At 48.6% G+C, this 62,597-nt stretch overlaps 1 protein-coding gene across 1 annotated transcript; it reads right to left on the bottom strand.

Moving 5' to 3' along the window:
• Window positions 1-4,564: 4,564 nt before the first annotated feature.
• XYLT2 (xylosyltransferase 2) lies at window positions 4,565-17,389 on the bottom strand. Its single transcript, XM_079134333.1, has 11 exons — window positions 17,201-17,389; window positions 11,102-11,594; window positions 10,689-10,861; window positions 10,205-10,407; window positions 9,678-9,758; window positions 9,266-9,482; window positions 9,012-9,188; window positions 8,512-8,774; window positions 8,036-8,231; window positions 7,107-7,440; window positions 4,565-5,701 (listed from the first exon to the last, which is right to left on the bottom strand). The coding sequence occupies exons 1-11, from the start codon at window positions 17,333-17,335 to the stop codon at window positions 5,379-5,381; spliced, it is 2,595 nt and encodes an 864-aa protein (XP_078990459.1). The 5' UTR covers window positions 17,336-17,389; the 3' UTR covers window positions 4,565-5,378.
• Between the last annotated feature and the right edge of the window lie 45,208 nt (window positions 17,390-62,597).

Raw genomic sequence — 62,597 nt, 5'->3', positions numbered from 1 at the left:
CACCCTTTTTTTTAACTGCTGAGTCTGCATTGTCTCTCCCTCAGTGACTGGTCCTTCCAGGAAATAAGTTGGATCCTAGAGCTATTGGCTTCTTGAAAACGCCTTTGCAGGAATCTGGTAGACCTCCCTGGGCTGAGGTTTGTCATCCTTCCTGATACACAAAGGGAAGTGGAGCCTCCAACCAAATCTTAGGAGGACTGAATATCTACCTCTGCAGGCCCAGAGCCCAAAGCTGTACCATCAGCTGGTGAGTCTGCTGCTGCCAGTCCTGTCGAGCACCAACTGGGTAGGTGAACCAGCTACACAGGGGCCATGGTGGCCCCTGTGTACCCTCACACAGCATACCTTCTTGGGGATAGCCCTGTGACTGAGAAAAACCAGTGGAGTCAGGAAGGCATGCACCACCATTATCCAGCTTCTGCCTGGATCCCCCTGAACAGACTGAGCCCAAGACTAGGGGTCCCACACTCCCTCCCCAAGAAGTCTCTCTAGGCTTCACCTCATCCTTTCCTTCCCTTGCATTCTTCATAGTCTCCTTAACCACACCAGGCTCCTTGTTTGCTTTAGGAGCCCAGCACACACCTCTTCCATACTCCCAGATGGTAGTCCCAAGGATCTTTCTTCACCTGCATACCAGGACTCTTGGCTCCTTCATAGTGCCATTTCATGGTGCTGAGGTAGGGCTGGAGCCATCAAGCTTGAGTCGTGAAGGATAACTCAAGGTGATACTCAGGATTTAGGGTCATTGTGCAAGAGAGCAGAGTTCAAATGCACTGTCTTGTCCCCAGTACCCTCCACCCTCCTTTATTCCTTTCCCAGGCCACAACTCAGACCCTTAGCATTTCTGAAATGCATATGGGTTTAAAGAGATTCTACCCCTTTCAGGCCACTGGCTTTTTCTCACAACCTGGCAGCCACCTCTGATGAGCTTTCCAGGGAGTCAGAAAGAACTCATCCTCCTGTTCCCCCTTCATCCTGGGCCTGGTGCAGAGTTGGGACTGTAGCTCAAGATTGCCTTTGTGCCCTGTCCTTGTCCCTGACTGAAGTTGCCACTTGCCCCTTTTATAGAAGCTGGGCCTCTGGGCTTTCCCCTGGGAGTTGGGGAGCTGAGAAAATACCATTTCACTGAAACTCTGCACTGAGGGTTCCCTGCACAGTTTAACAGTGGCCAGGATCTTTTAACTCTTTCCATACTGTTGCCCTGACCTATGGGGAACCTAGGCTGGAGGAGGATGCATTCAGAGGAGAGATCCCCCAAAGCCCCTTTCTACTGAATAACTGCAGGGGCCCTTGTCAGAATTGGGGAGAAGGACTTGCAGCAAGGGTTTGCTGGGGAAGGGTGCTTACATATTGGCTGGGACCATGAAAGAAGATACAGGAGCAGAGGACCTGGCAGCACTGAGGTACAGTAGTACTGGAAGCACTGGCACGGTAGCAATTGGATGGCATGAGGAATACCAAGGACAAAACTACCCTCCAGAGGCTCAGTCAGGGACAGCCTGGGACTGCCTGCAGCCCATTTCCTCCCCATGTTAGAATTCCACTCCAGAAGCTGTTGTGGGAATGACCCCACTTAACACACAGGGCAGACTGGGGTGCAGCAGCTTCCTTTCTGCTGCTGCATCAACTCCCTGGCCAGGAGAGCAGAATGGCTTTGTCCCATGTTTCCCTTCAGCCCAGGGAAGCAGTGCTGTAAGGGAGGCTTTACAAAGGGATGCACTTAGGAAGAACAAGTAGCCCTAGAAACAGTGGGTATGAGAATGCAGGAGAGGACCCAAAAGCCTGAATTCAACCCTTGTTACTCAGCCCTCTCCTCTCAGACTGGCACTGATGGGAGAGGGTGGTATAGGCCCTCCATGCAGCATTCTTCTCAAGTGGCTTTGAGAAGGCTGTTATAAGTTACCTATTGATGTGGCTGGGCTTCTGGTCTATAGTTAGGGTCTCAGAGTGCACCTGCTCCAGTCCTATAACTTGGAATGACAGTAGGTACTCACCATGGTCATGACTATGGCTACGAGGCTGTTGTCCATGGTGGTTTCGGCACACACAGAAATAGTGGCATGGAGTGCCAGGAAAGGGCATCAATCCCGAGGGTAGCCACCAGGACCATGGGGCTGGTTTTCCCCCAGGGGACATACTTATTCCAAAACCCTAACCCAGAGGGTCAAGCCCTTCAGAGTCCTGGCTCCTGTGAGCGCCTCTCCAGGTTCTCTACCCCTTCTGCCCACTTGTCCTGGTCAGTACTAGGCCATTACCTGGTTCCCTGTAGGTGGCACTCCTCTCTGCATGCCTTGCAGCTATGAGGGCCCCTCTGTCTCCTTCATGAGAATGGGTTGGTAGGAAGGGGCTTGGCTTCTGCTGAACCTGACAGCCAGGCAGGGGATCTCCACTTTGCCCAGGTTTCTGCACTCCTCAGTCCCAGATCCCCTCTCAGCCTGACTCTGCCCACCTCCACTTCTTATTGGTTTAGGTAACTGGGTTCTGGGTGTCAATTGGCTGTCTTCTGGTCTTGGCTCCCACCTCTGATGGAACTGTGGATTCCATGGTCGCCCTGGAAACCAGGCTGTGGACCACAAAATACAAAAGGCCTCTCTGCCTGGGTTTTTCCTCCTTCCAGAGCAAATATTGTGCAGCTCTGGGGACTTGGCCTGCATGAGCCTCCAGGCTGAGCTAACCCTCCCTACTAAAAGATACGTGGGGAACATTACTAGAGAATCTGGCAGAGAAACTGCTCTAAAACTTGCCTCAGTGACCTGAACAGAGGAAGGGAGGCCAAGAGGGCCTCCACCCCAAGCCTGCTTTCTAAGCCTGTTGGTAAGAGTCCTGAGCCTGGTCCTGGGTCCTGCAGAGCTCTAGTTCAGTGAAGCCAAGGCAAGCCATCCAGAGCAGCAGGACTAGGACTAGACTTTCTTAGTTTTCTGCCTGCCTGCAAATGAGCATCACCTGGTGGGCAGTAAAAACGTAACCATTGTTGGATTGTTAGACAAGTTGAACCAGAATCATGATCTACCAGGCTAAATAGGAATACAAAAGCAGAATGTTTGCAGCAGGTGAGAACAATGTAGAACTAAGTCCTGGTGTGACATGATGGGGAATAGCAGGGGATGGCAGTGCATGAGCCATCCAAGCCAAAACAACAGTCTTTGAGAACGTTGTGCTAGGCAGCCCGGGTTAACTGTGGGCTGCTTTTCGAGCTCTGGGCCAGCAGTTCAACTGTTTTGGTATTTACTGCCTGTGTTTAATATGCCAAGCCCAGTTAGTAATTTTTCTTTTTATTGGCCTAAGAGTTGGGGTGGAAATGTAGCTCAGTGGTAGAGCATTTGCCTCAAGTGCACAGGGTCCTGGGTACCATCCCCAGTGCCATAAACAAACAAACCAAAACCCTTAAAAGTTGATGCTGAGAAACAAAACTCCCAATGATATGGTGAACTAAAGTACAGCTTCAGATATTCACTAAAATAGGAGTAAAACACAATCCTACTGCTGGACCCAAACATCATAAACTCTATGCTCTTGCTGTTAGCCCCTCCTGGTTACCTGCCTAGTCAAGCCCTGAGGAGGAGAGAACACAGTGACTGAGTGGCTCAGGCTTCTTAGCCCCTTCTGAAGTCTGCTACCACTACTTAATGACAAACTTTGGGCTTGTCATTTCACAGCTCTGAGCCTCATTTTCCTGATCAGCCCCAAGAAGATCATAAAAGTGCCTGACTCCAGGGGTTGGGAGGATTAAATGAGAACTGCATGCAGTCAGCAGGGTGGCTGAACAACCCACCCTGCTGCTGTTACTGGTGTTCAGGAGCACCCTCTCCTGGCAACTAGGAAAATGACAATTCCTGGCAGGAATTGAGCTCTTTAATATACTGAGCTGAGCTGAGCTGAGCTGAGACCAATGTGACCAGCACTGGTGATTTTAGGTCCAGAAACCTTCACTCTCGCTCCCCGCATTACATAAGGTGTGAAGAACAATGATACTGAGCCCTTGCTAACGACAGGAGGAGAGTCAGAGGTGTGGAGGGGGCTTAAGAAACGGAGGGGGATAGATAAACCTTTTTGATAAGGTCCTTTGAGATCCTAGGCCAGGGATCCAAGTCCTGCTTCCAGCTTTAAAGGGATAAACTCTAGCAGTAACCATCAAGACATGGCTGTTATTGCCTCTGTTCTTAGGGGTGCTTCATGAAACAGAACAATGAGGGCTTCCAGGATGGGTCCAGGTGACACTGAAGGCAGAAAAGCCAATATCAGCTGTAGCCTGGCCCATTGGCGAGGTGGGAGTGCTGGGTCAGGACTCAAGAACTAAGCTCCCCTCGTGCTGGCTGATTCGGTGTCAATGAGGAAGTCTCTGAGCTTCCCAGGGTCTATTGACTTCTCAGAAAAAGAGGGTTGCACTGGATGAGTTTTGCATGCCTTCTAGCTGGGATGGATTTGAAGCTGTTCCTGCTCTGGGGGACTAGGATTTCTGCCTTCTCAGGGCCATCAAAATAGCAGCTAAGACTCCTAAAAGGCGGTGGCCCTGGGAACAGTGATGGATCCTTGACAACATGCAGGAGGAAAAACACGAGGCTGCTTAGAGAGATAGAGATATATTTCTTCTGTTGCATATTTCAGACTTCACACACCGAGTTTCAGGCACAATGCGACTCTGGGTTCTTCTGAGCGCCTTGACAGTCTTCCCACACTGCTAATGAGGCTCACTGCCCCAGGGCACACCTGGAGTACCTGGGAAACTGTAATGGTCTCAGTAGGCCCTGATGCCCTGCCTTTCCCATCAAGGGGCAGGGTGTGCTAGAAAGTCCTAGAGCCAGACCCCCTCACTGCTCTAGGGTCCCCTGGCTATCAGAGGAGAGGCTCCCTCTAGAGACCAGCTCCACAGTGGCTCCTGAACATACCTGTTTCTCGGCCTCAGCCTGGCACGGCACCTGTACCCCTGCAGGGCCTCAGCCATGAGCACCACAGCCCAGGCTGGAGGACCAGGCCCTGGAGAGTGAGGCAGGCCCAGCCTCTCCAGAGCAGTAGTAGATGGGCTCAACAGGCCCTGCTCCCCCCCAGCCATGGCCCACTTCCTGGGGCTGCTCTGAGCCCTATTGCACATCTTATATTTCTTGTTCCTCCCCCACACACCATTTTAAATAAAAATAACAAACTAGAGAGGACAGGGAAGAGAGTTGGGTGTGGAATGTTGCTGGAGCCCTTCTCCTGTTCCTGCCAACCCTCTGGTCCCTGTTAGAGACATTAGCCCACCTTGGCTGCCGTCTGTGCCGGCTCTGGATGGCTGATGTGGTATACCACTGGGGCCTCTGGTTCCTGCCTGTGGGAGGGTACAGCCCTCCATTGTAAGGTGCAATTCCCCGGGTTCTCCGGGTGTGCTGGCTGGGGCCCTGCTACCTGAGTCGCCCATCTGATTTGACAGGCCCCAGCTCTGATTTGGGGTCCGGGGACAGAGAGCTCCAGCCGGTCAGTCTGCAGGGCTCCAGGGAGGGGCAGGCAGAGGGGCCCATGGCACACAGTCCTGCCACAGACCAGAAGTGGCTCAGTTCCCCATCTGTCCAGGCCTCCAGAGCAGGACCTGTAAGCTCTGTGCGCCGCCGGGCGGCTTCCTCCATGGGCTCTGGCTGAGGCAGGTTCAGGATGCCGCTCAGGCCCTGGAAACTCTGCTCCAAGTATTCATTGTGGGGTGGTCCTGCATGCAGCCAGAGGGCATCATCTGGGGGTGCAGAGCAGGCAATAAGTACGAGGTCAGACCCCAGTCAGGTCTGCGTAACCCAGTTCCCAGCCCTGCCATTGAATCCCATCTCATGGACCATCTTGGGCTAATCCAAGGAAACTTCTGTGTCTATAAAATTGTTAGTTGTATGAAACTAAGGCAGTACTCCCTGAATTCTCTTTTCATTAAGTTTGTTTCATTAAGTCAAACAGAAAATTCAAGTCACTTTAGAAAATAAGGTGACAACCTGGTCTGTGTCACTCACATCCCTTCTTGATCATTGTCAGTGGCTCCCAGAGCCCTTGGCAACCTATTAGAACATCCCTGTGGCCACTAGCCTGGTCAGCCTGCCTTCCCATCTCCCCCATGCACCTACTTCCCCTGCACCGTAGGTCTGCCTCCTCAGACACTTGCCAGCTCTGTTCCGTCAGCTTAGAACATGCTGTTTTTGTCCTGGAGACCCAGTTCCAGTCCCCACCAGCAGAGTTGCCTCCATTCCTTCCTCTGTCTCCTTCACCAGACTGAGTTCCAGGAGAGCTGGGGATGTGGCTCATCTGCCCTTGATCTGCCCCAACCTTCCAGTGTCCCCCCAATCCTGGGTTACCCCTCCTTGTGAGAAGATGTGGTGTTAGAAGGAAACATCTGCCTTGAGCACCCACTGCATACCTGCAGCTGTTACCCAGCACTCATCCCTATATCTCCAGCTCCTTGCAGGAAGCTGTGCAACCTCTGCTACTGTTCAGTGTGCTTCTGTAGCCTCAGCCAAGGCGGGGGAGAGCCATGTGACCCTGCTCATTCAGTCACACAGTAGACTGGGATGGCCAGTCACATTTGCGGTCCCAAGATCGTGGAACTTGGGGACCCAGAAGGCCTGATCAGGCTCTGCTGCTCTGCAAGGCTATGTCTGAAGAAGCCGATTTCAGAGAGGCTAGGGCAAGGGACAAGCTACCCCAGAAGGATACAGAAAGCACCTCTGGTTCCCAGTGAAATCTAAGATGTTTTCTGGGTTCTGTGAAAGAGAACCCTGCCTTCCAATGATTTCCCTTTTTAAACTTGAGCTCGTTTAAGTGATCGGTGTCCCACACACCCAGGAGGTCTGATAGTTTCACTGCCCTTCTTCACACGTGAACAAACTGAGGTTCAGGAAGGTCAAGTAATTTCTAAGGCCCAATGAAAGCAGCAGAGGCCTGTTCCAAATGTAAGTCTGCTTGGACCTTAAAGTTTTCCTTTCCCTCATATCACACCTAGGGCCCTGCATGCTAATGGACAGAAGATCAAGGCTGCAACCTCCTCCCTTCCCCTGTCTTAAGGATGGGGTCATTTCTGATGGACACCTTCTTCGGAATCAGCTCCCTGGCAGATCCTATTCTGTCTTTGGGTCATCATTTAGGTACTAGATCCTTACCTTTCCTGAGAGGTAGTTTGCGGTTGAAGGTCAAGGGCAGCACGAGGAAGTGGGTCTCACCCAGAGGTTCCCAGAACTGAAGTAGTCGAATGGTCCAGGCTCCTGGCCGTAGGGGCCGGCTCAGTGGAGGCTTGTACTGTGTGACCTCAGTCTCCGCATCTACCGTGATGTCATACGATGTTGCCACTACATAGGTTGGGTCAATCCAGACCACAGTGGCTGTGAGGTTGGGGCCCCGGGCCCAGCGCTGCATGGCCACAGGCTCATCCAATGGTCCCAGCAACCCCCCAAAATTCCGGAAAAGACGCTCTTTGGGATCCCACTCAGTGCCAACCTGTAGGGAGGAAGGAGCTAGTAGGAGCCTGGGGGAAATGTCCTACTATCTTCTGATACTGCTTCTCAGTGTGTAACCTCAGGCCAGTCACTGTTTCCCCATATGCAAAATAAAAGGGTCAGACTAGGAGAATCTTAATTTCTCTCAGCTCTGAGATTTGTTCTAGGCTTCTATTCTGAAGTGCTCTACAGTGGTGGGATCCATAGGCTGACCATCCCCACAGAAGCCATCTAGGAAAGGGAATGAGGAGACACCTTAAAGGTCAACCTCATGGCCCAACTGGAACATCCTCATTCCTCTAGAAGGATCCTTATAGTTTAGGACTGGGCTTATGTTATAATGGAATGACAGTTTCCTCACTGCCTGTCCTGTGTCTCTATCTGGGAGGGCTCCTCAGTGTGTCCATGCGGGTGACACAGGAATGTCTGTGTGGGGCATCATCAGGGCTGCCATTACTGGGAAAGGAGATTCCAGTGAACCCAGCTCACAGAGGTCTGATGGAGTCCTTACTCCTCCTTTAGAATCTGCCCCTCTCTTCCCACTCCCCATGTCTTGCTGGGGGTCAAGAGAAAGCAAGGGGGAGGACCTGTCCCACCTCCAAACTCTGGAGCCGGCTGGCCTGGTCACTGCGCCCCAACAGCTTCAGCGACCCCTGGGGCATCAGCCACATCTCAAGCGTCTCTGCCGGCCCCTGGGCTGAGGGCTGCACCGCCTGCGTCACCAGGTAGCCCTGGAAATGGTCGTCATAGAAATACAGGTGCACGCTGGACGGCAAACCCCTGGGCTCAAACCTAAGGTTCCAGCAGGGAGAAAGGGAGATGCCATCAGCACACCTGACTCAGCCTGGAGTCCCAAGGAAGGGGCACTGAGGAGTCCCATCCCTAGGTACTTCCTTTGCCCCACATCTCACAACCCATAGCACCCGTGTGCCTGGCTCTTGTCTTCTTTATCATTATTTTTTTCCTTGCCTTAGACTGGGGCCTCACTGAGGGCAGGGATTGTCTTTCTGATTTGCCTCCCCATGGGGCACCACACCCTGAGGACCTGCTGTATGTCAGAAAGGGGTCTCACTTGCAGAGTGAGGTGGCCGGTGGGGGTGCGGCAGTGGCAGCATGGCGCAGGCCAAGGCGGGTAAAGGCGGTGTAAGCGGTGAGCATGACATCACTGAGTCCGCCAGGGCCATCGGCCATGTCATAGGTGTTCTCCCAGTAGGCCTTGAGGGCTGGTGTGCCAGGGGGGTAGCTGCCATACAGGTGGAAGTCCAAGATTTCCAGGACCTCCTGGTTCACAGTTGACTCAAACTTCCGGGCGAAGAAAGTGGGTCTGGAGACTTGCTGGAGAGGGAGAGGCAAGGAGGGTAAAGGGCTCTGGGGCCCGAAAGCATGGCAGAAGCTGACCCTCTTAGCACTGCCTAGAAATCAGCCTCCCCAGGCTTTTCCTGCTGCTGTTGTAGGCCCAGACCCAAGGGCTGCTCCAGGTGGAGGCCCATCCTGCCTTTCTGACCCTGGAAGGTTCACGGGGAAAAGCTGGGGTGAAGGCCGAGCAAGGCCTCTCAGGCCATGGGCAAGCACCTGCAGCCGTAGGAAGTCCTGAGGCTTGAAGTCATTGGGAGAGCAGCCACACCAGTCCACGATGTGCTTGTACTGGCACTTGCAGCCCAGCTTGCGGTTCCAGTTGGTGACCCGCAGGTTGTTGTCCACGAGGCTCTCACAGGCTGGGCTGTTCTCCAGCACCGTGTGGAAGAAGGACTGCAGGTGGCAGGGGTGTGGAAGGTGAGCTGTGGGTAGCCCAACCCGCACCCTCTCTGGCCGGCCCAGGCACCCACCTCAGCTGGAAGCAGTGTGTACGTGTAGAACTGGCGTAGCTGGGCCACAAGTGGATCATCCGTGTACACCACATATTCCACAAAGCTGCGTGTCAGCACAAACCAGTCGGAGCCACCATCCACCACGATGCCTGATGGGATCTGCCGCTCACCTAGGCGCCACATGTGCGAGTCACACTCATGGAAGAGCCGGTCCAGGCCCTGTTTCTTGATGAACCTGTGGGTGGCAGAAGGACCATGGCTGAGGGACTCGCAGAGTGGGAGGCCAGGCTTTCTCATCCACCTGGCGATCAGCACTCCTCCATCTGTGATTAGTCTGGAGACTCAGGAACCCAGTGCTGGGGCCAGTGGGCCCCCCTGTATGGGAGGGGTGGTGACCAAACACTAGGGCCTCCTTCCACATCTCTCTAACCTGGAGTTGTCCCGGCCATGTGACTTGAGGAAATTCTTGTCCCGGTTCTTGGACAGGAATGCCACCAGCTCCTCATTGGTCCTAGTGAGGGAATGGGGTGTGAGGGGCGGTTGCTCAGTCACTGGCCCAAGCAGACTTCTTCCAGCACTTTCCCTTGAACCTTTCTCTTTGCCAAGAGCTCTCTGGTCATGTGCCCTACCCGTCCCTCGCTGATGCTCTGGTGGTGGGCACTTGAGGTCCTCAACAAAGATCACATCCATCCTCCAGCCCTTGCTGTCTGACTCAGCATCCAGGTACAGACCTTGGCTGCTGCTCCTCCCCTTCTCATCACTCCCAATCCTCAGATTGTCTTTTACCGACTCCTCCTCTAATACACGGCTGGGGCCATGGGGTGGAGTGGATGGTGTCTAGGCTGTGTGGATCCCAGAATGAGGCTCAGAGGAGGAGAAGCCCGTCAGGGCCCTCCAACCCTGACTGCCCGGATGGGTCCCCCTCCCACCCAGAGGTTCAGAGCCCCATCCCCACACCTGGTTGGGTAGTCAGTGGCGCTGAGGTTGATGAAGAAGTCCCAGGCCCAACCAGGTACCTCTAGCAGGTCCCGCATGCTCCGCAGGTACATCCTCAGAAGGCTGGCCCCACCCCAGATGGTGACCATGCGCCAGGGTGTCACCCGTACATTTTCATACCGCTGGGCCAGCTCCACCACCTCCCGGTGCAGGTAGTTGGAACGCTGGGGAAGAGGGGGTACTCAGCAGAAGTGGCTGGGCCCTAGGGTTATAATCCCCAACTCCACCCCGGGGTAGAGCGCAAGTAACATGGAGTAGAGAAAGCAAAGGGCAGGGCTCTAGTTCCTAAAGGTTATGTCACCTGCTGCCAGATACATCCCCATCCTGAGCCTCAGTGTCCCTATCTCTTGGCTATCTGAGCCAGGTCAGAGACCCTGTATATCTGTGATCCTATATTTTCTGCTGTGTTCACTCCAGACACCCTGTTCTCTCCTGCCCCCAGTACCTTGTCCACATGGATATAAAAGAAGTGCTGCTCATGGTAGACGGCCTTGAGGAGACGCTTCAGCTGGCGGATGGCGCGGCCATGAACCACCAACATGTAGGCGATGCGTACTGGGGGGCCATCCACGGGCAGGGCCCGAATCTCTTCCCACTGGATGCCAGGATTCATCTTCCCTTAAAGTAGAAAACAGGAACATCTTTTAGGTCCACCCAAGGTCAGGGTATGGGTGAGAGGCCTGTCAACGGAAGAAGCCCACATTTGGAGCCCTGGGTCCCTGCTCCCTTTCTGCCACTTAATACATTTAACATAAGCTTGGGCAAAGAGATGGGCCCTCCGGGAAATAAGGGTGACGATCCGAGCCAAGCTACCTCCCCATCCATCCCTAGGAAGGACCAGAGTGCCCTGTCCCTTACCAGCCAGCTGGCAATGCCGTGGCACAGCCTTGGGCATAAGGCTCCCAGCCTGGTGCAGGCATACCACGTTGGCGATCTCCTGTTGACACTGCTTGGTGCTGGCCCGGGCCAGAGCAGACAGTGCATCCTTGCCCACGATCTCGCACTTAGGGGTAAAGCCATTGTCTGTGGGCTGGGGAGCACCCTCCACGCTTCCTGTGTCTCCATGTGGTGGGAAGCCAGCAGCCCCTACCAGTGCCTCCCCAGCTGCTGCCCCGCTCAGGTTCTGGCGACCTGGAGCCTCTGGGGGTGGGGCAGGGGGTACCCGCCGACTGGCTCTGTGACGGCTGGTTACTGCCCGTACCACCTTGGCCACGGGCAAGCCTGGGCTCTCGGCACGGCCCCGCCAGCGCCCATGCCTTCTGCCTGCGCTGCCCCTCCGCCCTGCTGAGCTGTCTGTATCCTTGGAGCCCTCGCCAGGGTCCAATGGTCGTGGCTTCCTCTGCCTTCCTTTCTGTAAAAGATATGCAGACAGAGGTCACTGGGGTAGACACTCACCTGGTCTGGCTCCTTGAGCCCCACCTTGGCAGGGGGCAACCTCAGACTTAGGAACTCCTGCCCACCCTTTCCCTAAAGGAAGTCCTGTGCACCCAAGAACTTGGCACAAGGTCTGCCTATAAGTGTGCACCCTTGAACCACCACCATGCTTGGTCCCTGGGTGGAAAGCTGAGGCTGAGCTGAGGCCCACAGCTGGAGGCTCTCCACCCCTGCACTTGCAGCAGGTTCTCCTGAAGGAAACAAGGGCTCCGTGGGCCAGCCGCACCCCTGCTTCCTGGCTCTAAGTGCTCTGGCGCCTGCTTCCTCTTCTCCAACCCAGGCGCTTCCCCAGATGGCCTGGTCAGCTCGAACCACCCTCTTCTCCAGTCCCTGTCTCCCCTTCCCTGCCTGGCCAAATCCCACCCATCATTTAAGATCCAGTTTCAAGTCCCCTGGCGGGCAGCCATCACATTTGCCCCAGAGTGGGATGTTCTGCGATCTGAGGCCCTGGATGTCCCTGCAGCAGACAGTGAACTCCTTGAGGGGAGCCATGTCAACCCCATTTCCCAGAGCCTAGTGGAGTAGCTGGCACACATAGGCATCTGGCTGGTAGATGTGGAAGTGATAGAAGAAAGAGAGGTCCCGAGTGAGTACTCTGGAGTCCCCAGAGCTCTGTGCTCAGCTCTGCCCCCTCAGCAGCTGCTCCACCTCCCTGAGCATACTCCCTCAGCTGTGCGCAAGAGTTGAGAGAAAGCTTGAGGCAGGCAGCTCAAGAGGGCTGTCTCCACCACTGCGCAGTCCCCTCCTGCCACCCTGTGTGAGCTCTCCTCATGGCCCCTCTCCTCCAGCCCTGCAAGAGCTCTTTAGAGCAAAGTTTCCTCACGTGGCCTGGGGACAGCACGCCTCAGTGGAGCACCCTCTTCCCTTGGCTTCCAGGAGACCCTCCTGGGCCTTCCCACTCCTCGTCAGTCTCTCGCTCCCAAGGAGAAGCCTGGGGCTTGTCCTTGGCCTGGAGCCTTCATTTCTCAGTGATCTCATTCAGTCTCAGTGTCTAAACTTCATCCCTCACACTTGAGGCATTTAAATAGTGGCCTCCTTGCCATCCCTCTTGGGAGCATAAAGATCTCTGACCCTCAAGTCCAAGTGGGAGCACCTGCTCTTCCTCCCAGCCTGCCCCTCCTTCCGCCTTCCTCTCTACCTCAGTTAATGACAACCCCATCCTTCAGTGGTTCAGGCCAAACCCACTGGGAGTCAGCTTGGATCCCTCTCTCCCTCACATCCAGCTGTCAGTAAGTCTTGTTGGAGCCATCTTGAAAATACATGCAGAACTTGGTCCCTTCTCAGGACTTTCTCCAATGCCCTCTGCTTGGATTCCCCGGTCTCCTGGATCCTGTTCTTGTTCTGTCAGTCTCTCATCACAGCCACCAGGGCTCCTGTTAGAACTTAGGTGCCATCTCACCATTCTCCTGCTGGAAACAGCCAGTGGCTTTCCCTTGTGGGACCTGGCAGTCCCTGTGACCCCTTGTGCCCCACTCTCCTGGTCACAAGGGCCTCCTCAGCATCCCCTCATCCCACCTTCTCACGCACCACACCCAGGACCTCAGCCCCTCCCCACAGCTTGCTCCTTGCCTCCTTCAACTGTGCCGGATCCTCTCAGTGAGCCCCCCGCAACCATGTTATTCAAAATGCTGGCCCTCCCCATCCTCTGCTTTATTTTCCCCACAGCACTTGATAACTTTTATCATTTATTTATATTGTGTTTTCTAGGGATATTGGCTGGTTTGTTCACTGACGCATTCCTAGAGCCCAGGAGTGTCTGGTGAGCACAGGCCCTCAGTAAGCACTGGCCCAGTGATCGTCAATATCTTGCCTTAGGTATGGTATTTATAAATGTGCCATCCTTTTCATTTTAGTAATTGGAGGGGGAGGAGGAAACAATTAGATGTGAAGTCAAGAGAGGTCCAAGACCCTCGAACGCTTAGCCTCTCCCTGCCCTTCACCTCCCTAGGACCTCCACTGTCTCCCCATCTGAGCACAGCAAGAACCCAACAGCCACCTTCAGGCCAGGGCCCCACTCCTACACCCTGACACCCAGGTCCTCTGCGCCCAGCACTCAGCCAGCCTTCTGATGTTGAGAGGTTCCCAATCAGGGCTGGGGAGGTTTCCCATCTAAGAGAAACCCGAGTGGAGGCAGCACGTACTGTTTGGTACCCCCATTGTGAAGGGCACCTGGGTTGGGAAGCCCTCTAGAAAGATGAGGCTGGATACAACGCAAGCAGAGAAAGATTCCCAAGCTTAGGTGGGTAGAGATGGCAGAGAGGTGTGGTTCCCAGGGTGGAAGCCAGTATCAGCAAGTCAGGAAGCTGGTCAGGAGGGCAGGGCACAGGGCACAGGGCCAGGCTGGCTGCGGTGGGAGACAGGATGTGGGAGGAGGCAGGCATGTTGGTGCCCTGCACTGCAGCAGGGAGCTGGCTGACCCTGAGAAGGACAATCCCAGAGGAGGCAAGGGGACCAGGAAGCAGCAGTGAGGAATAAGAGAGGCCCCAGTGGACAGCCCCAACCCCGTCCTCTCCCAGGTACGTCCACGTGAGCATCAGCAGGGCCTCAGGTTTGTGTCCTTGCAGGGCCCCCTCTGATTACTAAGGATAGGGACTGGTCCTCAAGCCTGGATGCATTCTGGCCTCAAAGTCTCCTCCTCCCCACTAAAGAGGCACTTAAAGTCCTTGGCCACTTCCTGGCTCTGAGAATCCTCGGAATCCTTCTCTGAGCCACGGAGACAGTGAACACAGCAATGTCCGCCCCACACCCCACCTCCTTGGACTTCTCAGACTGCATTTAAAACAAGTGGTGATAAAACAAGTGGTGAGACAATGTTTGTGAAAGCTTTGAAAACTATCAAGTGGCTCTTTGGAGGTTACTGATCATCCCAGGTAGCCATTCCAGCCCTCCCACAGACAGCAGAGTGCACATTTTAAATGCACATTGGATCCCGGTGCGGCACTCTCCTGCTGCACTTAGAATAAAACCTGAGCCCCTTACTGTGGTCCCTTCAGCCACGTAGTATGGATCCATTTTCAGGGAAAGTGCCACACCCTCCTGTTCATTCCTCAAGGGTACCCAGCTCAGCCCATTCTCAGGGACTTCTGCCCAAACTCCCCTGCCCACTTCTTCCTGCAGGAAGCCCTTCCCAACCTCCTGATCTAAACCAGCCTCCTTGTTAGTCTGATGAGTTACCTTTTCGCTGTCTGTCTTTCTCTGTAGACTCTGCCCATGAGGGCCAGGACTCACCTAGTCTTTATTTCTGCATCTCCATATTAGCACAGTGCCTGGTGTGAATACAACATAAAAAATGCTTGTTGATTGAACGACTGAACTCCTGTCCCCTACGTGCAGGGCTGAGATAATAAGAGTTACATACTGACAGCTTAGTATGTGCCAGGAACTCCTTCAAATTCTCACAGGCATTGTTTCACTTCATCTAATATAATCACCCAACAAGAGATGTGCTACTATATTACCAGCCTTGAGGGGGTACTGAGGAGGATATGGAAAGCAGAGAGGTGATTCACTGGTGGTCTGCTCAACAGCAGAGCTGAAACGGGGGTGAAGAGGGCAGTCCCACTTCAGCACTCGCCTTCCCAAGCACTGTGCTATGCTGCCTGGCAACCCCTGTGCCATCTTTTTCATTTTAGTTATTGGAAGAGGAGGAGGAAACAATTAGATGTGAAGTCAAGAGAGGTCCAAGACCCTCGAACGCTTAGCCTCTCCCTGCCCTTCACCTCCACTGTCTCCCCATCTGAGCACAGCAAGAACCCAACAGCCACCTTCAGACCAGAGCCCCACTCCTACACCCTGGCACCCAGGTCCTCTGCGCCCAGCACTCAGCCAGCCTTCTGATGTTGAGAGGTTCCCAATCAGGGCTGGGGAGGTTTCCCATCTAAGAGAAACCCGAGTGGAGGCAGCACATACTGTTTGGTACCTCACCACTGGTGAGATGGCTGCTGAGGGGTTCAAGCATCAGAGGCTGCCTGATGCTCAACATTATGTCACTGGGGATCTTCTTCCATTCCAGTCCAGGATTCCTCTGTCAGTTTCCTCCAGTTTCCAAGCAGGAGGAAGGGGTGAGGCTCCAGGTATCCCAACCTCTCCACTGGGCCAGTTTTCCATGCCAAGGTATAAACAGGGTAGCAAGGTTCACAGACCATCTAGAGACTCACAAGTTAATGCAGTACAGGGCCATTTGCTTCTGAGAAAGCTCAAGTGCTCTGACATCTCCCTCCCAGAGTGGTCACCAGTATCTGCTCACATATTTCAAGGTGAGAGGGCTCTAACTGCCTTGGCAGCCATTCCATCTTGACGTGTCTTATCTGTCCCAAAAGACTTCTTATACTGGGCCTGAAACTCTTCTCTTCCTCCTACAAGCTCATTCCCTCAGAAGTCACAGAGCCAGCCTCCCCAATCCTCACCCTCAGCTCCTTATGGAGTTATGGTCTCATGTGACTGTTCCTGCTTCCCTCCCCATTCCAGCTTCTTAGTTCTCCCCCAAAAGAAGAGAGATCAGCTCTTCTCTAGTCTCCACACGAGGCCTTCCAACTGCCAAGATGCAGGAAGTCTAAGTGAACATGGGGGCTCCCTTGGCCTTCACTTGCCAGGTAGAGAAGCACAAGAAGACAGGGCAAGCAGAGTCTCTGGTCCAGAACCCTGAAGGCACCAGAAGTCGAGGGAGGGGCAGGGAATTTTAACTTGTGGCCACAGCTTAAGAGTATGGCCCATCCTCTCTGCCCTTTCAGTTCCGACCCACACTGGGGAGGATGTATCTGGGCCCACAGCTGAAACCACATCAGCCAAGAGTGAGGAAGCCTCTCGCATCAGGGAACTTGAATTCTGCTGAACCAGCTGCTGTCGTCCCTATTCCCTCAGTCACAGGGGGGTCTCTCCCGGATTCCTTAAGGTCCTGAGGTCAACTCAACTTTTCCCTCCCAAAACCCTAGCTGAGAAACCACACCTGGGGGACACTCCAGTTTTTCCCCTCAGGGTCACTCCCTGTTCCCCCAGTTCGCGAGTACACACTTCGTCACAGGCCCTATTCCACTCTCGAGCTCCACCTTCCCATGGGTCGTTGCCTCTCAGGCGCAGCTGGGCACAGACGCCCGGGGTCCCTCCGCCCCACTCCTCCGCCCTCGGCGCGCACACCCCCGCCCCCTCCCAACTTCAGAAAGTTTGGCCTGGGGCTCCCCACCTCGGAGCAGGCCGGGCCCAGCCCCGCCTCCCAGCTCCGCTCCCCGCGCCTGACCTTCATCGCTCCCGCGGCAGGAGACCACCCCACCACGACCCGCTCCTGCCGCCCGGGCCCCCAGTCCGCCCGCGGCCCGGGCCTCTGGGTCACGCACCACGCGGGAGCTCAGCCCGCCAGGCCGCCTGCGAACGGGGAGTCAGGAGCCGGACGTCGGGCTCCAGGCGGCCTCCCGCTACCCGCACGCACGCTGTCGGCGCCCCACTTGCTGATCCCGGCCGCCCGCAGCCCTGCCAGGACCCCGCGCGCCCCCGCGCCCGGCCTGCCCGCCCGCCTGGCCGTTGGAGCACCTCGCTTGGCTCGTCCTCCTCCAGGCCGCTGAAGCTCCACACTACCAGGCCCTGCAGCAGCAGGATGGCCAGCGCGGTGGCGATCGCCAGCTTGTAGCGCCGCACCAGCTTCTGCACCCGCGCGCTCGCCACCATCTTCCTGCCCGGGACGCGGGGCGCGCGCCCAGCCCTGCAACCCCGCCGCGGGCGCGCGCACGGGCGCGGGGCCGAGCCCTCCTCCTGGCCTAGGGAGGCGGGCCGGGCACGAGCCTGGGCGGGGCCGAGGGCGGGGCCCGAAGCACCGCGCCTCGCAGGCCGGGCCCGGACTGCTGAACCTCCCTTCCCGGCTGCTGTGGGCTTGGGCCCCTGAGCTGGCTTTCAGCGTGGCTTCCCAGGCCGGGTCTGCATCAGGCGTGCCTTCCACGTCTCGGTGTGCGCCCCCGCCAGTGCTCACCTCTTCCTGGACAGCAGGCCCCTTGTACTGGGGTTCGGAGGGTCTTCGGCCCAACTGCTCTCTTGCCTGGTGTTGCGGGGCGTGGGGGAGCCCGGCTCTGCCTGCGGATAAGCGCTCCGCCTCAGGGTCACAGGGAATGCTACAGCCCCCAGAAGAGCCAGTTGGGAGTGGTTGTGTGAGTGCCGCAAGGCCCTGTTTTAAAACCTTCAGGCGTAACCCAGGACAGTCTAACCCGTCGCCTGGCTTCGAGGCCCTTCAAAAAAACACCCTTTGCTCTCTTCTCCCTCATCCTAAGCAGCTTCTGGCCTTTCTCCCCTCCCTCATCCTAAGCATCCTGGAACCGCTTTCCTTCTGTCTCATCCTAAGCATCTTCCGACTCTTCTGGAGTTGTGGTTCTCAGACTTCAGCTTGCGTCAGAATCACCTGGAGGACTTGATAAAACAGATACTATCGCAGGTCCTCACCCCGGAGTTTCTACTTTGGTAAATCACGGATTGGGCCCGAGAATTAGAATTTTCAACAAGTTCCAGGTGATGCTGCTGGTGGTGGTGTGGGACCACACTTGGACAACCACTAGACCTTAGCATATGCAGTTCTCGCTGCCAAGTCCTACCAGCTGTTCCCCCTGCCCCCATCAACGGCATCTTTGCTTGTGCTCACTGTCCAGTGGAGCGCAGATCACATCCCGTTTCTCTGGGATCATGCCTTATGCGCCTTTGAATCCTTACCACCACGTGGGACACCCAGCAACGCTCAAGAAATCCTGGGATGCTGGGCATGATGGCCCACGCCTGCAATCCCAACTACTCCGAAGATTGAGGCAGGAAGATCAACAATTTGAGTTTTGGTAACTAGGTGATAATCTAAAAAACAAAAAGGACTGGGATGTAGCTCAGTGGTACAGTGTCCCCTGGGTCAGTACAGGGAGGGGAAAAAAAAGTTGGGAAAAAAACAGGGGAAGCCAGCTCCCATCTGACCTCAATATTCCCCCAGAGTCTGTTCAACCGTGGTGTTAGACAGGGACTGGATCTGCAGCCTCCCCTGAGCCTGGCAGGATGGTGGAGAGAGAGAAGAGGAGGAGAAGTAAAAGAATGTCCCCCAAAGTAAGGTGAATGGAGATGGCAACACCAAGAAAGAAGATTTAAAATGGAGCTTTAAGAACCACTACAGAGAGGGGTGGAGAGAGAGAGAAAAAATGTTAAGTTCAAAAAGTTCGAAATTAATAGTAGCCACGTTGGGAAGGTGCCAAGAGATAGCTTGGTGAAAGAATTCTAAACTAGGATGAGCACAGGACAGGCAGTCGTTTGATGCACTTCAATAAAACTTTCTTTAATCCTCTCCTGCTTTAGCATTTGTAATCAATCCATTCCTCAGCCTTAGTTAAATGGAAGAATTATAAACAATGTTTCAGATGACAGTTTGGCTACTTAAGAGAACCTACACTTCAAGGATTTGGGAAAACATCAGTTGACATGCCAGCAATTGATATGTTAATTAAATATCGATCTTCCTTGCTCATTAAATCAAGTCCCCTAAGGACCTATACCTGCCAGTACTCCCCCCATGAAAATAGCTTTCTTTCACTCTGATTATATATAGACTCACATAACATTTAAATAAAAACAAAAAAAAAGGAAAAAAGTTAAAGTGACTTGAAGTCCACCCCCCCCCAAATAATTGTCATCATTAACATAATGGGGACCGTCCTCTCTTCTTTATGTGTACATAATTTTGAATGACTAGGGCCAATCACACATGGTGTTTGGTTCAGGGCACTCTACTACTGAGCTACATCACCAGTCCTTTTTAAAAATTAACTAATTTTTAATTTGAGACAGTGTCTTGGCTAAATTGCTGAAGCTGGCCTCAAATTTTCAATCTTTCTGTCTTAGCCTCCCAAGTAGCTGGGATTATATGTGTAGGCCACTGTGCCCAGGTGACTCGTGCCTGGCTAAGTCATTCTTTTTAATGGCTACATAATATTCTACTCCTTCCTTGAATGGACATTCATTAGGTTTCCAGGGTCTTGCCACAAAGCTTAAATAAACATACTTCTATACTTATGCTTATGGTTGATGCTTTTATTTCTATAGTAGAATTTCCCAGGAATACTGTTAGTGGGGAGAAGGAAAATTTTAAATTTTAATAGATATTGCCAAATTGGTTTCTGAAGATGCTGTGAAGAGTCTCATTTCCAGCAACAATGAGGATATCAAGGTATTGTTTTCCTGCATCCTTCCAGCCACAGGTGTTACTCCCTTTTTAATTTTTGCTAATCTGATAGGTGAGAAGTGATCTCATCGTTTTTTAATTTACACTTCTCTGCTGGGCACTATCCATTAATTGCTTTATGTTATGGGGCGCAACTTAAGAACAGACCGATCACCACTGAGAAGTCCAAATTTGAGAGTCTTTATTAAGCCGGCCAGCTGACTGTCTCACACAATGCCCCAAAAATGGCTATTGGGAGAACAGCCCCGACCACAGGGTTGTAGGGGTTCTTATACCAAAAATCACATCAATCATAAGTGTCTGCTGCTATGATTCAAAATTACATATTAACATCATGAGATCATCGACAGAGGAGCAAGTGAGTCAAAACGACCCTTACCTAGGTACAAACTAAAGAATGGTTGCTAACATCCACACAATCACCATTCACATGGTACATTGTTTAGGAGCAATAGGAATCAAAAGAGAGCAATGTTTCTTTACATAGAAATTGTCATTCTGTATTGTTAAACATGTCACACTAAGTAACTGATGATGGGCACAGAGGCAGGGTGTTCCCATGGGAGAAGCTTATTGCCTACATAACATGGAGTCTCAGAGCAAAATGGAGTCTGTTTAGTCATTTCCCTTAGAGTCTGGCCTATAACATTCTCATGGAGCCAGATCTGTCAGCCCATCACACTTTATATATTCTTTGGATTCACTCTTTTCTAGTTTTGCCTCTTCATATTCTCCACAAATTAAACTTATTGCTATTAATTGTTTGTCTTTTTCTTACAAATTTTAAGAGTTTTTATCCACTTAAAATGTAAATTACCCTCAATTTACCATTGCACTTTGGCTTTTTAAAGTCCATTTAAATTTTTTGGGGGGGAGGGTACCGGGGATTGAACTCAGGTGCCCTAAACCACTGAACCACATCCCTAGCCCTATTTTATTTAGAGATGGTTTCACTGAGTTGCTTAGTGCCTGGCTGTTGTTGAGGCTGGCTTTGAACTATCGATCCTCCTGTCTCAGCCTCCTGAGCCACTGGGGTTACAGACATGCACCACTGTGCCTGGCTAAAACTTTTTTGGTAATCAAATATGTTCCTAGTTGTGTGCAGTGGCACACAACTGTAATCTCAGCCACTGGGAAGGCTGAGGTAGGAGGATCACAAGTTCAATGACAACCTGGGCAACTTAGCAGAGATCCTGCCTCAAAGTAAAAAATAAAAAGGACTGGGGATGTAGCTCAGTAGTAGAGCATCCCTGGGTTCAATTCCCAGGATTGGGGGAGGAGAGAAGGTTCTTCTTTTATTTTAGGGCTTCTCATTTTCCGTTTTGGTTTAGTAGATCTCTCTGTTGTTCCCCCCCCCCCCGTGTGGGGGGGGGGCGCGGGAGGGGATACCGTGTATTGAACTCAACTACTGAGCCACATCCCCAGCCCTATTTTGTATTTTATTTAGAGACAGGGTCTCGCTGAGTTGCTTAGTGCCTCACTTTTGCTGAGGCTGGCTTCAAACTTGCAGTCCTCCTGCCTCAGCCTCCAGAGTCACTGGGATCATAGGCGTGTTGCCACCGTGCCCAGCCTCTCCCCAGTCTTTGATGATGCTTATGGTCTTAAATGTTCTCCTACAATCAATCAATCTTTCTTTCTTTCTTTCTACTTTTCTTTCTTTCTTTCTTTCTTTCTTTCTTTCTTTCTTTCTTTCTTTCTTTCTTGCTTTACATTTGTCTTTAATCTGGAGTTTGTTTTTTTAATAATGACATAAAATAGGGGTGCCAGGGACTTTTTTAGCATATAATCCTAGTCTCATTTAGATTAGAATTTTATTTTATTATTATTATTATTATTTTGGTACTGGGAAGTGAACCCAGAGATACTCTACCACTGAGCTACATCCTTATTCCTTTTCATTTTTTGAGACAGGGCCTGTCTTGCTAAATTGCCCAGGTTGGCCTTAAACTTGGCCTCAATTGCTGGATTACAGGTGTGAGCCACTGTACCTGGCCATCTGTCTATATTTTACTATTTTAAAAACAAATTTGTTATTGAGATATAGCCTTCATAGATTGATTTAGATTTGACTGTATAAAATGAAAGGTTTATTGTTCCCCTCGGTTCCCTCTTCTCTTTAGTTCTCCCTATAAATTCCATTGTGCTTTATTCTTTTATTGTGGAAAGTCTTGAAAATACCAAAAGGTTTCTGGGAACATCAGAATGGGAAAGCATCCTGTAGTCGTTAAGTCGCTTGCTGGTATGAGGTACCCTTTCTCTTGTGAAGGAATTGGGAATTGTTTTGCCATCTTAATTGGCAAAGCTATTTGATGAGGCTTGGATGCTGAATGCTTTCGAATGTGTTTTCCACAACCAGAATTTAAACTTGGCTCAGAACCAGAGGGCGTGGAGGTCCCCTGCAGGAAAGCCCCCAGGTCGTGCCTTGGAGCATCCCGCCATCCCCACCAGGCTTTCTGCTCATCTGTCCAGTTCCTTTGTATTGACACATCACTAGACTGTCCACAACCCTAAGACTGGCTTTACCCTAGGGTGCTACCTTTTGGATCACTCTCTGCCAGCTCACACAGAACCCATCTCTGGTACCGTGGGTCCCTGCTTGTCAGAAAGTTATGACATCTATCAAAAGCATCAAGTGGGTTGTTCCAATGTGATCTCTTGAGAGGGCGAATGATTTTTAAAATATTTTCTACATCTTAGAACATCTTTTGCATCTTTACAGTAAATATTATTTGGTCACCATAGATTAAAAAAAAAAAATTATTTGTTCATTTGGTGCTGGGGCTGAACCCAGGGCCTAGCACATGCTAAGCAGTGCCCTACCACTGAATGACACCCCACTTTTTAAATGGTAGAATATGTGGAATTGAATTTGCTAGTATTTTACTTAGTGTTTTTACATCTATGTGTATATTATGTTTACATCTAGTTTATAATGGAGATATGCCAGAGGCTGCAAATTGGTGACTAGGGACTGAAATATTTGGCAGGGTTGTGGAGGCTTTGATTCTGAGTTCCTGAATAAGGGGCGCACAGTCTCCAGTACCTGCAGCTCTCACCCTCCCTTGTCATTTCACACCTAATCACCTGTCCCTGTTTGTGTCACTCTCTGACTCTTATAGATGTATGACTTTGCAACCCCTATTATATGGTTTTCTTATTAAAAAAAATCTCTGTGGGGTAGGAAGGATGGTAGAGTGAAACAGACATTATTACCTCATGTACTTATATGACTGCATGACCCATGTGATCCGACAACATGTCCAAGCAGAAAAATGAGAGATGGCGCTCCATTTATGTATGATCTATCAACATGTATAAATGCATTCTACTGTCATGTGCAACAAATTAGGACAAATAAAAACATTTTTTTTAAATCTCTGGTAGATTTGGGTACCCAAGTTATACCAGTTTAGAACACACAGTGAAGAGCACTCCTTCTTTATTCTTTTCCTTTTTTTTTTTTTTTTGCAGTGCTGGGGATCACACCCAGGGCCTTGTGCTTGCAAGGCAAGCCCTCTACTGACTGAGCTATCTCCCCAGCCCTATTCTTTTCCTTTTCCTCTTTTAGGGCGGAACCCAAGGTCTGGAGCATAAGCGCATGTTCCATCGCTCAACTGTGCCACCAGCCCCTCTTTATTCTTTTTTGCAATAGACACTGCTGTTCCTTAAGCATTTGAAAAGGCTTGCCAGCAAAAGTACCCACCCAGAAGCTCCTTAGGGAGCTAATTCTTTAGTAATTTCTATTTTTTCCTCTCCTGGTTATTGGTCTACTCAGAATTTTGTGTTTCTGTTTTAGTTCAACAGTGTAATTTATGAATGTTTTTCTGGAGAAAAAATTAAATACGCCATCTCTCTTATTTTTCTTCCACAGTTATTTTGCTTGTAATGTATGTCAACAGTATGAATTGTTCCAAAAATGAAAAGGGTCACATCTCTTTCATCTTTCTATTGAGCCAACTGAGACTCCACATATGTACTTCAGCTTTGTCTTTGGTCCTCTGAGTTGTCTGCCTGTCTCTCTTTCTCTGAGTTGTCTGAAATGCCTGTGATGGGCACGCATGCGTCACATAAGGGGGTGTAAACGGAAGAGCTCTGGGATGGAGCGTTCTGCTCAGCAAGTCCCCTGACTGCCACATAGGGCCATTACGGGAAGCTGGTCCATAATTAGAAGCTACCCAGATGGGCTTTCCCTGGTCTGGCTCACCTCAGACAAAATGCCCATGACCTGGGCTCACAGGGAGGCAGTCCCTGTGCTCGGGTCCTCCCTCCTGGACTCTATCAGCTGGTATGTTCCCACTCCCTCTCCATGTGATTTAGACCTTAACAAGGAGGGACTTCCACGGTTATGCTTTGACGCACACTCTGTGCTGCATACACATAACAAACAGGCATTCATATGACAAAGACAGGTTAAAGATCTGGATAAACATCATTCCAAGAAAGAGAACTGCTGAAGGCAAGGGGAGAGAAGGCCCAAAGCCCAGGGCCTGTGGGGGAAGGGGAGCTGAAATGTTTTCAGAGCATGGAGGACAGAGCCAGACGGCCAAGCCAAGGACTGGAGCGAGGCCATTGCACTTTTGAAAGGAGGCTAAAACGGAGAGGGGGAAAAAAAAAAAAAAAAAAAGGCAGCTGAGCAGATCTCAGGGGCTATGGCCAAAACCATGGGCCTGGGGGGCTGGAGAGCAGAAATAGCTTTCCAGCCAAGAGAACCGTCGCCATTCTCTAACTCTGTGATCGAGTCTGCAAGTCCCCCAGTGTGAGGGAAGAGCACCAGTTCCCAATGCCCTCAGATGACAAGTTGTGGACCAGGATACAGTGGATGCAGCCACCAAACAAATCCAGCAGACGTAAAAGGAGGGAGGGGGGGGGGGGAGAGAGAGAGAGAGAGAGAGAGAGGTGGAGGGAGGGAGGGGGAGAATCCACAAAGAAAAACAAAAATTCCCAGCCTGTAAACCAAAATTCCAAAGCACTTGAAGAAACCAAATGCTAAAGATAGTAGCCAACCAATTCAACAACTGAAATAGGAGCTCACTATAGATGAAAGTCATTTTTTGGATTCATATGGTAAAAACACAAAAACCAGGCTGCCCAAAGAGATAAGTGGAGAAATCATTTTACAAAGAGGAAATTTTTAAAAATTTAACTTTTTAAAATTTTTTTTATTTTTTAATTTTTTTTTAGTGGTACTGGAGATTGAATCCAGTGGTGCTCTACCACTGAGCTATATCCCCATTCCTTTCTAATTGTTTTCCTGAGACTGGGCATGATTAAGTTGCTGTGAATGGCCGTGAGCTTATAATCCTCCCGTGTCAGTCTCCTGAGCCTGAGTGGCATTACAGGCATGTGCCATTGCACCTGGCTAAGATACTGTGAAACGAATGTAGATTAAAAATAAGATGAGCATATAGTCATGAAATTAAATTCATTATTAAATTAAATCTCAGAAATAAAATATAATCATGCCATAAAAATATCTAAAAGATGGAATGAACTCTTTACTGGAAATAGTTGAGGATAAAATAAGTGAATTGGAAAATAATTCTAAAGAGATCTACATAGTATGTAGTGCAAAGAGACAGACTAAATGTAAGAGAGAACAGTTTCAAGAGTAGGAGAATAAATCAAAAGACTCCAATATATCTCATAGTTTTTTTTTTTTTTTCAGAAGAAAGTAAATAAAATGACAAGGAAATAATATTGAAGACATGATAGTGAAAACATTAGTAACATACAACTGGATGTTGATTTTTTTAAACCAAATCTGACACTCTGTATTTTATTAAGTGTGTTTAATTAATTTACTTTTACTGCCATTAATGATTTATTCAAACCTTCTTGTTTTAGAACTATAATCCTATATTTTCTAAACTGGGGTCTGTGGGAGGCAGGCTTTGTAGTACCAAAAGGATGGAGTGTCCCCTGGCTTCTGCAGGAGGATGTACATGGCTTACTTGAACTTAAGCTGGCTTCAGGCTGCAGGGAACTGAAACTGGTTCAGGAATAAGCAGGACTGTGCCTGGTACCCTTGGTAAGGAGGTGGTTTGCTAGGGGACCTGTCCCGAGAGGGTAGATTGGGGAGGAGAATGTAGGGTTAGGCCCTCCAAGGTCCTCCGAGCTTCACATAGGTCAAGGCAGCAATTCACATTGGGCTTGAGTTTTAGGCCTCACACACATTCAGCTGTTTTCTTTTTAGTGCTAAATAGACTGGTTTTTGCTGTACTCTTCCTCAATAATCTAGAAGGCAAGACGCTGGGTGCAGCGGCACACACCTCTAATCCTAGCAATTCTGGAGCTAAGGCAGGAGGATCACAAGTTTGAGGCCAGCCTGAGCAATTTACCAAGGCCGTAGGTAACTTAGTGAGACTCTGTCTCAAAATAAAAAACAAAAAACGGGCTGGAGATGAAGCTCAGTGGTAAAGTGCCCCTGGGTTTAATCCCCAGAAACAAATAATGATACCAACAAAAACAACAACATTTAGAAGGCAAGAATTAGAATTCTTTTTCTAATTCTACTGTGTTTGTCTTAAGGCTTTTCAGATATTTGTGATATGAAATACAGTGATCACAGTCCATATAGGACTGTAATTTTATTCCTGTTGTGGAAAATTTCTCACCATTCATATTCTTTCTCTCTCTCTCTCTCTCTCTCTCTCTCTCTCTCTCTCTCTCTCTCTCTCTCTCTCTCTCTACCAGAGATTACACTGAGGGGCACTTTACCACTGATCTACATCCCAAGTTCTTTTTATTTTTTATTTTGGGACAGGGTCTCAATAAATTGCTTAGGGCCTTGCTAAATTGCTAAGGCTAGCCTTGAACTTGTGATACTCCTGCCTCAGGCTCCTGAGCTGCTGGGATTACAGGCATGCTCCACTGCACCTGGTTCATTCCTAATTTTTAAAGTCTCATTTCAGCGGGGCACAGTGGTACACACCTGTAATCCCAGCAGCCTGGGAGGCTGAGGCAGGAGGATTGCAAGTTCAAAACCAGTCTCAGCAATGTGTGAAGTGCTAAGCAACTTAGTGAAACCCTGTCTCTAAATAAAATACAAAATAGAAAATTTCATTTGGGACTATAAACTTCATTGTTTTTGTTTATAATGTAGCTAATCTCTTTTAAATGAACAAATGCTATTTTGGATCATCAATTTTGAAACAATTTTTTAAAATATAATTATTTAGTGATACGTATATTAACTTGTTTAATGCCCTTTACCAAGTAAGTTTAAAAATTGGATTAAAAATTGTGTACATAGGCAACAAGTCAGCTCAAAAAAGTTTCAGAACAGGGTTACGTGTGGCTCAGTGGTAGAGCGCTCACTTAGCATGTGTGGAAGCCCTAGATTGGATCCTCAGCATCACATAAATAAAATAAAGGTATTATGTCTACCTACAACTAAAACAAAATATTTAAAAATTTTTTTTTCAGAACAGCCAGTGATCTCCCCTAACTTCCCCTCTGCTCCCCAACTTGGAATGATCTGCCTTGACAATTTGCTTTGGTCCTTCCACATCTTTCTCTCTGTTCATGTAAATATATAAACCCTTTAATAGGGTCCCTGCCTAGGTTTTTAATTTAATTTAATTACTCCATTTGCTGTTATTTTTAAAAAAATTATTCTTAAATGGTGCTGAGGATTGAACCTAGTGCCTCACATGTACTAAGCCAGCAGTCTACCACTGAGTCACACCCCAGTCCCCCTGCCTAGGTTTTAAAGGAACAGGATCATATAGAAATTTTCTAGCTATAGCTAGTGGTGCATGACTGTAATCCAAGTGGCTTGGGAGGTTGAGGCAGGAGGATCCCAAGTTCAAAGCCAGTGTCAGCAACTAAGAAAGGCCTTGTCTCTAAATAAAATATAGAAAAGGACTGGAGATATGGCTCAATGCTTAGAGCACTCTGTGTTTAATCCCTGGTACCAAAATAGAAAAGAAAAGAAATTCTTCAGCTACTTTTTTTTTATCACCATTTTATCCTGAACATGCCTCTAAGTTAATACATACATAGCTGATTTCTTAAAAAATAACTAGATGAAATTTAGTACTTTAGTATGTAGCTGCACTATAATTTACTAAAACATTAACCTGTTTATTGTACACTTATGTCATTGCTAGTCATTGCTGGTATTGCACATTTATATCGCTGCACTTATTGCTGCAGGAAGCATTTTAGTTTGTATAACCTGACCTACTGGTGTCTTTTTTTTTGTTGTTGTTTGTTTTTGTTTTTGTTTTTGTTTTGGTATGATGGATTTCCAAGAGTGAGACAGGTATGTATATTTCAATTTTAAAAGATATTCCCAGAAGATTGCAAAAAAGTTCTAGCAATTTACATTCTTTAGAGAATACTTGAAGACTCCCCTGCTACTAAACCTCTAAGCAGGCACTTCTGTTGGACTTTTTTCTCATTCTTGAGTTTTTCTGCCTGATTCTCTCCCCTGCCTAGTGTCCTAGTACACATCTTTGAATGATTTATGCAAGAAGAGTCCTCAGTGGAATTAATTTTTAAATGACTTCTACACCTGGGGTTCTCTGGTTGCCTCCTTACATGAATGACAATGTGGTTTTTCCTGTAGGTTTTTCTAGATCAGTGTATTTCATAGCCCACCCAATTTAATGGATTGTGACTGCATTTTAAAGACATAGAATGGCATAGATAAGAATAGAAAATAAAGTACATTCAATGCAGTAAGGATAATGACTACTTTAAGGATAATGACTACTTGAAACTGAAGCTCCAAGTTAGAGGGAAATTTAATTTTCTTTTTATATCTTTTGTTCTTTTTAAGAAAATATGTAAATATGTTACAAAGTAAAATGTATTGCTAATGATGAGATAAAAATAAAATTGATACTTCTTTGGATTTTGCAAAAAAATCTTGGGATCATTTTAATTTAGACTTTTTGTTATTTTTTCCCATTTGTCTGTGAGGTCCTTATTTATTATTCCTCACCCTGATTTAGACCTGTTTTTTAAATTATAAAAGAAATACACACAAACAGTATTATTTTAAAAAGCTGGGTGTGGTGGCACACACCTGTAATCTCAGCTACTCGGGAGGCTGAGGCAGGAGGATTCAAAGGCAGCCTCAGCAATATATCAAGGCCCTAAGCAACTTGATTTTTATTTAGAGACCTTGTCTCTAAATAAAATATTAAAAAGGGCTGAGGATGAGGTTCAGTGGTTCAGCATCCCTGGGCTCAATACCTGGTACCAAAACAAACAGACAAAACACCCAAGCCAGGTATAGTGCTATATGCCTGTAATCACAGCTACTAGGGAGGATGAAGGAGGAGGATTGCAAGTTCAAGGTCAGCCAGGGCAACTTAGACTCTGTCTCAAAAAATTTGGAAAGGGCTGGGGAATAGCTTGGTGGTAGAGCACTTGCCTGGCATGTGTAAGGCCCTGGGTTCAATCCCCAGTACTGCACACATACAGAGCAAAAGATATAAAGAAGAAAAGTAAAAATCTCTCTTTCTCCTTCAATTTCCTCTTCCAAGGGTATGTGTGTATGTATGTGTGTGTGTGTGTTTTCCAGAATTTTTCTTAACTTTTTTTTTTTTTTTTTTTTTTTTTTGCCATGCTAGGGATGGAGTCCAGGGCCAAGGGCTCTGCTACTGAGCTCCACCCCAGACCTTTCTTAACTTTTTAAGTTTGAGAATTCCATCACAGCACATTTAAGTGTGACCCCCCTTTTCATGAACCTTGCTTGGAAGTCAGGACATATCTCAGTTTCCCACTGAGTTCTTTCTTTATACCCCCAAAGTTCTCTCTTTCCATTTCTTTGATTATTGCTTTTCCCACATGTATTTTGTCCTCTCTGGAATTCCTATTGTCCCGGCCACATCTCCTGTGTCTGAGCAGCTGCCTCCTTCCTTTTCATCTTTTTCTCATTTTACCCTTGACCATGTTAATTTTCTCTTCTCCGGTGTCCTGTCTGCTATTTCTAGCCTACATCCTGGTTTTGTAACCTGGCTATTGTGGTTCTGACTTCTTGTTCTACTTCCTGTTCTCAGATGTCTCCCTCTTTTTTTTGTGATCTTTTTTCATTTCTAGATCTTTTCCAAAGCCCACAGAATCTTGTTGATAACTTGAATAAATATTAATGTCTTAAAATATCTTAAAATACTTTTAAAAACCTTGTGCTTCAGAAAAACCTTTTTTTTTTTTTTTTTTTTCACCCCTATTCCCCAGAGAGGCAGCTTCCTCAAAATCTTCGGGGATGTTTAGCTTTGGAGGCAGTCTGTTCCCAGGTGTGCGAGCTCTGGCCTCCCCATCACAGGGGAGCTGCTGGAGGAGTATCCTTATCTCCCCGTGGAGGGGGTGGGGGGGGCGGGGGTGACAAGTGAGACCACAGAAACTCTCAAGACCCACTCACTCCTCAGAGGAATGTCTGAGCAGACTGGTGGTCATGGCTCAGCTCCTTCTCAGGGTGTTTTCTGGGCTGCTCTTTGCCTGGCAATAGATGGCTTGGCCCTACAGGAGGCCATGTGTCAGGGCTGGTTTGAAGTCTGCCTGATTCGGTTGTGAACCACTAGGAAGCCCGTTCCTTTAAGAAGCAAAAGACACTCCGATTCCCTGCCAGTGACAAACCTGACAGTTTGATCTCCAGCGGCCTAATTAAGTGACCTGTTTCTCACCTGACCCTGCATTTGGGAGGGCAAGAGAGGGATACCATTTGTTGCCTGTCTAAGGAGTGACTTCAAGTCAAGAAGGAGCTGAGCTCGGTTCAGCAGGAGGGGGACGAGAGCACCTGCCCGCAGCTCTCTCGGAGGGCATCCAGGTGCAGAGGAAAGGACTCGGGAAGACGGGCAGCAGGAGTGAGCATTTCAGATGGGGCCCACAGTCCCACAGCAGAGTGGACAAGAGCAAGAACGCAGTAGCCACTGCTCGGAGTTTGAGCACCACTCCACAGATGAATTTTTAGAAAAGGGGAAAAAAATGGAGTCATTATTTTTAAATTCTCAAGAAAGCATTATAATTGCTAGTAAGTTAATAAAAATTTGGGGGCACTTCCTGAGAGGCTGGCGATATGTCTTTCTGAGCTATCAGCCATTTCTTGCTCAGATGTGATCAGCTGGGTGCTCACCATGCCCTTGGGATGGTCTGTAAACTTCAGTGATGCTGAGGTGAGGGAAGCCCTGGGGTGCATCCTGGCCTGTTCATCCCCTGGGCCAGCCTGGTCCCCAGCCCTTGCCAGAGGGGAGAGAGTGAGAGGCCCCCCGCTCTGGGTAATGGATGTCTTCTGCTGTGTCCTGAGCACACAGCACTTACTGCCCCTTGGGGGTGGCTTGCCTTCTCTCCACCATGCCTTATGTTTGCCCCACTGGGACAGTCTGGCCACAGTTCCTCAAGTTTTCTTGGTGCACAGATAATTGCCAGGGTCACTGTACAAGTCTTCCTTTTTTACTGATGGCCACTTCAGGGGTATTTTGTTGGAACAAAAAGTGGGACCAAAGACTGAGAATCAGCCCAGTCCTTGCTACCTACTGGCCAGGTATCCTCAGGCACATGCTACTCAATTATTTGCCATTATTATGTCCACTTGATCTTTAAAAAGCAAGAAAACTCAACCATTTCCTATTCTTAATTGGTGTTCCACGCTTTTGGATCCTTGTTCTCTGATTACTGTGATATGATGTCCTGATGAGTCCAGGCCCCGAGGGCAGAAGCTTCTGCATGAAAACAGTGCCGTTTGTTAGAGTGTCTGACACAACTTCTGAAGCACCCGCTGCCTGTGGCCCTGCTGGCCTCATCTTTTAAGGTCCCTCTGCTCCCCGAGGCTGAGCTGCCCACGTGTGTCCCTGCACTGCCTGTGCTGTGCCCGTCCCAGTCAGAGCTCCCGTGTGGTGCACCTGTTCCATGCTTGGTGTGTTCCGATATTAAAACTTTGATTTGTTATTGTGAAACTCTTTGTCTCAAGCCCTTCCCAGTACACTAAACCGGGGTTTGTGTGTCAGAGGAGGCAGTGCCGGGGGGCTGGACCCGTGTCTGGAGGAAGTGTCAGGGTGGATTGGAGACCTGCGGGCTAGAGCTGGACAAATGGTCTTTGGAAAAGTGGAAACAGATGCAGCGCACACATTCTCGAATTCTCCTTTGTGCCCAGGGGATTCTTATTCTGAGTAAAACCCCAGGAGGGAGGGAATCCCCCCTCTTCCTTCCTGGGGAGGACCCTTGAGTCACTGGGCAGGCTGTGACCCCAAATGAAGTAAGTTGTCTGCTTCCCAAGGGACTCTGGTTGTCTATGGTGTGTGGATGTGTGTCTTGCACACTCACAGATCAAGATGGCTGAGCAAACACTCTCAGGCCTGATTCTGTTTTCACTTTGACTGAAATGAAACCCTCCTGGGTTTGGAAGGGCTTAACCAAGTTCAGGGAATTCTGGCTGGATGGAAGGGGCAAGGGTCACATCCCTCTTGACCCTTGAGGAGGGTCAACAGTTCCACCAACAAGCATGCTGGGAGGAGCTGGATCTCTTCAGGAAACGCCAGAGCTGGGGAGGGGGGTCCAGGGCTGGGGTGAGGGAAAAACTCTCCTCTCTGGGCTTTGTAGGGGTCAGACCAGGACTCCATCTAGGGAGGCTATTCAACACTTAGCTGGTGGATTTCAACTGTGCACACACTAAGTGGCAGGTGCCATTCTTAAGCGCCAGGATATAGTAGTGAAGAGCACAGAGTCTAATGAAGAGCAACAGATGATCGACAAAAATAATAAGAGTAATTCAAAAAGTGGCAGGGGCCATGAGGATGGAGAGGCAGGCTGAGGTGGCAGAGATGTGCATGGGGCTCTTGCAGGTGGCTTGTCAGAGAAGGCCTTCTGGAGCAGTTATGACGGGAAGGAAGAACCAGAGAAGCCAGCAGGACAGAGGTTCTGGCAGCCGTTGTCCCAGGACAGGCACAAGTCCTGCAGGGGAAGCCAGCTGGGCCAAAGGGGCCGTGGTCTGATGAGCAGGGGAGACCAGGAGGAGTGGCCCTGCCTTCTGAGCACACCCTGGAGGGTGTCGGCAGTCCTGGAAGATAGGCCAGCATTCATGGAGAGTCAGTGGAAAGCATTTGTCTTCCTCTTTCTTTCTCTCTCCTCAAAAGTTCAGTCATCTTTAGAAGTTGAGACCCGGTCTACTGTCATGGCAAACTCCAGGAAGGATCTGAGCCAGTGCCAGGGATGAAGGCAGTCACCTGCAGGAGGAGGAAAGGGCACGACAGAGCGGGCAGGGGGTGGACAGAGAGAGCCAAACAGCGGTAGGAGCAGCAGGCTGGGGGAGGCAGCAAGGGACACAAGGCTGGCATGAGGGGATGTGTCATCATCCCCTGAGTCTCAGAAGCACTTGGGAAGGCTGGACTTTCTGTAATTGAGTGGAACTCAAACTAGAGCCAGGGTGTGGCTAGACAGTGTCGTGTAGCTGGCTTTCCCGGCCGAGCCTAGGCTGTAGAACGGGTAGAGCGGGGACCTTGTGGGTTCTAGATCTGAAATGACTCATTCGAGGCCATGGGCTTGTGTGCTGAATGATAAGGCATGAGGGTCTCTTTTATTCAACTTTTTAAAAAATCATGCTGCAAAACTTACTGAGCATCTGTTACATGCTAGGCACTATGGTGGGCACGAAGGATGGGAGGCAGCTCCATGGTAGAGCACTTGCCTAGCGTGTGTAAGGCACTGAGTTCCATCTCCAGCCCCTCAAAACAAAAAAATAAAAAAGATATAGTGGTAAAAATTCCCTGACTTCATGGAGCCTACACTAGTGTATGTATGTGCATGCATATGTGTGAGTACATGTGCGCGCACACACACACACACACACATACACACACACATTAGCAAGGAGGAAATCCAGGAGAGAGCTGTGAGGAGGAGGGAGGCAATGCCCTGGCGTCTCCCAGCCCAGCCCAGCCCGGAAACTGGATGTACTGCCTTCATGGACACAGGCGGAGCGGAAGTTGAAGGGTACTGGAGACTCAGGACACCCTGCCCTCCCAGTCCAGGTGATGGGGTGGGGTGGAGCTGCTGAGGGACCGTTGTCCTCTGCTCCTCCACCTCCAGGTCTCCATAGCAGTTTTCATGGCCTGAGATCTCTGGTGCCACAGACAGGGACAAGCCGGCCCACAGCCATGGCATCAAGGAAAGACTTGGGCCTGACCCAGCAGCAGAATCGGCAGCAGGGCTGGGCCTCCCCTGAGAAGCAGGTGGGCAGGGGCTGCCTGGGGAGGCTCTGCATGGAGACCCTGGGGAGGCGGCGGCAGAGTGCCAAGGGGCCGTGGGGCTTTGTGGTTTGGGCACTAATGATAATGCAGGTTCATTGTCACCCGCAGGCTGTTGAGGCTGGGGCCAGTGTGACTGGGAGATGCGGCAGCCTCTTCCAACCAACCTTCTTTAAACACTTATTAAGAGGAGACGGAGAGAAGCAGATGTTCTGTTAATAAAAATGTCTAGGTATGCCCCAACATTAAAAATGAGGGATTTATTGCATGTATTTGTTACAGGCTCTTTTCTGAACCAGAAAACTTATTGGGAGGCATATTAAACTACTTAATTATTAGAAAACAAAATAAATCTCTCCTTCTGGGAAAGGAGATTTCCCTCGTGTGCGTTGGTTTCATAATTTCAGCTGACTGCAGCTGCTGACTTCAGGGAGCTCAGAGGAGTCCCTGGCTGGGCCAAGGTTGGTGCCACACTTAGAGCTGGGCTCTGTGATTGATGTGTGAGCCGTGAAAACCCCCGACAGAGGCCCTTGGGGTTGCTGGGGAGTGTTTTAAAACGTCCAGCTGGGGGCCTCATTCACTCTGGCATGAGTGAGGGTAGTCACATGGTGCCCCACAGGTTTGGAAGCACAGGTGGCGACTCAAGTCACCTGGCACTATCTTCTGGTGAGTCCCAGAGTTCCCCAAGCAGTGCCGTGCTGGCCCACCTCTCCTCTGGCTTACGCAGAGACGTCTGGACTATGAGAACCGGTCTCAGCCAAAGGTACGTGCAAACCCTCACCTTTGAAAGAGTGGGGATGTAAGGTGTGTTACTTAGCTTTCTGTCGCTGTGACAAATACCGGCAATGAACAACTTAAAAGGAGGAAAGATTAGTTTTGGCTCACGGTTTCAGCCCTTTCATGATGGGCCCGTGGTGAAGCAGAACATCGCGTTGAAGAACACGGGCAAGGCAGAGCAGCTGACCGCATGGAGACTGGGAAGCACAGAAAGAGATGGAAGCAGGGGCAGAGGTCCCAATATCCCCTTCAAGGACATCCCCCCGTGACCTACTTCCTCCAACCGGGCTCTTCCTCCTAAAGTTTCTAGCACTTTCTAACAGCACCGCCAGATGAGAAGTAAATCTTCAACACATGAGCCTTTGGGTAATATTCCAGATCCAAATTATAACAGGAAGTCTCATCATTAGACAAACAATCCTACAGCTGGATCTTTCATAATGGTAGAGAAAACGTTACCCCTCTGTCCACTGAACCCAACTCAGTGGGCAGCTGGATCCTCCTCTCTGGCTTCTTGTTCTCTCCCCTCTCCTCTACTTTCCTACCCCCAGCCCAGGCCCCAGGGTCATTTTACCCACTTGTTTCCTGTCCCAGGGTCTTAGCCAAATGGTTCTTTCTGGTTTTCCTTTCATGGGAAGTAGAGGTGGTAGGTGTGTGACGGGGAGCATTTTAGTTCCCTCTGAGAGCAGCATTGGCCGGGCGAACCATTCTTTCTCTTACTAAAATGGCTTCTTTCATAAAGCATAAATTCATTACATTACTCTGCTAACAAAGCCTCTGTCACTGATCTTCCTCTTACCCAAATACTTTCTTCTTGATTCCAGCTTGACTTGGAGCCTATGGGTTGGGGAGATGTCCCTTCAGGGAGTGGGAGAACCCCAGCCTGCTGTATGTGTAGGGAAAACCTGCTGAATGGTTGGCAATGTCCTAGGACACAGTTCCCTTGAGGTAATGAGCATTCTGTTCTGCAAGTATTCCAATGGAGTCTGGTTAGTTTGAGTTACTTTTTCAGTGAGAGACTAGATCAAATGGTCTCTCAACTCCATCAAGCAATAAGGACCTAAGGACATTTTTCTTGGCTACTTGTCATTGAAATTGTTATTGTCCTGGACATCTGTGGTTTCCGCCTCCCGGCACACTTTATCCCATCTGTCAAAACTTTCTCCACTACTCTCTAGTCTGGGTGGGATTGGTTTCTCTCCAGCCCCTGGGTGGTCCTCCTTGATCACATCAACATGAAATTCAAAATTGTCCCATCTGTGCCCACTCTCATGGGTCTAGCCACACATCTTGCCCCAGACTTTCTTTTTCCTAACCTTCTAATGTGTCTCTAGGCTCCTGACTGACCAGCCAAGCCATCGGCAATGACCCCAAGTCCACACCCATGCCTCCCTCACATCACTTTGCTTCACGTGAAGTGGAGGGCCACTGTGCCACAGGAAACTCTGTCCTGGTGGGTTTCTCCTCCCTGTTCTCCCAGGGCCATCCTGAGCAGCAGAAGTTCACTGGTGGCTTTCATCCACGCACTCCACCAACTCATCCAGAAGCCAAAATCCCCGCCTCAGGTGGTTCCAAGCCCTTGATCACCCATCCTAAGTTGACTATAGATAGCTGTGACCTAAGTGGGAGGCACGATTTGACACTGGTGATGACAGAGGGGTTTGGACACCTGCTGGTACAGCTCCTTTGAGCCTGCTGGTCCCACTTGGTCCAGTCTTGGAGGTACAACTATAACTGGGTCATGCACTGATGTTGGGTCTGCCTGGCATTGTAGCTTAGTGCCTCTGACACAGATAGCTTACAGAGGCAGCACTGGCCACCTGGTCACTTGATGTCCCATGGTCAGATGTTGAGATGGTTAATTTTATGTGTCAACTGGACTTGGCCAAGGGATGCCCAGAGAGCTGCCAAATGAAATTTTGGAGTATGTCTGTGAGGGTGTTTCTGGAAGGATTGGATTAAACCAGTAGAATGAGTGGTGAAGATCTACCTTCATCCGGGTGAGTGGGCACCATCCAGTTTGTTGAGGGCCCAAAAGAAGTCAAAGGTGGAGGAAGGGGGATCTCTCTGTGTCTCTCTGTCTCTCTGTATCTCTCTCTGTCTCTGTCTCTGTCTGTCTCTCTCTCTTCTTGAGTTAGGAAAAGATGGAGCCCTCAACTTCTCTGATTCCTAGGGATCTGCCTTCACTGTGCCTCCCTTCCATTCATTTCCCATTCCACTCCATCCCCAGTGTCCGAACTGTGGTCCCACTTTGGCATGCCAGGGCTGTTGGTGTCCTACCTTCTAGCTCCAAACTCCTACTTTAGAATTTGCTTCTTGAAATCACCCCTGGCCCTAACTGTCTAGGCCTGGGTCTCTGGGAACAGACTCTGTGATGGAGATTTATATGCAGGAAGTTTGTATGCAGAAATAATATCCTTAAGTGAGTGACTGCAGCAGGATTGAGCAGACAGACAAGCTGAACTGCAATGCAGTTGCATCAGAAACCTCAGAAGGTCCTGCAGGGAGCTTTGCAGCTGAGGTGGTCCTTCAGACTTCAGATTTAGGCCAGAGGACTAGGTCTTTGTCTCCCTAAACTGGCTAATCTTTGGGAGGCCACATAACTTTGGGCTGAACAGAGGATAGTGTAAAGATGGGAGTAATTAAACCAGACATTGATGAACATGAAAGGATGCTGGGAGGACTCAGCCGTGAGCCATCAACAACCAGGTCTCCCCATAGCCGGGGACTGGGTGCTCTAGTCCCAAAGGGGAGAGGGAGTTAGTAGTATCCACTGCCCTGAAGATGAGAGCTTGACCCAGCAGAAGGCAGCGGGGAGGGGCAGAAATATACGCAGTCCTTGGTGAGATCCTTTCAGCTGCTGAATGAAACCTTGCCTGCAGCTGCATTTCAATTAGACTTATTTTTTTGGTGGTGGTGGGGTAACAGGGATTGAACTCAGGGGCACTCTGCCACTGAGCCACAACCCCAGCCCTATTTTGTATTTTATTTAGAGACAGGGTCTCATGGAGTTGCCTAGCGCCTCGTTTTTGCTGAGGCTGGCTTTGAACTCCAGATCCTCCTGCCTCAGCCTCCCAAGCCACAGGGATTACAAGCATGGGCCACTGCACCCAGCTTCAATTAGACTTTTAAGTATGCAAGCGAATTTTCCTCCTTGTTTAAGTCCTGTGAGTTGGACTTTCTATCACTTTCAACATAAAGACTATCCATGAATCTAAGTACACAGATTAATGGTTTTATTGCTTTTTAAAAAGAAGATTCAAACTGTAAATTGGAAAATATATTGGTAAAAAAGGTCTCTGTACAAATTAATGATTGTTTTCTTGGCCTATGGTATTACTTGAATATGGAGCAGGAATCGCTTATGAAAATATTTACCAGCCTATACTGCAGAATAATTGGTGCTTGTTTGAGCACTTCATTAATATTTAATTTTATATCATTTCTTGAACTAATTTATTGGCATATTTTCAGCTTTCCACTGAGAGATGTAACATAAATCACATTAATAATAAATAGCACAAGAGCTTTTTATATTTCTTTTCTGACCTATCATTTAAAGATAATTTTCTGTGACATGGAATTCTAAATGTACTATCGAAGATAAGACTTTCTTAATGTCTTATCTTAATGTCTGCTTCAGCCACCAATAGGAAATATAATGTGATTTTAATTATATTTATGTCTTGGGCTTTTGGTTATTAACTCCTGTGAAGTGTACCACTTCATAAAGTATTTTCATCCGTGGAAAAGCAGGCTTGCTCAGACAAGTACTTGAAGTCAAAATAAAACTACAGAAGCAAGTTGATCAGATGAAGCCAGAAGTTTCCTTGTGGGAACTAGGGCAGGTCCTGCCCGTCCAAGGATCTCAGTTCTTCAGTTGGTCAGTGTCCCCAGGGGCCCTGGAGGCTAGGGAACTCCTTGCTTCGTACGCTTTTGGAGCAAGTGTGCAGGCTCCTGAAGTCCTGGGGGAGTGCTGTCAATCACAGGCCCTCCCAGCTTTTGCTACAGCGTGGACGTGTGACTCAGGCTGAGCTGGATCCTAGCATCTGTTTTCCTGTTCCCACAGTTGCTGCCTCCCTCTCAATTACTTGAATTTGTGGAGTCACAGCTGCTCCCTGAAGCCAGAAAGAGCGGAACCCACAAATTCCCTGGTGGCTCGGCCCACTCTCAGCAGAGAACAGCAGCGCGGCTTGGCAGGGCCATCTTAGGGGCCTTTCTGCCTTCCAGGGCTCGCTGTGCTGGTTTCTAAATGTGCCCCCACCATCTGGTGGATGATTCACGCCCGGCTGGATACAAAGTCGGGTCTCGATTTGGGTCTTTGGACTTGAATTCATTCCAAAATCAAAGGTGTCAAGCTTGGTGACCTTAAAATTCTGGAATCGTTTTAGGAAATGAGGACAATATTTGCCCTTGTACAATCTCTTGATCTGTCTCTCATTTTCATAAAAAGGTGACAAAGGCTCTGAGAGACCCCTGGGGCGATTCCTTTCCCATCTAGGCTTGTGCCTTCTGGACCAGAGATTGGGGACACCTGGGTGGCTCCTGCTCCCATACTTTCCCTTCCTGGACAGGCTGGACATGGCTGGAGGGCTTCCTTCCTCCCTCCCTCCCTGCTTTGCTTTTATACCTCTTGCTACCCCCACCCCAGCTCCTGCCACGCCATTTTTACACTCCAGGTATGGAAATCTGAGTTAGTCAATTATAGGCCTCCGCTCACAGCTCTTGATCAACCGTAGTCCACGCCGGCCCTCTGGGATGTGTAATTACTTTATTTTAATCCACACGTCCCTTTCCCAGTCCCTCCCCTCCCGCTCCCCCCACAGGTGTGTATTCTATATGTGAATCTTTGTTTGCATAGGAGCTTAGAAGAAGAGCACCGCCCAGTGGCTGGTGGACCCTGGTGCCCACCAGCTAGCACCACCTCCAGCATCTCAGGGAGAAACCCCCTCACTCTCCTTCCTTCCCTTTGGTCCTCTCCAGTTCGCCTCTGGAGCCCAGGAAGCTACAGCATCCAGGAGCTTTTCTTTCTTTCTAATCAGTCAACATGGTAGTTCTTGAGCAGGGGTGACTGGACTTCCAGGAGACAGTTTGGGGACATATTTGATTGTCATGATTAGTGGGGGCGGGGGGCAGCTACAGGGATCTAGCAGGTAGAGGCCGGGAAAGCCACCTGGTCAGTTTCCTGGGGCTCACCTGTCAGTAGTGGCGAGGTTGCAAAACTCTGAGTCAACATAATATCACTTTGGACTTTAGACTTAATCTTGGCCTTTTATTTGTTCCAGGGGAGCCAGTGGGAGACCTCCCTGGGTCTTGCTCCTTGTGAAAAGCGCTCTGTTAGCCCAAGCTCCAGGCCTGTCCCTCACTCTGCCCCTGGCGGGAGGTGTGAATTGTCTGAGTTTCCAGGAAGGAGCCCGGCAAACGCTCTCAGTCCCTTCTACTGGGAGCCAGGTGTCCACAGGGAGCCCACCTTCCCTGTAGCTCCTCCGAGCCCTGCGCCTGAAGTGTCAGGCTCTGCCCTGGCTGAGGAGGGCTGTTGTCCAGTGCTGCCTGTGGCTAGGGGTATCTCAGCCTGGTTCTGGGGTACCACATTAGAAATAGGTTGTCATTGTTTAGCCAAGCCACGCCGTCCTCCACTGGCGAAGGCAAGAAAGCTCACATTTAGACCATCACCTGCCTGACTACTTTGCCGGTCTCTTTATCTGGTTCAGAACTGGAGGAGACAGTCCTAAGGTGTAATTCATTGGGACCCTTCAACCCCAACGGTCACCTTCGTATTACTGGACCCTCCCTCTCTGCCTCAGGCCAGTGTAGGCAAATACCCAGTGGGGACATAGGAGTAGGTGCTGGAGGTTAGTGTGAAGGGATTCTCCAATTTGAGAACCAACTCCCTGTGGTGGGGTTTGGTGGAAGAAGCCATGTGCATTTGAAAGCCTAGTGGAGGTGAACACAGGCTGGGGAGACTGGGCTGACTTCCGTCTCTTGGCTGACCATATTCTGAGGCAGGCTCTCCTCTTGGGGTGGCTCTCAGTGTCAACCAGACTCTATTGAAAGTTCAAGTTTCACTGAAAAAGCAGGTGGCTCTGAGCATTCCAGCAGTGCTCCAGTGCTCTGGCCTGGGGCATGACTGACTCCTGAACCAGACTGCTCAGAACCCAAAGTGTTTCCTCACCTTCAGCCTGGAAACCTGCTAAGCAGGGAGACCACACCTCACTCACTATCTGTAGGAGCGTGACTTGGCTCAGCTACCATCCACATGCGCATGTATTTCTCTATTTCTTCTACTCTGCTGACCAAGCCAATGGTTTTCACTGTTCATTACGGGAACTTCCAGAAAGTTCTGTCACCTCTTCAAAGAAAAGTATGGACAGTCTGTGCTAGGATTCTTTGAATGCCACAGTTCAAAGTCCTAGGCTTGTTCCTTTCACCAATCCTGGACTGTTGTATCACGACGCTCACTCATTCTTAAGCAAACCAGCCCTCCCCCACCCTCAAAAACAAACTTTAAACCAAACTTTCAATTCTCCATCACCTTGACCTTATCTTGCCTCTCTGAAACACTGCTAACCTGTGCAAGAGGGGGACCCATGGAAGCCATAGTCAAGTTTTGTCTTATCAGTAGGTTTTATTGATACTATTTTGGAAGCCAGCTTTTGACATTGGGATGGAAGATTCCCCCAGGGAACGGAGGCTGGGCCTGCAGGGCAGTGCCACTGAAGTCAGCGCTTTTGTGGTTTTCTGTCTTTCCTGTCCTCCCTCGAGCTTCAGCCCTGGACAATAAGAAGCTTGTGTTAGCAGGAAGAGAGGGCTGAAAGGTTGGCTGGGTGTCGGGCTGCTTCCTGGGAGCAGAGGCAGGGATGGAGTTTGGTCTGAGAAGGAGGTCTATTAGGGACAAGTAGGGGATGGGGAGCAGGAGCAGGGGCAGGGCAAGGTGAGGTGTCATGTCTCCCTTAAAGGATTAACTTAGGCAAGTCAAAATATTGATGAGTTTATGTGAACATTCAAGGGTTCATAAATCAGGCAATATCAGACAGCAAGTGGTCTGGTGCCCCATGGAGCCGGCAGATTCAGAAAGCTTTTATAAAGTACTAGTGGGAGCAAGACAAAGAAAATATTTGACTGCGCAAAGTGGAAAGTCCCTAGTTCAAGGTTAGTTGGTAGTTTCTGATTAGCTAAGCTTACGTTTATGTTGAGTTGGGTTTGGGTTTGCTTCCATGGAAACCCAGGGCATTGGAGCCGTCTCATCCTCTCACTCAATTATTATTATTATTATTACTTTTTTGTACTGGAGATTGAACCCAGGGGTGCTTAACCACTGAGCCACATTCCCAGCCCTTTTTATTTATTTATTTATTTATTTTTCAAGACAGGGTCTTGCTAAGTTGCCCAGCTGGCCTCAAACTTGTGATCCTCCTGCCTCAGTCTCCTGAGTCTCTGGGAACACAAGCGTGCACTACCACACCTGGCTTCAATTAATTATTTTAACAGCTTAAGTCGTCACTCCTTCAACCACACAGCTCTGCCAGTCCCTGGGCATCAGGGGGTGGGGCATGAAATGGAAGGTGAGCCCCAGGGTGAGCAGAAAGCAAGCATCTGTAACAGATGCTTCATGTCTTGCTTGCTTGCTTGCTTCACGTCTCCTATATGTATATTTAGGAGATTCTGTATATTTAGGAGATTCTACCCAGGGGCACTCTACCACTGAGCTACATCCTTAGCCCTTTTTCATTTTTTTATTTTGAGACAGAGTCTCACTAAGTTGCTCAAGCTAGTCTCAAACTTGTGATTCTTCTACCTTAACCTCCAAGTTGCTGGGATTATAGGCAGGTGCCACCATGCTGCCACCATTTTTAAAGAAAAGTGACAAGACAAAGGAGTCTCTAGGGATGGCAAAATGTGGGAAGGCAAATAAATGGCATGTAGGTGTATATATATATATATATATATTTTTTTTTTTTTTCTTTCTTTCTCCTGGTACTAGGGATTGAACTCTACCACTGAGCCACATCCCCAGTCTTTTTTGTTTTTTATTTTGAGTCAGGGATAGAGTCTCACCAAATTGCTGAGGCTGGCCTTGAACTTGTGATCCTCCTGCTTCAGCCTCCTGAGTGGCTGGGATTACCCCCATGTGCCACGTGGCTGGCAATAAAGGCAGGTAAAGGCTCTGTAGTGAAGCTTGCCATGTGAGATTCCTCTGGTGCTGATAAAGGGTCTAAAGTTATCTCTGGTGATCAACTTCTGTCCTTCCTGGCAGAAGGGGAGAAGGGCCCCCTAGTAAATAAACGTATGACCCACTTTCCGGTGCGTGGGGGAGGGTGGGACGCTCTCCATGTGCAGGCATCCCTCTTTATTGCGCCTGCAGACAGTGTGGTTCCTACAGATTGAAGGTAAGGTTAGCGGCTCCCGTGAACAGGCTATGGGTGCCATTTTCTTGCTTCATGCCTCTGTGTCACATTTTGGGAGTCTCCCAATGTTTTAGGCTTTTATTTTTTATTGCTACATTTGTCATGAGAATCTGTGATCAGTGACCTTTGATGTGATTGTAATTACTTTGGGCTGCCATGACCTGCGCCCACATGGGACAACATAGTGAATGTATATACACTGTTATGTTGTGACTGCTCCACCTCCTGGCTGCCCCACCCTTCCTCTCCCTTTTCCCAGGAGGCAGACACAGCAGCACTGAAGTGACGTCAGCAGATAACCCTACAGTAGCCTCAGAGTGCTCAAGTGAAAGGAAGAGTTTAAGTCTCACTTTAGATGGGCAGCTAGAAATAACTAAGCTTATCGAGAAAGACACGTCGAAAGTCAAGACAGGTTGGGCAGGCACACCTGTAATCTCAGCGGCTCGAGAGGCTGAGGCAGGAGGATCGCGAGTTCAAAGCCAGTCTCAGCAACATAGAGGCCCTAAGCAACTCAGTGAGACCCTGTCTCTAAATAAAATACAAAATAGGGCTGGGGATGTGGCTCAGTGGTTGAAGGCCCCTGGGTTCAATCCCCAGTCACCCCCTGCCAAAAAAAAAAAAAGGCAAGACAGGCCAAACCTTGGCCTCTTGTGCCAGGTAGCCAAGTTGCCGATGCAGAGAGGTTTTGAAGGAAATTAAAAGTGCTATTCCAGTAAACACACAAATGATCATAACATGAAACAGTCTTGTTGCTGTTATGGAGAAGGCTTGAGTGGTCCGCAGCGTTCCCTTAGCCTAATCCACAGCAGGCCCTAACTTGCTTCAGTTCTGTGAAGACTGAGGTGAGGAAGCTGCAGAAGAGAAGTTTGAAACCGGCAGACACTGGTTCGTGAGGTTTAAGTAAAGGATTCCTCCCTGTGACGAATGTGCAAGGAGAAGCAGCAAGGGGAGGAACTGCAGCCAGAACACCGAGCTCAGACCTCTGATGAGGGGTGGCTAAACTCAACGAATTGTTTTCTTTTTTCATATTTTCCTTGGTGCATTATAGCTGTGCACAATGATGGGATTCATGTTACATATTCATACATGTGTGCAATATAGCAATATAATCTGGTCAAATCATTCCCTGGTCTTGATGACAGATTTTCAAGGTAGACCAGAAGGCCTTATGATGGAAGAAGCTGCCATCTAGGATTTTCACAGCCAGAGAGGAGAAGTCAGTTTCTGGCTTCCAACCATCAAAGGGCAGACTCTTGATAGGGACTAATGCAGGTGGTGACTTTAAGTTGAAGCCAGTGTTCATTCGCCATTCTGAAAACTCTAGGGCCCTTGTGAATAACACTAACTCTCATGGGCACTAGAAGATCTAAAAAATGACCATCTCCCAAATCAACAAGTGAATTGCGGCTTTAGGCAGAGAAGCTGTGGAATGTAGCCTTTGAATCAACTCTTTAAAAACCCCGTTTCCCCTGATGGGCAGAATCACAGCCTCTGGGACAGGAGTCCCCTGTGTTTCTCCTTTGCTAGCAAAGTGATAAAACTTCTTTTTCCTTTTTCTCAAACAAACAAACAAAAGTATTAGGGCTGGGGCTGTAGCTCAGTGGTAGAGTGCTTGCTTCAAATGTGTGAGGCACTGGGTTTTATCCTCAGCACCACATAAAAAAATAAAAAAATAAAAAATAAAGATATGTATCCTTCTACAACTAAAAAATACCTTCAAAAAAATGATACTAACTCTCTTCTGCCTGTGCTCTAGAAATGGAACAACAAAGCAATCTGGATGACAGCAATCTGTTTTAAATATAGTTTACTAAATATTTTAAAGTCACTGTTGAGGTCTATTGCTCAGAAAGAGTCTTTTCAAAATATTACTGCTCATTGACAATATATCTGGTCACCCAAGAGCTCTGATAGAGATGTGCAATGAGATTAGCATTGCTTCCAATCCTGCCGACGAGCTAACCCAACATCCATTCGGCGGCCCATGGATGGAGTAAATCTGAACTTTCAAGTATTGTTACATAAGAAATACATTTTGACCCAGGTGTGGTGGCACACCAGGTGTGGCTAATCCCAGAAACTTGGGAGGCTAAGGCAGGAGGACTGCAAGTTGAAGGTCAGCCTGGACAACTTAGTGAGACCCTGTCCCAAAATTTAAAAAGTTATAAAAAGGGCTGGGAATATAGCTCAGTGGTAAGGGTTCAATCCCCAGTATGGAAAAAAAAAAAAAAAAAAAAAAAGGAAAGAGAAACAGAAATAGATTTAAATTCATCATTCTAGAGGTCATAAAGAACATTTGTGATTCATGGAAGAGGCCAAAATGTTGACATTAACAGGAGTTAGAAGAAGCTGATTCCGATCCTTTTGGATGACTTTGGGGGGTTCAAGACTTCCTAGAGGAGGTAACCACAGATGTGGTGGGAACAGAAAGAGAACGAGAATTAGAAGTAGAAACGAATGCCCAGCACCGTGGCGCATGCCTGTAATCCTAGCAACTCAGGAGGCAGATTGGGAGGCTGAGATAGGAGGATTGCAAGTTCAAGGCCATCCTCAGCAACTTAGCGAGGTCTTATCTCAAAATAAAATACAAAAAAAGGGCTGGGGAATGTGGCTCAGTGGTGAAGCACCCCTGGGTTCAATCCCCAGTACCAAAATAAACCCCAAAAAACAAAAAAAGTAGAAGCCGAAAGTGACTGAACGCTGCCACCTCGTGATAAAACTGAATGGAAAAGGAGCTGCTTCTTACGGCTGAGCAGACAGTGGCTTCTTGACATGGTGAAGACGCTGTTGAAATGACAACAGAGGGCTTAGAATATTACAGAAACTCCGCTGATACAGCAGCAGCCGTTGGAGAGGATGGACTCCAGTGCTGTGGGTAAGATGCTGTCCGACAGCCTGGCTTGCTACAGAGCAATCTGGGGTGGAAGGAAGAGCCAATGGACAGACAAACTGCATTGTTGTCTTATTCTAAGAAACTGCCTCAGCCTCCCCAACCAACAGCATGATCCCTCAAGGGATCTTTCTGTCCAGCGGCAGAAAGATTACAATTCATTAAAGGCTCAGAGGATCATTAGTGTTTTGTAGCAATAAAATATTTTAAAATTAGGTGTATATGTATTTATGTATATAAATATATATATATAGTTTTCTTAGACATTAATGCTACTGCACATTTCATAGATGATAGCAGAGCCATAAATATGAATGTTATATGCACTAGGAAATTTAAAAAAAACATGTGGTTTATTTTATTGCATATTTGCTCTGCTTTGGTCTAGAACCAAACCACAGTATCTCCCAGGTATGTCTGTATCAGAACTTTTTTTTTTTTTTTTAATTTTGCACTACTGGGGACAGAACCCAGGACTTCATGCATTCTAGAGAGCTACATCCTCAGCCCCGTGTCTGTGTCTCCTCAATTGTCTTTAGCTCAAAATAACTCTTGGGCCAAAGAGGCACCTTGGGGGTGGCATACTCCTCTGGCCTCTTACACCCCTGAAAGGGTTGGTGTTTCCTTTCTTTTTTCAGGGTTAGACCTCCTTGTGGCTGACTTGACACTGTTTTGTGACTGGAAGGGATGGAGAAAGGAGGGATGAGTCGTTAGGGGCCGCTGCCTTGGGGAAGAACTTATCTGGCAGGATGGAGGGGCATTTAACTGTGTCTCCGTGGCAAGTGCCCTTGGGTCAACAAGCTGTCCCCGCTCCCGGAGACCCTCCCTACAACACAACCACCCCGCTGCACGATTTAAGAGAGAGTAGGTATAGGAAGTGTGCTTTTGACAGGAAAAGGTATAAAAAGGAAGAGGGGAGGTGGGAAGCTGCCTTTGTATTTGTAAACCTGGAGATTAAGGGAAAACCCTCAAACAATGACAGATAAAAGTCATTGCCATCTCATCAAGATCAAGGAGCCCTTTGGAGAATGATGCTAAGCCCGCTCCGCCAGACACACCACGAGAAGTCCAGACTCCACAAGAGGCGGCCTTGCGCAGGGCTAGTTCTGAGTCCTGTCCTTGTTGTGCTATTTAAATCTCTTCTGCTGCTTAGGTTGGTTTGAGTTGGGCTTTTGTTGCTCCCACCAAGAGCGACACCTGTGTGTGAACAAGCTGAATGCATTTGGTCCAGGAGCCCAGAGCTGGGCTGTGGGAGATGACTTCCCAACCAAAGTCAGTGGAGACCATGCAAACCTCTCCTCAATTCCAGAAGGGCCCGCCACATCAACAGGAGGAGCTGAGCATTTGTTTCCTGGCCTCCTCTTCTGAGGTGGTCAGTTTGGAGCAATTTTGACCAGTTTTCTAGAATGGGTATGTGTCTGGGGCAGACCTATGGTAGAGGGATAAACTTTAACTTCTATTCTATGAGAGAAATCACTTCTTTCTAAAATCTTCCTTTTACATGGTGGAGCACAGGGGATTTTTAGGACAGTGAACAGTTCTATTACAGTGTGATGGTGGATTTGTCAAAACCCATAGGATATGCAACAAACACTAATGCAAACTATTGGTGTTGGTTAATAATAATGCATCAGTATTAACTCAATCGTAACAAATAGGCTGCACTAAGGCAAACAGTTACTAGAGGGACTCACACACGTAGCAGGTGAGGAGGCATGGGGGACTCACCGTACTTGTCACAATGCTTTTATAAATCCAAAATCTACTCAGAAAAACAAAGCCTATTAATTGATTAAACCAACCCCCAAAACCAATTAATGCAAGATTATATTTCTAGTCTCTTTCAATTAAAAATCATAGCGCACAACTACGAATGGATTTTCTGCAAAGAACCTCATTCAACACACAGAAAAAAGTGACACACATCCCAGCCGGATCATGCTTCAAATCAAGTTGTAGATACACAAACTGTCACTGACTGAGATCCATAAGACCTTTCAAAGTTTGCATTGTTTTCCTTTTTACAGTTTCAATTATTCAATTATTCATCTTAGAAAAACACCAGAGCCTTGGACAAATAAGCCAGATGGAGAGCTCTGAGAGACGAAGTCACCTTCAGGTTTCCTGTCTCTGAACACCCTCCTCCCCAAGAACAGCATTCATTGCCAAATAAGTCTTGATTCCAACTTGGAAGAGAAGTTTATAAATACACAGGCACAGACACAGGGAGGCTTCCTGAAAACGTACAGTCCATCACTTAACGAGTCCAAGGTGCTCCCCACTCTCCCCCGGTCTCTCCCCTTTCTTTCTGGTCTCCAGTCCACGTTCCAGGGCCCCTCTGTAAGGGGGTGCAGCCTCTCTTCCTTTTATTTTAGACTGAGTGTCTGTGCCTCTTGCAGCCTGGATTGGCACCTTGCCCTGTGCCCTCCTTAGGGATAGCCTCCCGCTGCCAGCTGTCACACAGCCCTCTTGGCATGTAACATTTTGTTCTCAACAGGCTCCATTTTGGTGTTTCCCCCACACCATCCATATGTGGCTGGCCAGCTCCCTGCCGTCCATCCGAGGCCCACACAGTTCTGCTCTTCCAGCCCTGCAAGGGGGTAGGGGCGAGTGTGGCCTTAGGCGACAAGCCTGAGGAGCAGCAGCAGCCCTGCCTTCCCACAAGGCTCTTCCTTTTGGGAATCAAAAGCCCAGCAGTCACGTGCTCCATCCCCAGAGATGCCAGATATTGAGGTGCCACCCTACCTCACATGTGCCCATGCCAGGCCCTCAGATGCTCCTCCCACACAGCTAGGGCCACTGAGCATCCTGGGCCCCCTCCAGGGCTGTCGAGTCAGGCTTCCCTGATCTTCAGGATTGCCTAGTGACCAGGGCAATCTCTGAGCCTCCTGGTCTCATGTGAAAAGTGGGCAATAGGAGTCACACCTGCCACCTCAGGCTGTATAGAAGGGAAACACTTGCTCCGCACAAGGCCTGACCCCTGCTTAAATGCCATCAACTAGAAGTCATAGTCTGATCACTCTACTTTGACAGGTCCCCAGGGGTCAGTGAGGGACTCCTCTCCCAAGTCGCCTGCTGAGCTAAGGACTGCAGATCATTGACCCCTCAGGAGGTTAAGGTTCTGCTGCCCCACGCAGCTGCAGTCCATAACTATTTTGTGCACATCAAAGGGCAGCGGCTGCCCATAGCGGGATGGAGCCGGAATCCAGAGCCGGAACAACTGTGGACAGCAGCGGCTCCACCTGAAACAGCTGCTGTGTTTCTCTGAGATTTGCAGGCATGCAGAGAGGCACGGTGGCCAGGGCTTCAGGACTGTCTGCTCCTGTCCTCTAAGGCAACTGAGTCCAAACTGAGACTTTCAAGAACAGTCACCCATCATGGTCAATAGCAAGCTCCCCTTGACAACATCTCGGCAGGTGATGGTGGCCTCCTTTGGGGTCTCCTCACAGATGTGGTCCTCCTGTCTGGACCCCTACTCCGTGCACAGTCTGAGCCTCACAAAGCGTCTTTCTAAGCTCTCTTTAAAGGTTGGTTCCCCGGTGCTCCACACACAACCTGGAAAAAGGGGGGCTTCGCAGCTTTTCCTTAACATGTCTCGAGTGTTAACACTTTCTCAACCCACTGAAGGCCCTGAGCGCCAGGGGCACAATGGCAGGCCAAGGACACCATGCCCGGACATGCCTGCCCCCCTGCCCCCACAGCACCTGGTCCAGCTACCTTCTCATCTATCCTTAGTCAGTTTCCGGTTTCTGTCAAGCCATCAGCTTCCTGTTTCTTCTCATCCAATACCTCAGGATGGAGCCTGCGCTCAGGCCCTGCTCTTATAAAACCTCTGGAACTTTCCATGCATAGAGCAACAGAGAGACTCCCAAAAGAAAGACTGAGTGTGTTAACTACATCAAAGTGGAAAACTTCTAAACATTAAAGATACAATAAAGTTAAGGCCAAACTACAATCTAGAGGAAATATTGGTCATCAATAAAAGATAACCTGTTCCATGAAGAGTTGGAGGCCTTCCTTTCTTGGGGTGCTGGGGAACGGAAGGGAAGGCTGGTCTAGCTGTTGATCCAGAAGTCTCGAGTGTGCACCGGGCACTCAGATGAGCAGATGGGAAGGCTTCCAGGCAGGGGCATCAGGATCTGGGAGCCGCTCCAGGTGGCACAGAGCTTGGGACCTGGAAAGCCCAAGAGAATGCTGATGTAGCTGAGCCACAGAAAGCAAGGGGACAAGGTCAGGAGGGGAGAGTGAGGACATCAGCAGGGGTCAGACCTCTCCAGGTCTCATAGAACTTTTTGGTCTTATTTTTGTACTTTATTCTAAGAGTCACAGGAACCCATGGTTGGATTTTCTTGGTTGGATTTTCTTTTCTTTCCTTTTTTTCCCTTTCCCTTTCCTTCCTTCCTTCCTTCTTTCTTTCTTTCTTTCTTTCCTCCTCCTCCTCCTCCTCCTCCTTCCCCCCCCCCACCAGGGATTGAACCCAGAGGCACTTAACCACTGAGCCACATCCTCAACCCTTTTTAATATTTTTATTTAGAGACAGGGTCTCGCTGAGTAACTTAGGCCCCACTAAATTGCTAAATTGCTGAGTCTGCCTTTGAACTTGGGATCCTCCTGCCTCAGCCTCCAAAGCTGCTGACATTATAGGCATGCACCCCTGCACTTGACATGGTTGGATTTTACACAGAAGGATTCGCCTTTTGGAAAGCTCTCTGGGCTGGTAAGGCAGAGTGGCTGGGATGGAGAGACTGGATCGTACCAAAGGCCATCCAATGAGGTCAGATGAGAGAGGGCAATGTCATCATGGCATAGGGGGTGGCAGAATGTCCGAGTAGGAAGTAACTCCTAAGAGACTTGGTAGCCCTGGATGTCCAGGGCAAGGCTGGAGCAGGGTCTGGGTGGGAATGGAATTCAGTTTTGCAGGTTGTAAGTTTGAGAAGCGTATTGGTGGTTCTCAGTCCACGTTTAGTACATGACTAAATCACCCTGGATGCTGTGTCTCTTCTGGTATTTGGAAAGAAATAAAGACATGTGGGGGTGTTAGAAGCTGGAGCAGGCGAGAGAATCTACAGCACCAGCCATGCCACCAACCTGGCAGCTGCCACAGTGGAGTGCTTATTCTGTGTCATGCCCTGGGATGAGCTCCTTTTGATACCCTAACCAGAAAAAAACCCCAGCACGATGGCGTTGAAGAGATAGGATGCCCCAGAGAGACTTTCAACACTCCAGCAGCTCTGAATCAAAATCTGACCCACACAGTAAACCTGCTCAGTTCATTCTGTCAATAAGCACGTATTGAGCATCTACTAGGTGCTGGGCCCTGTACTCAGGGCTAGGTTTAAAGTAGTACCCAACCCAGGGATACACACATAAACAAATGCTTATCCACAAAAGAGCTCAATGCATTTGTGATTAACGTTGCCAAGGGAAAAATATACAGAGTGTTAGGGAAATAACACCAAGGGGACCTATCCTAGGTTGCCATCAGGGAAGGTCTCCTGTGGGGCTGACATTTGGGGCTGAGCCTAAAGCTAGATGGTAGGATGGAGGGAGGCAGGCTGAGGAAGTGGGGTAGCGGTCCTGAGGGTGCCCGAGTGGCCTGAGTGGCTGGAAGGCTCATGGAGGGCTTGGTAGTGGGGGTCAGAGTGTGCCAGGCCTTGCAGTTCATATTTAGGCTTTTGTATTTTAGTCAGAATAAAGAGGGAGGACCCTGCTTCTTTTGCTGAGGTGTGACTTGTGTGTCCCCGGGAGAGTTAATAAAGTGATCATGGAATTACTGAACAATTGATTGATCATTGATTCCCCTTTGAGTTCCATGTTCCTTTCAGAGCCATCTCCCATGGACGAAGCCATGAAGATGGTGACAGTGATACTTACCACCTGGTCACCCTTAAGGAGTCCCCTCCCACGCCTCCCACATAGGACGGGTCTGTGAGACCAATAGAGAATGGCAAGAGTGACTGTGTGTCACTAGGTAAAGGTTACAGAGGACTTTGGCTTCTGTTCTGAATCACTGGCACTGGGGGACACTGGCCTTGTCATGCGGACACTCGGACAGCCTCTGGAAAGGAACTGAGGCCTCCAGCCAACAGCCAGGAGTGAGTTTAGAATGGGTCCTGAGCCTTCTGAGACCGTAGTCCACTCAAAAGCCTGAGCTCTCCATCTTGAGAGACCCTGAGCAGCTCCCCAGGTGCCAACCCTCAGAAACTGTGTGAGATAAGTATTGGGGTATTTTTTGGGGGGGTGCTCTTTTTATTTTTTTGAGATGGAAAGGGGGAATCTTTCTTTGTTGCCCAGGCTGGCCTTGAACTCAAACAATCCTCCTGCCTCAACCTCCTGAGTAGCTGGACTACAGGTGTGTGCCACCAAACCCAACATCTGTTGTTTTAAACTGCTAACTTTGGAGACAATTGATAACACAGCAATAGATAATATACCCCCAACTATTGTTTTATTCAGTTTCTTCATTTAGCAAATATTCATCAAGCAGTTACTAATACCAAAGAAAAATCATACCTAATAATCTTTTTAAAATTGTAAATTGACAATTTATAATTGTATTTATGGGCTAGAAAGTGCTGTTCTATGTAATTCTAGTTGCTCAGGAGGCTGAGGCAGGAGTATCATGAGTTTGAGGTCAGACTCAGCAACTTAGCGAGACCCTGTCTAAAAACAAAATTTTAAAACAGGCTGGGCTCCAAGCAACTTAGTGAGACCTTATCTCAAAATTTAAAAATAAAAAATAAAAAGGGCTGGGGATGTAACTTAGCGGCAGAGAGTCCCGGGGTTCAATCCCCAGTACTGGGATTGGGGAGGAAATTGAGGGATACAATCTGATTTTTGTACAAACGTGCGTGTGTGTGTGTGTGCGCGTGTGTAGAGAAAATGTCTTGAAGGTTTTTTTTGTTTGTTTGTTTGTCTTTAGGTACTGGGATCAAACATGTGAATAGGTAAATTCACTAACCTACACCCCTCAGAAGGATTTTTTGGGGGGGGTACAGGAATTGAATCCAGGGGTGCTTAACCACTGAGCCACATCCCCAGTCCTTATATTTTTAGTTTGAGAGCAGTTCTCACTGAGTTGCTTAGGGCCTTGCTAAGTTGCTGAGGCTGGCTTTGAACTTACAATCCTCCTGCCTCAGCCTTTCAAGTAGCTGGGATTATCAGACGCCCAGCCAGGAGTGGATTTCTTTTTCAATTTGCATTGATGTGGTCTGAATTTCTCTATGGTGAGCATGTGGAACTTTTATAATTAGGGGGAAATAATGCTGTACTTTCTCTTTGGAGAAATAATGTTTTTTTTGAGATAAGATCTTGCTTTTTTCCCCCCATGCTCAAGTAGTCCTCCTTCCTCAGCTTCCTGAGTTGCTGGACTACAGGTTGTGCCCTCATGCCCAGCTAAAGCTAAAACCATCTTCAAGTGCCCTCCTGGCAAAGCAGGCAGGCAGCATGTTCAAAATGAGCCCTTCACGTGCAACATACATGTCAATTACCCTGGGCCGGTTGAAATGCAAAGGTTGAGTCAGGTTTGTGGGGGGAGGCTGCGACCCTGCATTTCTAGCAAGCTTCCAGGTGCCCCCAAGACCACTGGTCCAAGGACTGCACTAGCTGTGGAATGCAGCAGCAGACCTCAGTGCGCTGGATCCAGATCCTGACTTTGTCCTTAGGATGTTTCTTAGTCTTAGAAAAATATGTCTGCTTTGCTGTTCTGCAGGTGCAGCTGGAGTTACCACTGTTAAAACACCCTCCTTTGTCCCTGATCCTCTCTAGACACTGAAGGGTGCCTGCAAACCAGCTTTTCAGGTCACTCCACCTGCCTCTTCAAGACAGGCGCACACTGACCTCCCCTGAGTGGGTCCTGGTCTCCCAGCTGCCAGAAGGGGCTGAGCCCTTGCTGTTCCCATTTGTTGGTCTGTGTTCCTGCAGTACCCTTTACTCCCAGGTGGTGGCAGCAGAGGATCAGGAGTCCCAGAGGACTGCTTCCCACTTAGTGACTGGCACTTCTAATTGTTTTTAAATGTCCTTTAGATAAGTGGTAAGACAACCTGGGCCAGTGCACATCCTTATTTTTTAGGGTTTAGACTCCGGCTTCCCACCCCAGCCAAAGAATTATGCTATGGGAAGAACTCGGGATTAAAAACAGGCCAGAAACCATCAAAGGTTTTATCTGGCACCTGAGTCACCCTCAAGTGCTACGTTTGGAGTTGCAAGTCCATAAAAGTCAAGGAAGAGGCTTTCTGGGCATTCAGGGCCAGGAGAGAGGCCATGGCTGTGGCCTACACTGGCCTGAGATCAGGCTGTGACTGGGGACTGCAAATTCACCTTTTACCTTGTCCTCGACACCCGTGAGCTATCACACCATTTACTGTGTGGCCACAGATTCAGTGAGGCTGGGTCGGTGGCCACTGTCCCTCAGCTTGAGTGACAGAGCTGGGCCTCAAGGCCTGAGTCCTTTCTCTACACCCCTCTGTCTCCCCTGGGTGACATGATTTTTTTCTTTAGGCCCAGGTGCCACACACTCATTTACAGAGAGGAGGGTTTTGTTAGTTTGATTTTGTTTTTCTTGAGATTAACCAATCAGAGTGTATGTATTAAAGTGATCTGGGGCCGTCAGGGTCACCAGTTTCTAGGACGGTTGTCGAGAGTGTGACTGGAGATCACAGGTGGGTTTAGACTAAACCACATTAAAGGTTGAGGAAAATGGAAAACTTAGCAATTCATGGAGGCTGAGAGAAACTGCCCAGGGCCCGTTTGTCTTCTGAGTGTTTCCTCCACTCCAGCCACACAGGTCCACCACGTTCCTCAAGCCTCGTTGGGTTCCTAACCCTCGCTCCCCCACCCCCACTCTTTTCCTGCTGTCCCTTTGCCTGGAAGGCACTTCTTCTATCCCTAAGGATCATTTCCTTACTGCCTTCAATCATTTGCTCAAGAGGCTTTTCAAGAGACCTCCCTTGCCTCCCTGTTTAGTTGTAACCCTGGGCTCCGCAGCCTGACCTCTTCTACTTTACCCTGTTTTTCTCCCTAGCACTCCCCACCTTCTAACATACTAGATGATTTGTTTGTTTATTATATTTATTGACTTATTGCTATGTTTACTATATATATATATATATATATATATAAATTTTTTTTTTTTTTTTTTTTTTTTTTTGTACTGGGGATCGAACCCAGAGGCGCTTAACCACTGCCCTTTTTTAATTTTTAATTTTGAGACAGGGTCTTGCTAAGTCGCTTAGAGCTAAGTTGCTGAGGCTGACTTTGAACTTTCGATCCTCCTGCTTCAGCCTCCCAAATTGCTGGGATTACAGGTGAAGGCCACTACACCAGGTTATACTGTTATTATTATTATTACATTATTATCCTCAGCGTAGTCTCTGCATAGATACTGGTTTTTCGTCTGTTCATTCACAGCAGTATCCACAGATCCTAAAACAAGGATGTCCACATAGTAGGAACTCAAGAATGAATGAATGATTGAATCTGAGTTAGACTGATGGTTACATGTCAAATATACTCTGGACCTACAAGGGAAATGTTAGCCCACAGACAAGTGCAGTACTGGGAAATTCAGATGTGGACGTGCCTCTGACGTGTGGGGGACATGTGACCAACCATAGTTGCACTGGACTGAAACATGGCATATTGTCATGACAGAGTGACATGTGTCTACTCAAGCAATGCACGAGTGGACACATGTAAATCAGGTAACAGGAAGTGGCAGAGCCACCATGGTGACATGAGAGCTGAGCATGCTCAGCGATACTGGGCAGATCCAGACAGTGCAGGTGATGAGCCCAGGACAAGGAGACTTGTCACACCTCTGAGCCATTTCATTACAATGCAGAGGTAGCTTTGCATGATGTCCATATCAAACAACTTCTGCTTTCCTTAGTCTGTATTTTTTTTTTTTTTTAAAACCAACTGTTTCTTTGATCTTTTCTTTTTTCTTTTTTGGTACCGGAGATTGAACTCAGGGGTGTTTAACCACTGAGCCACATCCCCAGCTCTTTTTTGTATTTTATTTAGAGACAGGGTTTTACTGAGTTGCGGAGGGCCTCGCTAAGTTGCTGAGGCTGGCTTTGAACTCCCGATCCTCCTGCCTCAGCCTCCCAAGCTGCTGGGATTACAGGCGTGCGCCACCGCACTCAGATTTTCTGTTTTTTAAAGTCCCCATTTCATTTAATTCTGCTCCAATCCTTACTAGCTCTTTCCTTCTCTAACTTGTGGTCTTCATTTGTTCTTTTCCCACTACCTTGATGGGTAATGTCAAGCTGCTTATTTCAGAGCGGTGATGTAAGCATTTATTGCTGCATAAAATACAGTTTACATAATAATCAATGTAGATTTTTGTGGTGTTGTTTGTTTGTTTGCAGTACTGGGGATGGAACCCAGGGCCTCATAGAAGCTAGGCGAGGGTGCTCCCACTGAGCTATGTCATCGTCTCATCTCAAGTTTTGGTATTTTGTGTGTCCACTTTTATTTGTCTAAAGACACTTTTAAATTTAAAAAAAAATTGTTCTTTGGTTCATTGATTGGTAAGGTGCATGTTATTTAATTTCTCTATATTTGTGAATTTTCTGAAATTCCTCCTGTCATTGATTTCTCCTTTCATACCATTGTGGTTGGAAAAGATACTTGATATGATTTTGGTCTTCTTAAACTTGTTAAGATGTACATGTGGCCTAGCATCTGGCCTGTTCTGGAGAACGCTTCACGGGTGCTTGAGGAGAGCATGCATCCTGCTGCTGTTGGACGCAAAGTCCTAAACACATCTCTTGCCCCTTTGGCCTGAAGTGTAGTTAAAATCTGGTGTTTCCTTATTAGTTTTCTGTCTGGGCAATCTGTCAACAGCTGAGAATGAAGTAATGAATTTCCCTACTATTATTTTACTACAGTTGACCTTTCCCTTCATGCCAATTAATATTTGCTTTAGATATTTAGATGCTCTGATGTTGGGTGCATATATGTTTATGATTGTTATATCTTCTTGATGAACTGACCCTTTCATCATTATAGAATAACCTTGTCTCCTTTTACAGTTTTTAACTTAAAGTCTATCTGATCTGAGGTAAGGATACTAATCCCTGTTCCCTTTGGATGGACATTTGCTTGGAATCTTTTTCTACCTTTATGTGTCCTTAAAGGTAAAGTGAGTCTTCTGTAGGCAGCAGATTGTTGGGTTAAAAAAATCCACTCATTTGTGCTTTCCTTACAAGAAAAAAGAAAAAAAGAAAAAGACCCCCATTCCAAATATCCTGATGCTTGGAGCCTCTTCCCAGAGTTCAGGAATAATAATAATTATTATTGCCCTGGACTCCTTTGGCAATAGAGTAAAACTCAACTTGCAGCTCTCTTCTCAGAATAATGCCTAAATGCTTTTTCTTTGGTACTGGGGATTGAACCTAGGAGTGCCTAACCACTGAGCCACATCCTCATGCCTTTTTAAAATTTTATCTGGAGACAGAATCCTGCTAAGCTGCTTAGGGCTTTGCTAAGTTGCTGAGGCTGACTTTGAGCTCACAGTCTTTCTGCTTGAGCCTTCCAGGTTGCTAGATTCACAGGTGTGCACCACCAGGCTCAGCTTCCGAATGCATTTAAATTGCATGAGACAAGATACTGTGATACAAAGAAAACTGATTTTATTAAAATGCAGTATTCAAAATATTTGGGGGAAATTATAATAGAAATAATGCACATTTCTTTATAAAGACATTGAGTAGTAGAAACTAATAACAACAACTAACCTAACTGCAAAATGGATTTTCTTTCTTTCTTTCTTTCTTTTTCTTTTCTTTTCTTTTTTTTTTTTTTGTTTTTGGCACTGGGAATCAAACCCAGGGTCTCATACACAGAGTGTAGTCAAACACTCTACATCCACTGTATTGCAAAGAGGTTTTGAGTGTAAACAGTGTTTTGAGATGTTTGCAACAACTTCAAGGTGACATAAAGCATTGTGTTTCTATGTGACAAATCCCCTCGTACTGCTAATACCACCAGGGCTGTTGCCTACCTTCGTCATGAAGGAGGTGCTGACTTTCACTTAAGAGGTTTGTGAGTCAGCAGGGTTTCTCCATTTCAGTTCACAGACTCTCAGAGTTCTCTCCAGGAAATTGGGGACCTCATATCCAGAACCCTCCCCTGAACTACAGGGAAATGGCATGTCCAGGCTAAGGAAATTCAGCTTCTAGACTCTTCTCCTTCAAGGAGGTCAGACACTCTGCTCTTAGAGAAGAACCGTGGCCCATCAGGACTGGGTTTGTCTGGAAGAAAGGGCACCAGGCAGGGGTTTCTCTGTCTGCTTGCTGCAGAGACACAAGCCAGCAAGGGCTGCCCTACCATGGCAGCCAGGACTGGTGAGCCCCCCAGTGGAGTGTGAGCTGGAACCCTCCCTGAGCCCCTGGGCATCTAGTGCAGAGGGCCCGCTGGAGCCAGAACCAGCAGGACTGACCAGGAGGGGAAGTCGTTAGGAATGGCGGCAGTTGGCCATCCAGGTTGTGTCCAGGGGCTGAGCCCCCTGGGAAGAGGCTGGTTTAGACAGTCCTGGAGGAACTTGGCTGGGACAGATTACTGTCACTGAGAAGTTCTGAGGGACTGCCAAGTGTTCTTAAAATCAAGTCCCCTGGTTCTCGTGGCTTATTCTTAGGACTCTCCTGTCACTGAGACTTGCAGAAGCCACTCTACAGTCTGGTGTTTTCCAGGTAAAGGACAGTCAAGGGGTGGCTCCAGTGGCAAATGGACAATATCCATCCTGAACTTGTGGGGATAATTCTGACCTCAAGGACCCTGTGTCTCGGTCAGGTCAGATGTCCAAGTTCAGACTATGGGAAACAGGAATCACAGCTGTGGATGGGGTTCGTGTTGGAGATGGGGGCTATTTAAGACGTTTTGCTGGGGTCTGTGAATTGCACTGGTTGCCCGGAGTCAGGCAGAATTGCTTTTAGAGAGACCAGTAGTTGTTGGGGTAGGAAAAGCACCTTGGTGAACATGTTGGTTGGTGGAAGGCAAGGCCTTGTCAGAATGGAAAGTCTCAGGTTGGAAGAGTTAAAATGCTCTTCAGAGGGCTGCAGTGTGGGGTCCTCCGGGACACCCCGATGAGAAGAGAAACCCACCCAGGCTGCAGGCATGGCCCCGGGGCCAAGAGCAGAGGTAGAGCAGTCGGTGTTCTGAGCTGTAACTCTCTGGGCATTCTGCTGGTGGGATTTGGGGTTGCCCCAGGGCACCCTGAAGGCCTATTGCCTGTGGGAGTCTCAGAGGATTCTGGAGGACAAAGGAGTTGGGAAATGACAGTGATGTGGCTTCTTGGGTCCCCTGGGATTGTGGCCAAGGGATTCTGCCTGTTTTGGGTGGTGATCTGGCAATCTTTAGGTAGCTCAAATGGGACTCCCTAAGCCACATGTCCCTTTGACACCTCTTTGGAACCTCCACAAGATTGCCTCATGGAGTTGAAACTCTGCCTGTGGCCAGACAGGTCACCAAGGACCTGATAACTCACTGTGTTTCTGGAGAAGTTCTTGCCTGGCTACAGATTCCATCTTGTTACACATTTCCTGTCCAAGCTGTTGGGTCACCTACTGGGCAGGCCACTCTTTTATCCCCATATAGTATCACATTTTGCCCCAACTCCTGAAAACCTATCAGGGCCCATTATACCCCTCTCTGTTTTCCGGAACCTTCAGGAAAAGTCAGATTTGCACAACGGCATTGCCAACAGAGCTGGAGGAGGGCTGTGTCTAGCGCCAGGTGAGGGGCAGGAGGGGCTGCCAACTGCAGGAGCTGGGAGGGTTGGCAGGGAGCCACAGGACCATGCAGAAAGGGCACCTGGCCTCTCCTGCAAGCCATCTTCATTTCTATTAAAGGCAAGGGTGACCTCAGAAGACTGGAAAACCTGGGGCCCCACAAGCAGCAGACACTTGAGTATGTCTCTGATCCCTTTTTTAGCCTTGGTTATGAGGATGTTTATTGGCTCAGTTTAGTCTGACTCCTGCATGAGAGTTTTGCAGAAAGGCTTGGGCCCCTTTGGTCCTGCCTCCTGTGCGAGAGGTTGGCCACACGTAGCGCGCGGTGCCTGATGGTCCTCACCTCTCACAGGTTGCCTTTGTTCTTTCTATTCTCAGTTTCCTGCACCAACCCCCCAGATACCAGTTATGTTCCGATGATTTTCTATTTTTGTCTTTCTCTTTTGTTTTGTAGATAGGAGGCATGGATGAATTTCCTTCCAACTGAGGACTTTGGAAATCTCCAACAGGCTCTGCAAGTGTCACGTGGCACCGCAGGAAAAGCAGCTGAGCAGAAATAAGGGAGAGCCACCACTGGGACCCTTGCCATTTAAGTCTAGCTTAGACAGCCACGGATCGGGGTCAGAAGGAGGTCCCAGCCTTCCTCAGAGTGTTTCCTCATCTGTAAAGTGAGGGGGTTGGTGTGGGAGGCCACACTGAGCTCTGGGGGTTACAAGTAACAATACACCAACTTAAAGTAGCTTGAGCGAAATGGAGGATGTATGAGCTTTTGGTTGCCAAAGAAAAGCAGAGTAACCAGGCTATGGCAAGACAGCTGGACCTCAGAAATAAGTAGAACCAGGCAGTGGGAGGCCATCGGGACTCTGTCTCCTCTCCTCACTTTCCTGGGAAAGTTGGCTTCATTCCCTCTCACTCAGCAAGGTTTCTTCATGAAGCTGCTAACCTGGCTGCAGGTGGCTCCAGATGGCTCCAGATGGCTCCAGATTCTTCACTTGGACCTCTCCACTGTCTGGGCAATCTGAGGACTGGACAGATTCCATGGGCTGCAAATCTCAAAGGAGTTCTTGGAGGGGCTCTGACTGGCCCAGTATGGATCAATGTCCACCTCTGAAGAGCGGTCAACTTTGGCCAGGGAGGTCAGGTCACGTTGGGCAAAGCAGTTACCCTCAGCCCCACAGTCATGATGTGAATGAGTCTGGGGACAATTCCAAGAAAAACCAAGGGCCCAGGCTTCTGGCAACAATGTGTGTCACGCAACAGGTTTGAATCAAATTGTCCAAGTTTCTGCCATTGCTGTGTCAGAACCCCACACTGTCTTCCTGAGATGCCAAAGATCTTGCCATCCTCCATGCTATGAAAAGCTTGCCAGGAAACTCTACTAAATTTTGAGACAAGTGTTGGTCAAATATCAGTTAAAATGGTTGAATTTTCTCAAATGGATAAAATTAAAACCCAACATGGTGTATGTAGCTAGATGACCAATAGACTATCATCTCCAAGGCTGAAGTCCCTCTTTTCTTGTGTCATCTCTTCTGGTGTGACCAGGTGCCACACACTCAGTCATAGGAAGGCCGTCCTCAGGTGAGGAGGAGGGAAGAGCCAGACGTCTTCGTATTCGTCACTGCACTCAAGTGACTGCGAATTACTGCAGTTTAAATAAACTGCAACCCATATAAAGCCATAAATTGGGCCTTTTATTGGGCACTAGGAGAATAACCTACATTTGATCTAATGACATTTGCCACTATAAAAAGCTCTTGAACCTAGAAGCCGGAAACTGATTTTTCAAAAACTTGTAATTTTGAAGTCTGTATAGAGTCACAGGCAGTTGCAAAGATGAAACAAAAAAGGTCTCAAGTTTCTTTTGCCCTAGTTTCTCTGAAGACTGATGGTTACATTTTATACACAGTATCGAAATCAGGAAATCAGCCTGGGTGTAATGGGCGGGTGTAGTTCCATGTTATTCTATCACATTCAGACATTGGTGTAATGACCACAGCTATTGAGATGCAAAGCCATCCCATCACCGTAAAGATGCCCCAGGGAGACCCCTGCGCAGGCCACCAGCTCCCTTCCCACGTCTTCTCCATCATTTTGAAGAGACTGAGTTCCAAATCCAACTTCCGACCTTCCCCGTTGTGTGACCTTGGGCCAGTGACCTTTTGGATGTTGACCTCCTCCTTTGTAATGAGACAAGACTGGATGACATCAGCATTTCTCCCAAATTTCCATGGGATGATGTGATCTCAAAATTCCACAGTGATTCTGAGAAGGAAAATGGGGTTTTATGGTGAAATACTTTTTTTTTCCTCTCTCTCTCTCTCTTGCAATGCTAGGGATCAAATTCAGGACTTTGTGCCTGTTAGGTAAGCACTCTACCTCTGAGTCACAGCCCCAGCCCAGATGGTGAAATAAAATAGGGAAATGTGGCTTTAAATAATGAAAAGGTGGCTTTTTTTTTTTTTTTTTTTTCTGTGAATTCTTAGCCCTTTTATAAGTGCAGGTGAATTCTGAGTCTTCCAATGTGAGATGTCCATGCAGCATTTTCCAAATTTATTTGAACATGGAATGTTCTTCTGTCCCCTTTAAAAAATGTCTTCTAGAACTAGCTTTTCAGGGAAAATACTTTTGAGATTGTTGTTTCAGATGTTCGCTCAGGTCCATCCCATAAGACTGTCTAGGGATATATCCTCTGTATTGTGAATGCAATTGTGTTCCCCAAAAGATATGTCCAC

Source organism: Sciurus vulgaris (assembly GCF_902686455.1).
Source record: "Sciurus vulgaris genome assembly, chromosome: 3".
Taxonomy (NCBI): domain Eukaryota; kingdom Metazoa; phylum Chordata; class Mammalia; order Rodentia; family Sciuridae; genus Sciurus; species Sciurus vulgaris.
This window is presented reverse-complemented; position numbering and strand designations above follow the sequence as displayed.

Excerpts from the sequence above, each read along its gene's own strand:
- XYLT2 (XM_079134333.1), bottom strand. The coding sequence starts at position 17,335 with ATGGTGGCGAGCGCGCGGGTGCAGAAGCTGGTGCGGCGCTACAAGCTG. Across the intron at positions 11,595-17,200 it reads AGGAGGACGAGCCAAGCGAG|AAAGGAAGGCAGAGGAAGCC; the intron begins GTGCTCCAACGG and ends TATCTTTTACAG. Across the intron at positions 8,232-8,511 it reads CCGGCCACCTCACTCTGCAA|GTTTGAGCCCAGGGGTTTGC; the intron begins GTGAGACCCCTT and ends CTGGAACCTTAG.